Source organism: Amblyomma americanum, chromosome 3 (genome assembly GCF_052857255.1).
Source record: "Amblyomma americanum isolate KBUSLIRL-KWMA chromosome 3, ASM5285725v1, whole genome shotgun sequence".
Lineage (NCBI taxonomy): Eukaryota > Metazoa > Arthropoda > Arachnida > Ixodida > Ixodidae > Amblyomma > Amblyomma americanum.
Genome location: NC_135499.1, coordinates 86,547,779 through 86,619,867, shown reverse-complemented (window position 1 = coordinate 86,619,867; position 72,089 = coordinate 86,547,779). Strand labels below are relative to the sequence as shown.

The following is a 72,089-nucleotide window of genomic DNA, read 5'->3' as shown; positions in this document are numbered from 1 at the left end:
CATCATCGGGGACTCTCAAGTTAAATACTTACATCAGCACTTTGATCCTGCAATCCTGCACACCCCAGCATTTATCTGCCAACCTGGTGCCAAAATTGAAGACATCCCCAACCTCCTGGATTGGGTACCACGAGGTGTGTCGGACATCGTCCTTCACGTCGGAAGCAACGACGTCGCATTCATGGATGCCGCCACCGCCGCAGACCGGTACGTGCAACTAATACATCAAATCAGAATAAGAAGACCGGATATCATTAACATTTTTGCAACGCTCGTGCTTCCTCGGGCTCCAAATTTGCGAAGGAATTCAACCAACAGGCCTCAAGTGGTAAAGATCAACCAGAAGGCCCAGACCTTTAATGCCCTTCTTGTAGACATCTGCCGACGAGAGCAGAACACCTTCTTCGTAGACCACCAAATGGAAATGTTCCACCCTAGCACAGTTCTGTCTGCAGATGGCGTACACCCCAGCTTCGGTGGAGTCTCGCTGCTGTCATGGAATATCTATAATTTACTCCTCCAAATTCGCCACCTCACATTGGGGCAATGGAGAGACTACGCGCCACAACATCCACAGCCTCGGCAGCAACAAAATTCGATGAGTACTCCAGAGCCTCGAACATTTGCACAAATCGTAGGCCAAAATGCTATGTCTACTAGACAAGCAGCAGCCAGCCGTCCAGACATCACCACCAGGCCACCACTCAACTCCCGGACATCGAGGGGACACTGCAGCGCCGCACTAAAACAGCCACACCAGACCACCAGTGGCACAGCAGCAGCACATTCCCCTACAGCAAGCACCTCAGCCCAGGCGTGCACATCAAACAAGCCATCGTGTCGAGAGGCAAGCCCGAAGAGAGGTATGCAACCGAGGCAAAAACCTGCCGTGGATTCTACACCAGAACAGCAACCCATCACCAGCAGCCCGTCATATAACTGTGGACTGATCCCCAGCACCCCTGTTTTATCATATGACCTCCGGAAGCGTTGTGGTTCCGCCCAGCGAGTGCGCCGGGACTGATACACAGGCCGCGTGAGTACTCCGCCTCCCTTGTTCTCATATCACCGGCAGCCCTGTTTCAAATCTTCAGCTTTTCTTAAATTACGAAAAATAATTGATAAGCGGCTTAGACATGACCTTCATGTTAAAACCTTAAAAACGTACCTTCGGGCTAATATCGTACCGAAAGGTCTACAAGTGAAGCTGATACCAGCAATGAATAATCTATCAGAAGGAGACAAAAAGCAATGGAACGACATATTAAAATCAGCTTCCCTAGAGTTACTCAAAATCACAATTCGGCACTCTGAGAAAGCTTCGGTGATACTGGGAACGGAGGAGCGTCGGGCTCGGAATAATCTTCTTGTTTCCGCGCTGGAGGCCGAGGAACTAGAACGTTTCAAAACAAAAAAAACTTCAGAAATTGGCATAATCAAAATTAGAAAATTTACACGGGACAAAGTTCCCCATGACGAATGGATGAAAGAAGTACTAAGTGCGGTTGGATCGAATTCTCCCAACCCCGATATCACTCAGTCAAAGGTCAGCCAAGGGCAAACACTCTCAAAACAGGGCCATCACAGTGTAGACAACATCACCAATCTATCTCTAACACCGCTCACAGAGTATGAGCGAGCCGTCCTATCTAGAGGGCTGACTTTTTGCCCCCGCACAGGCAAATTCAATGAATTCCAACTCCTGAAAGATCTTGACGACTTCGCCAGAAAACTTCGCCTGAGAGAATACTTTTTTGATAAGCCCGGAAACCCCCACCAAAACACGGACTTCCACCCAGCAAACCAAAATTGGACTCCCAACATCGGGCGGGAAAAACACTTGGATATCTATATTAAGGCAGTTCAAAATGACATTGTTGAAAATTTTAAGAACCGCAGGTTAGGACCAGACAATCTTTCTAAAAGAGAACGTACTGCTCTCGAGGCGCTCAGCAACCGTACCGACATCGTCATAAAGCCAGCTGATAAGGGCGGAGGCATTGTTATCTTGAACAGGGATGACTATATAGCAGAAGGCATCCGACAGCTTTCTGACAACCATTTTTATAAACAACTGCATGGCGACCCCACCGACGAGCACTCAAAAGCTATATCTGACATTCTCCTCGACCTCATAAAACACAATGAAATCTCCCCGAAACTATGCAAGGCACTCACGGCTACCCATCCTTCTCCTGGGCGTTTCTACATGCTCCCTAAATTACATAAAGCCGGTATTCCTGGACGGCCAATAATTTCAGGAATCGGCACTCTCACAGAACCAATATCAAAGTACATTGACACTCTAATTAGCCACATTCCAGCCACACATCCATCCTACATCAAAGATACAAACCACTTTCTCCGCCAGATAGACAATATAACATTACCAGAAGGAGCCTTTCTTGTGACCATGGATGTAACATCTTTATACACAAACATTCCCCATGCCGACGGCATTGCAGCCCTTTTAGAATCTTATGAACAGCAGAAACCTCATGAATCTCCAAGCCCAAACGTGTTAGGAACACTAGCCAAAATTGTGTTAGAATATAATAGCTTCGAATTTGATCTTCAATATTATCTGCAAGTAAGTGGCACCGCTATGGGAACAAGAATGGCCCCAAATTATGCCAATATCTTCATGCATCATATAGAGTCAAAATTTCTTTCTTCTTGTACAATTCAGCCGTACTTTTACAAGCGCTATTTGGATGATATTTTTATAATATGGACAAACACAGAACAACAACTTATCCATTTCATTGACAGTTTCAACTCCGTGCACCCAAACATAAAGTTTACGCACACCTACTCAGCCAGTCAAATCAATTTTCTTGATGTTGACATTCTGGTGGACAAGGGGTCAGTTCGTACAACCGTTTATAGAAAACCAACCGACTCACAAAAATATCTACATTTTCAAAGCGCCCATCCCCGTCACTGCAAAACCAGCATCCCTTATTCGCAGGCCCATCGTTTTCGAAGAATCTGCTCTAACGACCTAGACTTTAATGAAAACTCCGAACACATGCGCAACGTGCTCTTAACACAGCGCTATCCACGTTCCCTTATTGATGACGCCATAAGCAGAGCTTCAAATCTTAACCGTAGTCAAATACTCCATGGGCACCAAATAGATAACCGAAATGATTACACTACAAACCTTATCCTAACATTTAACAGTAACGCACCGAACATAAACAGAATTCTTAATAAGCACTTTAACATTCTCCAGCAAAGTCAACGACTATCGAAAATATTTACATGCGCACCCCGCGTGATTTACAGGCGTGCCAAAAACATTCAGAACCACCTAGTCCACTCCAAGGAACACAAAACCCCAAAATATGGATGCCAGCCCTGTGGTAAGGGTCGCTGCAAAGTTTGCAAGCACATGCAGACTACGTGTTCCGCAACTAGTACGAGGTCAGTTTTCCAGCATTCAATCAACGGTAACTTTGACTGCGACTCATCAAACATTATTTACCTTCTTGAATGCACTTTGTGTAACCAGCAATACATAGGACAGACAAACACTGCATTCCGCATTCGATTTAACAATCACCGCGCACATGCCAAGTCTCTCCCAAACCTTCCCCTATCCAAGCATGTAAACGCAGAAGGACACCCATTTGACCAACTAAAAGTAACAATTATTCAAGGGGGCTTCAAAAACAGGCGAGAACGTGAACAGCGTGAATCCTATTTTATCCACAAGTTTAATACTATTCAAGAAGGTCTTAACGAAAAGCCTGGTACCCTTTCTTTTATTCACGACCTCCAAACAAAATAATACTACACTTCTCGTTAATTGGCTAACTCAGATATACCTTTTATAACTCCTAGTGTATATCCCAGGCAATCATACCCCTCCTTACTTACACTATCCTGCCTCGTGCAGTATTGATAAGTTTTTGACGTTCTTTCCTTACATTTTCCGACAATCTGAAATCTTTGCACACAGCTAGCCCAGCCCTCCTCCCCTACAAACAAGTATTCCCGGCGAGGTCGGTTCAACGACCCACCCACGGAGAGGGTTGCACCGTTCAGTGAAACCCAGACCCCGTGAGTAAGTTCTTAGACATGTGCTCGTTAACGTAGCCCACTCCTTCCTTAACGTTCTAGCCCTCGGCTCACCGGAAATTAGTGAGACCCCCAAAAGGCGCTTGGTTTGGCCTGTTCGTCACTGCCAGTGTCATTTGCGCAGCGGCTCCTCTTTGGCCACGCATCTGCAGCGGCGCCCTTTGTGTTTGTGCATTTTGTTTGTGTTTTGTTTCCGTGCTGCCCATGTCCCCCGCACCGTCTTCCTCTCCCTTTCTCTCGTTTCGCCATCTCCTTTTGTACCCCACCCTTCCTTACTATACTAGTTTTCCCCCCTTTTTTATTTTATTTCTATTTTTTTGCTTCCTCCCCCAATATTGTCCCGGTCTGCTCCCCGCACCCCCATCTTTATTTTCTTTTTTTCAGTTTTTTGAACCGTTGTTGCTATTTGCGTGTAACACTCCTTTCTCCCTCCTCTTGAGCTCACAAACTTAAAACGTCCATCTGACGCGAGACCACTACAGTCCTGAAGAAGACCGCACCGCGGTCGAAACGTTGATAAATAAAAGTGTCTTTGTAGAAGTGCCCACTTCTCTTAAATCTTTATTCTGCGGAGCCAACGCAACCTACGTTCGTAACATATATATATATATATATATATATATATATATATACACATACGTCCACCGCTATGGACGAGGGTAGCGCTATATACGTCCACCGCTATGGACGAGGGTGGCGCTTGTGAACACTCTCAAGGTTCGCTTATACGCAAAACATAAATACCCACGAAAGCAGCAGATTGGACAGCCGTCGCCGTAGCTCAGTTGGTAAGAGCACCGGACGCGATATTCGGAGGTCGTGGGTTCGGATCCCACCGGCGGCATAGTTGTTTTTTCTGCTGGTTTATATCTAATTTTCTTGAAACTAATTTATTGGCATTAGAAATTTAAAAAAAATTAGAAAACATTCCCCTATGTACCTTGGTTTCGGTGACTGCTGGCCTCCTTAATATGTTTGTCAAACGAGCCCCTCATGTCATTTGCTTTGTCTGCTATATATATATATATATATATATATATATATATATATATATATATATATATATATATATATATATATATATATATATATATATATATATATATATATATATATATATATATATATATATAGTGTTTAAGTTGTTAGAAACTTTATATATGCAACATTGATAGGCACGTTACGTTAAAATTGGGCTAACCCGAAGCAACAGCTGACATAGCAACACAAAGAAGAGCCTCTGAAAAGAATGCACTAGAATTGGACACTAAATTTAACAGTGGGTCGTGACTGCTCCGCTTCGTGTGCAGTGTCCGAAGTTGCCTTCGAATGTCATGCGTGGGCTGGAGACAGCAACACTAAACAGTCCCGGCTTGCTCTAGAGCTCGCCATTCACCATTGCATCAATATCGCTATAAGTTCCCCCCTATTATTTTATAATTTCTTATTATTGCATTTCGATAAAAAGCAGTATAAAGGCATGTCTACTGTCCAACTAAAAATTGAAAACGTGGTGCCGCAGCACAGAAAAACCAATTTCGTCATATGCGCACTCCTTCAATGCGCACATTCTAAACCGCTTCTCCACTCTCTGAGAATCCCAAGTCCTAGGTGCTGAATGAGCACCATTTTAAATTAAACCAACTCTTGAGGCTTTTGAATCCAGGAGATTCCCTTTATTTAGCAGCACATCTGAAGAAGGTGGCCGTTAAATGATTTATAAGGCCATTTTGCCCACACAGTCAAAAAGGAATAACTGACATCTGTAAGTGAAGCAGCACCGCGAAAAACTAGCCCCAAAAACTAGACCCACACCATATTTACTCACCTGAGGGATAGCAACATGGACAATCTGAATCACTCTTGTGTACGGCGCTCATGCAGCATATTGCCCTGCGAACAAAGGAACACCTCAGTGCAACTGCTAGATTCTAGAGGAAACGCATGTGTGGAAGTAAAGCCGTATGAGCCAATTAGGCAAATCGCAATGATCTCTAAACAAGACAACCATCGGCTACTGTCGAATTTCAGTTTTTAGGCATTCGTATGCACTTCTTGACAGCTTGTCACGGATCCCCGGAACACTCAGGCCGAAAGAATGGACTAGGCGACAGACGTATCCACACAGACGCACATTTATTGCTCCCTATGTGACACAAATACTAGCACACAAAACTGACAAAACTAACACAAAACACGAAGACTACCAATACACACGACCCGTAAACACTACTGCCATCGTCTACTACTAGCTTTCTACTACTAGCGTTCGGCGTGGTGGTTGTGGTAGTGTTTTTTTATTAAAATAGTAAAAAGGAAGGAAAAGATTTTTGCTAGCCCCGGCATCTGCCATCGATACTGAAGCACCTGAGCTGAGGCGGCGGAAATAAAGGATAGCAGGCAGAATGGAGAAATGAAATGAAAGAGGTGAGGGGACAGGAAGAGAGGATAGAGGAGAAGTAATATGTACAAGCTATTTACACAATAAGAAATGTGTCCAGGTACGTTCGGCGTTCGTTGTCACGGTTCGGTGCTGATGCAGCGTTGCATGTGTCCAATAGCCGGCGTCGAGGTGGCGTTCGAAGTGCTCAGGCTGGCATCGCCGGCGGCGTCTTTCAAGCTCCTGGTCCAAGTGCCCGTGGTGCTGGAGGCACCCCTGAAAAAGTGCTGGAGGCACCCCCGGCCGTAGCAGGTGGTTGCGTCATCCGCTGACTCCCGGAACGGGCTCAGGAACGGCAGGAAGTCCACAGTGCGACGCCTTAGAACTCGAGATCACCGGAGTAGTAGCCGGCGTTGCTTTCTTCCAGCCGAGGTGTTCCTGACCCGCTCCAACCTCCGCTTTTCTGTTCTTCTCCCAGTGCCACGCTGCTGCTGCTGTTGCTGCCAGGAAGAATGAAAAGGAAAGTGCACGGACCTGCCCACTCGCTCAAACTGAGCCACAACCGCTGCCACGTGCTGAAAGTAGGAGAGTCGAAAGAGGAGCGGAAAGATAGGGAAAGACGCGCCCGCGCGCTAATATGTCCCGGGCCGATCCCGGAGGCAGTGCAATACCGGGCCAACCCGATACGAAGGGCTTGAAACACTCCGCCATATTTACAAAAATAATTTTAATACCTTAGATCCGAATGGGGCTTTTATAACATTGGCGTTGGCACACGTTATCCTTGTCGTCGTCCTCTTCTCTTCTCCACCAACCATCTCTCCAAACTGACCAAATACTTCTTCATCCTCTATTCTTCGGTTAATACACGTCATTCATATCGCCATCCTCGTCGTCTTCTTCAAACCTCTTTCGTTCATCCTATTATTTCAAACTCCCTATTATATGTGACACAGCTCTACAAAAGGGGGGGGTGGGGCGCACACTTGCAGCTTGTTGGGGAAGAAGCTTAACAGACTTGAAGGAAGTTTGAAAATTAGTAATATGCACTCATACAGAGAGCATATTATAATTCTGGTTTTCTTTCTATGATTTGCCTGACACAATTAGTAAAGACGCTGCTTGAGTACGTACTGATACAGGTAACTTAAAGAAATATAGACAGCAAAATTTAGTTTATGTGGTTTCTCTGAAATAACGCATTGGATGTCAGTATTCAAGGATCACTTCGTGATATTCCTGAGGGGCCGCTAAATAATTTATATTTGAATTTCTTTGTGATGCTTTTTCAGTTTCAACAAAAGAACAATAGCTTTGACGTGAAATGTTCTATAAGGTCACCAGGGGCATAAAAAACTGCAGTAAAATACTGGTACAGAATTTAAGTTCACTATAACGCTTAAGCCTGCCTGCGTCAAGAGAAGGAATAATAACAAACGATGCATCAGCGATCGCATTGCATATTGAAGTATTTTCATGCTTTACGTGACTAAAGCCACCTTTTCCGTCACTACCATCTTTTGGCAAGTGAAACCGAAACAGTTTGAGAGAAAAAAAATATAATAATTGTTCAGTGGCTGTAGGCAAGTACCACATAGTGAGCCATGTATTGTTATCTCTTATGCATCAATAGAGAGAAGTAAACATGCAACTAAAATTATCTGTCTACATTTCTTTAAATTCAGTTGGAACTTTACAGTGCACGACAGAAGATGGCTACGCTGTTAAGGGGACTATGCAATAAATTAATTTAGATTACGCAAAGCAGACGAGACACAGGCATTTCATCACTCGTCACCCCAACGCAAGAATGTTTAAGCTAGCATCAGTAACACCGAAGATATAGACTATTAAAATTACGCTCCTCCTCTCCCCCTCAACTCTTACACGTGGGGAACGATACAAAAATAAAGAAAACAGCTCTGGGACTGGGCCCCGCCCATGAATACGTCATCCGCTGACGTTCCTTTTGCAGCTTCCGGTTGTCGCTCCTAGCACACCAGAAGCAGCGTCGGCGGCGTGATTGCGGCGCGCGTCGGGTTTCTTTGCTTGTCGTCTGTTGTAGATAGAAGTAATGGACCCGGACCTCGAGGCGCGACTGCTCACTCTTACGCCTGCGGTGGGCATCGAGCCCTATGCGTTCACGCCGTATAGGTTCAACGCCAGCGACGACAGTAGCGACTCGGCGAGCCACTGTGAGTGGCTCCGGAACTCCCCACAGAAGGAGGCTGCAGAGGAAAATTGAAACCATACGCGCGAAGGCAATGCTCTGGCTCCCGCTTGCCCGAGAGGGTCGCGCGGCGGCACGAGCAGACGATTTTCACGGCTACCGGAAGTGTGCCCGTGACGTCGTGGCTTCTGTGGCTCCAGCGAATGAGAGCGTGTGGTGGCCTGGCGACGTCATGGGTACAGTGACGGCTTTCTTCACGATTTAAGTTTCAATATCGGTCACCACGAGCACACCAATCGGTACGCGAATTTAAAAAAAACACGGTTTTTAAAAATTTATAATAAATTGCCGACTCAGTCCCAAAGACTCATACTTGGTGTGAATGCTTCTTAGCATCATTTCTAAGCATTGATAACAGTTCCAAACGACTTTTAATTCATTGCATAGTCCCTTTAACTCAGCCATCCTAATCATAGAAAGCGACAAAGACTGCTCTTCTCGTCGTATGTTTCTCGTACGTGTGCTTTGTGCACTTTCGGACAGCACTTCATTGCTGGATACTCTAATGTTGGGCGGTATACTCTACACGCTGCGCTTAATTAAAATGCAGTGGCAATAAAGAATCAAGAGCTTTCCGTTTGCTGTACCAAAAAATCCTGCAAAATATTATTGCCATTTTAGCTCTTAAGGCTATGAACACCACTGAAGAGAAGTTTCCTCTGCACCTACATTCTAATCCCTCCTCTCCAACAGCGGCCAAGTGCCATCCCTCTCTTGCAATGAAGGCTTTATTAATTCATCCATTTACTTTCTATTTATTTAACTATATGAAAATAGTTTTAAGGGCAGCCATTTCATAAGTGTCGCTTTTAATTTTTTTAATCTGTCGAGATTATTTAGGAAAAAGAATTGCACTTCTAAAGTTAGTTATTCGTAGTGCAAAAATGCATGCCAGCTTAGGTATGAAAGCAATTGTTTATGCTGTAGTGGTTACCACCCTATGTTTGGTTTCATTGTCAATAGATGGCGCGGAGAGCAAGGGGGCGGCTCCTCTGCATGTGTACATATATTGCCTGTAGGTAGCAATACACCTTCATGTTCAGGCTTCCCATGTTGGGGGCCGTGTAGCCAACGCCTCATCACTCGGAAGCGCAGAACATGGCGTGAGAAGCGGGACCCGGATAACGCGGCGCTTATGTATGCGACAGTAGGCACGGACACCGAGGAATCCAAGGTCAACGTCGTGCATGTCGGTACGCTCGTACTTCAACCCCCCCCCCCCCCTTCGTTCACCTTCACAAGCCAAGAGGAGTGGCCAACATAGCGACTTGCGAAGACAATGCTTTCGCTGCTGGCCTCAACACAGCCTCCGATGAGATGCAGGTCCGCGCGCTTTTGTATTGGATGGGGCTTCAAGCATGCATCGTTTTGTCGTCACCTGGAGTGCCAACAATGAAACCTCGTTTTCGGCAGTCAAGGACAAGCTAGCGACGCATTTTGTACACCCCGCCAACGAAATTTACGAAAACCGCCGGTTCCATCGCTGAACACCGCAGCAGGGAGATCCTGTATGTGCCTTCTTTGCGACGCTTCGCAATCTTGGTAAACGGTGCAGGTACAAAAAACCCCGAAGTGGAAGACCGTCCCGCTCACGACAGATTCGCCGTAGGATTCCGGGATGAGAAACCAGCTGATCAGTTGCGTCGCAGCACGAACCCCACGGCAGAAGACACGCGCATTGTGCCAAGCGCAACTGCATAAACATGCCTAAAAACAGCGTTCTCTCGCGCAAGCTTCTGCGAGAGCCCAATTTTCGAGTGCTTAAACCGCGACGCGGTGCGACGCAAGAAGATAGCGCTAAGCACATCGTCATGCGGTAGCAAGTCAGTGGAGCCAACTGGGTCAACATCCGCTGGCTGGTGCTGCTGTGTCCACTCACGAAACGAATGCGCGGCCCTCTAATCTACGTGCCATTTTTGCAAAAATTAAGGTCACTTCGGCTAAGTTTGCAGTGCCAAGCAAAGAATAGAGCTCTTGGGTTTTATCCAACTTCACGCATTCAGAACGCATCGGGCAGGTACACCGACCTATGCGTGAATGGCCCGGAAATCTCCGGTGCGCACACTCGGAACTTTTGCTGCTACCTTGGAGTGGCGCAAAAAGGATGACTGTCCAGACACTGCATGCCGTCAAGAATCAAACTACCTACCTCCTTAGACTACCGGCAATCAAATGCTTGGGTGTCGTTCAGTTCCTAGACTCCGTAAAGTCCGTTCCGTCAACCCAGACCTAAATATTTTGTGTATTGAGGGAAGTGCAGAGGGATTACCACATTTGCCTCTTTCCTGACACTCGTCCCTTTTTCCTGAGAGCTTCAAGGCGGATACCCTCCCTACGCTCGTCGGGAGGGTACAGGCTCTGTGCGACTTAACAAAGCTTAACAAGGTCATCCAGGTTGAGCGCTACGTCTTGCCGAGAGTTGAATACATCTTAGACCAGCTCGGTGGCAAGCGAGTATTTTCAAAGTTCGATGCAAGATTCAACTTCCACCAAATCAGATTATGTCGCGAGAATGAAGAACTGACAATGTCAATCGATCTTTGTGGCCGCTACTGCTAGAGACGTCTTCCGCTCGTCATTGCGAGAGCGCCCGAGTACCTCCAACGCTTCATGCCAAGGCTGCTCGAAGGCATCCCCGGAGTCGTCAGCATGGTCGACGACCTATTGTTTTCGGTATGGATCATCAGGAGCACGATCAACGCCTAGCTGACCTCTTGGCTCGCCTAAACCAAGCTAGGGTTACTATTAACGAAAAGAAGTGTGAATTCCGAGTATCTTCTGCCAAGTTCCTAGGAATCCTCGTGCAACGCCGGAGAATTTCATCCGACCCAGATAGGGTCAAGGCTATCAAACATTTCCCGCCACCAGTAGATGTCAGCGGAGTTCGCCGACTACTTCGAATTCTCAACCATGTAGCGCGTCTCAATCAAGACTTGTCTGAGGTGACTGCATCCATTCGTTCGCTCAAGAACAAGAACAGCGCTTAGTTTTCAGGTCACAGCCAAGAGCTTTTTCTCGCATCAAGTCGTTCCTCAGCTTAAAAACATGCATGGCAAAGCACCACCCGCATTACAGCACTATAGTATCGGCTGACACAAGCTCATGGCCTGGGAGCAATCTTGCTCCGGGATCAGCCTTCGGGAATTCGACATTCACTTCTAGATCCCTCACTCCTATAGAGGGATGCTACAGTCAGATGGAGAAGGAGTCTCTGGCTGACACATGGGCTGTCTCCAGGTTCGACCAGTATAACGTCGCGGTCTAAGCTTTGAGGTCGAGACGGATCATCTTTCTTTTGTATCGCTCCTTGCGAGCAAAGACCTGGAAATCTTGCCACTTCGGGTGCAGCGAATTGCGGATCAAGCTGAAGCGCAATCAGTGCACCGTGAAATATATACCTGAGAAAATTAGCTACGGCCAATACACTGTCGCGACCACCCTGCGACACACCAGTCTCGAAAGCCATCAACCGCCTAGAAACTTTCATGGGGGTTGTCACATGTTATAGGAAGTTTGAAATAAAAGTATGAACTAAACAAGTTTGGTGAAAACGAAGACGACGACGACAAGGATGACGTGTACCAACGCCGAGGTTATAAACCGCGAGGGATAGCGTGGCACGAGGCCCAAAGGTTGACGCAACCCACCTGCTACAGCCAGGGGTGCTTCCAGCGGTGTTCCCACCCATCCGGGTGGTGCCCACAACACCAACATCACCAGTATCAACTCCACGGGCACTTGGACCGGGAGCTCGCACGACGCCGCTAACGACACCGCCAGCGATGCCAGCCTGAGCACTTCGAACTACACCTTGACGCCGGCTACCTGAATGCCACTGACTGGACCCATGCAACGCTGCATCAGCACCGAACCACAAGCACGAACGCCGAACGTTAGTAGACTGGGTGTTCCCGGGTAGAGTGTATTGGTAGTGCTTGTGTTTTGTGTTAGGTTTGTTAGTTTTGTGTTCTAGTGTTTGTGTCACGTAGGGTGTAATAATTGTTCGTCTGTGTGGGTACACCTGTCGCCTAGTCCATTCTCTCGGCCCGAGTGCTTTCCGGGGATCCGTGGCAAAGTTAAGTGGCGTGCCTGCCTGCCAGGATTCATTTCCTTGGTTGTGTTGGTTTTGTCTCGAATTTTCCGATCTCTCGACGGCCGAAAGTATGGATTTGGAAAAAACGTTAGAGCCGGCTTTCAAGCTAGGGTAAAACAAGAAAGACGCGATGAGTCTCTATGACCAGGCAGAAAAGAGGCAGGGAGAGGAAAAGGAGCGAGTACGCGCAGATGCTCGTGAAGCATAAGAGCAGGAGGTTAAAGAGCTCGCGAGGCAGAAAAGCGGGAGGATAAAAAACTTGTGAGGCAGAACAACAGAAGAAAAGGATAGAACGGGAGAAAAAAGTTACTTTTGTGGAAACAGGCGCACGTCGCGGGAGCATATGAGATCACAGACGAGGGTCACCGTTCCTTAACGGGCACGGAATCTCCCAGACCGGCCACAGTTTGTCCAAGAAACCTGATGGCTCCTTGTGAGGACAAAGCAGATGATTTGGACGCACATCGGCAACGATTCCAGCGGATAGCTTTGGGGCTAGGCTGGGAGCGCTGTGAACGGGCCACGGCATTGACAATGTACTTTGTTGGGGAGGTGCTGAATGTGTTTGGGAGGATGATTGCTGCTGATTCCACGGACTACGAGATAGTGAAGAAGGCACTCCTCCAAAGATTCAGGCTTAAGGGAGAGGGTTTTCGCGAGAGAATTTGCACCGCGAAACCTGAAGATTCTAACACAGCTAAGCAGTTTTCCTGCAGGCCTGCCAACTATTTAGAGAGGTGGCTTCATATGTCAAACACAGAGAAGTGTTCTGAAGGGGTGCGTAACAAGCTGGTGACAGAGCAGTTTTCAGCATCCTGCAGTCCAAAGCTAGCGCTTTTTCTGAAAGTTGTGTTCATTGGAAGAGTGCCGATACTGCAGACCGATTCCTCGAGGCTCAAAGGCTGATAAATATGAGTAAGGCAAAGGTGGAAACTGAAAAGGTCCTAGAGACAGATGCAAAAAAACCAAAAGCCTATGGCGGTGCATCTAAGGCACTAGTAAGGTATTTCCTCTGTGGCGAGGTGGGACAACGTGCAGTTGACTGGCGGACTAGTAGCGTTGCCCAAAAGACACAGGTTGTGTGCCAGGGATGTAAGAGGAGAGGACATACTGTGGATGAGTGGCGATATAGGACGCAGAACCGATATGAATGCGTTGTCGACTCTCGGTTTGAACTTGTCACACCACCTGAAGTTCCACAGCTAAAAAGAGTGCAAACGGGACTGGAAAAGGAGGCGGTGAGTGGAATACCCAAGTCGAAAGCAGCAATACCAGTGGTGGTTGGGCAAATAAGGGACCGTCCTATATTCGTGCTTAGAGACAGCGGAGGCAGCACACTTCTGATTCGGAGAAGGCTGGCGAAGGACGAGGATCTTAAAGGGGAAGCGTTGGCTGTCACTCTTGTGAATAGCATAGTCAGGTACCTTCCTGAAGCCAAGATTGTAGTGGCCACGCCTTATTATACTGGACAGGTAGTGGCAAAATGCGTAGAACCAATCTACGATCTCATCTTGAGAAACTTTACGGGTGCAAGAAGTGCCGAGGACACCGATCCCAAGCTCGACGTTGAGGAACACCCGAAGGAGGAAAGGCCCACGACAGCTTAGGCGGGTGATGGGGAAGTCGGTTTCTCGTCGGCAGTGGAGCCAAGAGAAGACACTAGCTTGAAAACCTGCTTCGAAAGAGTTGGGGAAAAGGTGAAAAGAAACAGGAGTGGTACGTCATTCGAATATAAATAGGTGAATGGGCTTCTGCACAGGGGATGCATAATTTGCTCCGGAAGGCGGGTCCACAGCTGCTGTTACAGAACAATATGAGAGATAGTGTTACGCTTAAGACATGACGCCATTATGTCCGGACACCAGGGTGTCCTTGGTGTCCTCGGATCGCTCCTCGGTGATCCTGGACACCATTCTGGTGTCCAGAATAATCGAGGAGTTCTGGCCAGGTGTCAAGCGTGACGTTAAACGCTTTGTTCGCTCATGTGACATGTGCCAGCGCACAGTACCGAAGGGTAGAGTTGGTCCCGTACCTCTGGGCAAGATGCCAGCCATCGACCTACCGCTTCAAAGAGTGGCTATTGACATTGTGGGACCAATCTCTCCAGTAGGCGCCAGAGGCAATAGATGTGTGCTTATCCTTGTTGACGTTGTCACTCGTTATCCCAACGCTATTCCTTTGAAGACTATTGACAGTATCCAAATGACAGCGGGTCTTGTGGAGACATTCTCGCGTTATGTGTTCCCGAGGGAAATTTTGAGTGATCGGGGCTTCAACTTCACTTCGGAACTAATTAAGGAGGTTAACCGCCTTTTGTCAGCAAGGCCGTTATTAACAACGCTATACCATCCCATGTGTAATGGCTTGTAGAGCGGTTCAACGACCGCCTAAAAATATAATCACGAAAACGTGCCAGGAGAGATCTACTGACTGGTGTACATATCTCCTAGCTCTATTGCTCGCTTACTGCAAAGTACCGCAAATGAGTCTTGGTTTCTCGCCTTTCGAGATGCTGTATGCGAGCACCGTTAGAGGGTCACTTACAATACTCAATGAGCTGAGGGGTAATAAAGAGATTGCGTCAGATCTCAAAACAACATAAACATACGTTCTTGAGTCGCGGGACAAGTTGGAGGAAACTTGCAGGCTTGCACATCAAGGCCTAAAAAGAGCGCGCGAACGCTATAAGGGCTACTACGTCAGGAAAGCCGCTCACAGAAATCAGAGTCCGGGCGACAGGGTTCTCATCCTGCTGCCCACGGATCATAATAATTAACTAATGCAATGGAGCCGCCGCGGTGGCTCAGTGGTTATGGCACTCGGCTGCTGGCCTGAAAGACGCGGGCTCGATCCCGGCCGTGGCGGTCGAAGTTCGATAGAGGTAAATTCTAGAGGCCCGTGCGCTGCGCGATGTCAATGCACGTTAAAGAACCCCAGGTGGGCGAAATTTCTGAAGCCCTTCACTACGGCGTCTCTAATAGCCTGAGTCGCTATCGGACGTTAAACCCCCAAAAACCAAACTAATGCATGAAAGGGCCCTTACCTTGTGACTCAAGAAAAATGACATGTATTATGAATTATAGATAAATAACACTAAGAAGGTTTTCCATGCAACTATGTTGAAAAAATACGAATCAAGAGTTCCCGGGCGGTACTCCCCCAAGGTAGCATGCTCGGTAGTGGCAGAGGAGACAGATGACGTCGCCGAGGTGCCCCCGTGCAGTGGGAAGAGAAGTGTAGGATGGCATAAGGTACTCATAAACCCCAATTTGAATGAAGACAGAAGATCACAGACAAGGATAAGACTTCATGAAAAGAGTTAACCAAACAGCTTTGGATATTTCTGGAATGTATCGATTTTTTTGCTGTTGTGTGTGCTTATACAATGGAGTGTGCCGCGGACATTAACATGTCAATTAAGGACACCGTACGGACAACGGCGGTGGTGTGGTAATGGTCCATAAATGCAATTTGGTGTGCTTTGTCAGTGGTGTGCTTTTGGCGTGTGCTTGGCATCTCCAGTGTTTTGTGCGCTAGGTCATGAATCCCCACAGAAGATAATCGGTTGGCTGCAAGGCTTGAAGTTGCGGATGATGAAAAATCTTTCGTTTTGAAACTGTGCGCTGGCAGACGTCACACGAGCGAACAAAGCGTTTAACGTCACTCTGAAAACCGGAAAGTTTGAAATAGAGGTATGAACTAAAGAACTTTGGAGATGACGAAGACGATGACGACAAGGATGACATGTACAAACGATTGGAGCGGATAGCTTTAGGTCAAGGCTGAAAGCGCAGTGAATGGGACACGGCATTGAGCATGTGTGTTTAGTGGGGGAGGCGCTGAATGTGTTTGGGAGGATGCCTGCTGCCGATTCCATGCACGCTCTAGACTCCGATTATTTTGAGGAAAGGAAGACGCATAACTGGCTCCCTAAAGCAGTGGGTGCCTCCATCGTGCTTTGAAGCAGGTGGCGGGGGGAGAGATGTGGGCTGCATGCAATAGCGCTGACAGCGTAGTGGCAGAAACGCGCCACTGCAGCGCTAAGCCGCACTAAGATCATTGAGACCAACCTCTCGCGATCTACCATTAATTTAACTGCTACCAGGCAGGTTGGGCACGTTGCATATCCAGTGTGTGGAACGAACTCAACGTCAGAGGCCAAGTCGCGTCCACTTACACGATGCACCGCAGCTTTCGCGATTTAACCAGATGAAGCAGTGGTTGAACCGTAGCTATTTTTTTTCTTCTAGGTCGATGCATCGGGGTGCGAAGTAAAAAAAATTGGCAGTGGCTTAGTTCGGCTATGCAGGATATACGTAGCGAGAGGTACGTTTCCCTAACTGAGCTTGTTGTGGTCACTGGATGTTTAGCAATGAGAGACATTGGCCTCCATCTCGGCGGCTATGCGCCGTCTATTATTCTCGGCAGTCTGGATTTTTATTATTATTATTTGGCAAGCCGTTCCTCTCTCAGTTCGGACGTCTCCGCTGCTTTCATCGCCTTCTTACGCTCATTCTCTCTTTGCTGAGTAGCCAAGAGCCAGGCGACAACCTCAGGATCGGAAGAGTTCAACTTATCTTGCCTTTACCGCTGTTTAGCACCGGTTGGACTCTCCTTCTGTGCACCCATATCAAACGTTGTGATATAGCCGCCCTTTACATCTCAGCGGTTTTGCACGCAATGCGGAGCATGCGACGCGCGGTTCGGCTGATCGAGTGGCGTGCGGGCAAGCGGCGACGAAGCGCGCGGCGCACCTGTGGGGTCATTCTGGTTATTATGGTATTGGCGCATGTGCACAACTACTCATCCGCGTGACGTCACGCACGGCTCAGACGATGGAGCGGGCGCCCGGCCGCGGCGACGCGCACGCCGCAGGCACTGCTCCTCTGCGGTTGCCATGGTAACGGCGCATGCGCACGACTGGCCTCCTCGGACCACAGCAAAATTTTCGACTGGTTGGTGGTTTAGCTCTGGTTAACTGTAGTCGAAAGCGAAAAGCTGCGCCTCCCTGGCTATGTTTGTGCTCGAGCGACGCGGTCTCCATCGCAGGTGTCGCACCGAACACACCAAACCTTAGGCTGAACGCATCAAAGTGCACCGGCGTATTAAGTAGAACCCACTTTGATGCTGTGCGCATGGATTCCAGCACACGCTTTCCCACTGCGCTCGGTCAAAGTTTCTGAGTCACGGATGGAGTAGGCAGCACACCTGCGATTCCTCCTTTCCTCCTTTCCCAACGCCTGATGGAACGCACATCTGCCGCTCTCCATGGCAGGCTTGGCATCGATCACACCTAGCGTTCCAAGGAAGGTATCAAAGCGCACCGGCGTTCAAAAAAACATGGTTTTTGAGGGAAGGAAATGGCTCAGTATCTCTATCACACATCGGCTGACACCTGAACCCCGCTGTAAGGGAAAGAAGAAAGGAAGAAAGAGGTGCTTAGTGGAGAGCTTCGGTCTAATTTCGACCACCTGGGGATCTTAACGTGCACTGACATCGCGTTTTATGCAGAGCCCGCTTTCATAACCTCCGCGTGCGATGCCAGCCGTCGCTTTCGCGCTTGACTGAAGGTCAAATGTAGAGGTAAAATGCTAAGGTCAAATGTGAAAGTTCTAAGGTCAAAGGTCAAAGTCGGAACAGTTGGTGCAACAGCCGCTGGTGTAACTGCTGTAGCTGGTCATGGCTAGGTGACTTGGGCCACCGCCCGATTTAAAGGGTTCAGCCTCATCTATCCATCCATCCATTCATGTGTCGAAACTGACGACCACCAGTTATGCTCATGGTTTGACCTCTAGCTACGTTCAAGGTCAAACTTGCGGCCCCGCTGACCTCTAGCTACATACAAGGTTAAACTTGTGGCCCCGTTGACTCTAGCTACATTCAAAGTCAAACGTGCGGCCCCATTGAGCGGCTCGAAATGGTCGCGTAATGAAGATTTTCGCTTCAAAATCACCTTGTAAGCTTCCAGTAAAATATTCATTTCAATGAGCAATCCACGAAACGAGTGAAGGAAACAATTCCTGTCAGAAGGGCTGCCTCTTCGACAAGCGCATTGTCAAGCTAAGGGTCGTCCCTTCGACAAGCGCAGAAGAGGCAGAGAGGGAGAAAGTGGAACCCGACCGCAGCAGCGGCGTTTCGGTGGAGACGAAACGCAAAGGTGCCCGTATGCTGTGCGATGTCAGTGCAGGTTAAAGATCCCCAGGTGGTCGAAATTATTCCGTAGCCATCCACAACGGCACTTCTTCCTTCCAGCCGCCGCGGTGGCTTAGTGGTTCCGGCACTCGGCTGCTGAACCGAAAGACGCGGGTTCGTTCCCGGCCGCAGTGGTCGAATTTCGATGGAGGCGAATTTATAGAGGACCCACCGAGGTGGCTCAGTGATTAGGGCGCTCGGCTACTGATCCGGAGTTCCCAGGTTCGAAACCGACCGCGGTGGCCGCGTTTTGATGGAGGCGAAACGCTAAGTTGCCCGTATGCTGTGCGATGTCAGTGCAGGTTAAAGATCCCCAGGTGGTCGAAATTATTCCGTAGCCATCCACAACGGCACTTCTTCCTTCCAGCCGCCGCGGTGGCTTAGTGGTTCCGGCTCTCGGCTGCTGAACCGAAAGACGCGGGTTCGTTCCCGGCCGCAGTGGTCGAATTTCGATGGATAATTTCGATGGAGGCGAAATTATAGAGGACCCACCGGGGTGGCTCAGTTGTTAGGGCGCTCGGCTACTGATCCGGAGTTCCCAGGTTCGAACCCGACCGCGGTGGCCGTGTTTTGATGGAGGCGAAACGCTAAGGTGCCCGTATGCTGTGCGATGTCAGTGCAGGTTAAAGATCCCCAGGTGGTCGAAATTATTCCGTAGCCATCCACAACGGCACTTCTTTCTTCCAGCCGCCGCGGTGGCTTAGTGGTTCCGGCTCTCGGCTGCTGAACCGAAAGACGCGGGTTCGTTCCCGGCCGCAGTGGTCGAATTTCGATGGATAATTTCGATGGAGGCGAAATTATAGAGGACCCACCGGGGTGGCTCAGTGGTTAGGGCGCTCGGCTACTGATCCGGAGTTCCCAGGTTCGAACCCGACCGCGGTGGCCGCGTTTTGATGGAGGCGAAACGCTAAGGTGCCCGTATGCTGTGCGATGTCAGTGCAGGTTAAAGATCCCCAGGTGGTCGAAATTATTCCGTAGCCATCCACAACGGCACTTCTTCCTTCCAGCCGCCGCGGTGGCTTAGTGGTTCCGGCACTCGGCTGCTGAACCGAAAGACGCGGGTTCGTTCCCGGCCGCAGTGGTCGAATTTCGATGGAGGCGAATTTATAGAGGACCCACCGAGGTGGCTCAGTGATTAGGGCGCTCGGCTACTGATCCGGAGTTCCCAGGTTCGAACCCGACCGCGGTGGCCGCGTTTTGATGGAGGCGAAACGCTAAGTTGCCCGTATGCTGTGCGATGTCAGTGCAGGTTAAAGATCCCCAGGTGGTCGAAATTATTCCGTAGCCATCCACAACGGCACTTCTTCCTTCCAGCCGCCGCTGTGGCTTAGTGGTTCCGGCTCTCGGCTGCTGAACCGAAAGACGCGGGTTCGTTCCCGGCCGCAGTGGTCGAATTTCGATGGATAATTTCGATGGAGGCGAAATTATAGAGGACCCACCGGGGTGGCTCAGTTGTTAGGGCACTCGGCTACTGATCCGGAGTTCCCAGGTTCGAACCCGACCGCGGTGGCCGTGTTTTGATGGAGGCGAAACGCTAAGGTGCCCGTATGCTGTGCGATGTCAGTGCAGGTTAAAGATCCCCAGGTGGTCGAAATTATTCCGTAGCCATCCACAACGGCACTTCTTTCTTCCAGCCGCCGCGGTGGCTTAGTGGTTCCGGCTCTCGGCTGCTGAACCGAAAGACGCGGGTTCGTTCCCGGCCGCAGTGGTCGAATTTCGATGGAGGCGAATTTATAGAGGACCCACCGAGGTGGCTCAGTGATTAGGGCGCTCGGCTACTGATCCGGAGTTCCCAGGTTCGAACCCGACCGCGGTGGCCGCGTTTTGATGGAGGCGAAACGCTAAGTTGCCCGTATGCTGTGCGATGTCAGTGCAGGTTAAAGATCCCCAGGTGGTCGAAATTATTCCGTAGCCATCCACAACGGCACTTCTTCCTTCCAGCCGCCGCGGTGGCTTAGTGGTTCCGGCTCTCGGCTGCTGAACCGAAAGACGCGGGTTCGTTCCCGGCCGCAGTGGTCGAATTTCGATGGATAATTTCGATGGAGGCGAAATTATAGAGGACCCACCGGGGTGGCTCAGTGGTTAGGGCGCTCGGCTACTGATCCGGAGTTCCCAGGATCGAGCCCGACCGCGGTGGCCGCGTTTCGATGGAGGCGAAACGCTTAGGCGCCCGTGTGCTGTGCGATGTCAGTGCACGTTAAAGATCCCCAGGTGGTCGAAATTATTGCGGAGCTCTCCACTACGGCACCTCTTTCTTCTCTGACTCCCTCCTTTATCCCTTCCCTTAGGCGCGGTTCCGGTGCCCGCCGATATGTGAGACAGATACTGCGCGATTTCCTTTCCCCAAAAACCAGTTTATTTAAGCGTCTACGGGCTACTGATCCGGAGTTCTCAGGTTAGAACCCGACCACGGATTGGATTGGAGCAAACTATTTGTGCCTGCAGTTGGGCGCTCACGCGCCCCGACGAGGGCCTACGTCGTCTACGAGGTTGCCGTTACTCGGTGCGGGTCTCCGCTCGCCGTTGCCGGCTCGCTGGGTCCCTGCCTTTCGAGCGCCCCGAGGACCTGCTGGACGGCCCATAGCTGTTGGTATTGGTCGTTGCTCTTCGCGGCTGCCTCCAGCCCCGGCGGGATTGTTCTTGATCTTGCTTCCTTTAGATTTTTGATGCAGTCCCACAAGATGTGCGTGTGATCTGCCGTCTCCCTCCTGCAGACTCTACACGTATCGGTCGAGTAGGTCTCGGGGTACATGCGATGCATCAGTCCCGGGCTCGGTAGCGATACGGTCTGGAGCTGTCTCAGTAGTACCGCCTCCGCTCGACTCAGCCTCGGGTGCGGGGGTGGGAGAGTCCTGCGAGCCAGGCGGTAGGCCTTCGTGATTTCGCTATAGTATGTCATGCGGTCCTTGACTCCGAACCATGTCGGACGGTGTGTTGCCGGGGCGTGGTTGGTTAGCGCTCCCGCCGCTGCGTGTGCCGTCTCATTGTGGTTCTCACTGCGTTCCGACGCGTCGCCTGCGTGTGTCAGAAACCACTTGGTTCTTACTCTTCTGTCTTGCAGTTTGGTCACTCGTAGTACGCGGTCGGCCTCCCTGCAGATTTGGCCTTTGGCGAAATTTCTCACCGCCTGTCTCGAGTCACTCAGCACCGTGTAGCAGTCTGCGTCGGCGATGGCCAGGGCGATGGCCACCTCCTCCGCTTGTTCCGCTCCGGCGCTTCTCACGCTCGCTGCCGTCCTCGTGGCGCCGGTCGACGCCTCTATGACGACCGCTGCGAAGGCGTTCCGTTGGTATTCGGCCGCGTCCTCCACGTACAGCGCGTGCTCGTCGTTGGCGTGCAGGTCGATGAGAGCCTTGGCCCTCGCCGCTCTTCGCTTGTTAAACTCGGGGTTCATGTTCTTGGGTATGGGGTCGATTCTGGTCTGGCGTCGGACCTCCTCGGGGACGGGGAGCTTCATCTCCGCCTCGTTCGAGTGTCCTATTCCCACGTCGTCCAGTATCTTCCTCCCGGCTTTGGTCGTGGACAGCCGCTCCAGTTGAGAGGTCCGTTCGCTTCGGCTATTTCTTCGAGCGTGTTGTGCATTCCGAGTTGTAAGAGGCGGGTCGTGCTCGTGGACTCGAACAGGCCCAGCGCCGTCTTGTACGCTCTCCTCATGATTACATTGATTTTGTTGCGTTGGTATTGCAGCCACCTGTGGTAGGCTGCAACGTACGCGACGTGGCTGATGATGAAGGATTGGACGAGCCTGATTAGGCTCTCCTCTCTCATGCCAGCCTTCTGGGAAGTGACTCTTTTGAGGAGTCGCATAGCGTTGGCCGCTTTTGTCGTGAGACGGGCGATGGTTTCGCCGTTTCTTCCATGCTTTTCGATGGCCATGCCTAGGATCCTGATTTTGCTGACCTCGGGGATCACGTTGCGGGATTTGGTTACGGTTCTGATTTTTTCGCATTCGCGTCGTCTGGTCTTGCCTCTGCCATTGTTGGTAGGTGGGAGTATGAGGAGCTCCGATTTGCTCGGCGAACATCTCAGTCCGGTGCCTTCCAGCTGGTCTTCTATCGCGTCGACGGCGGCTTGCAGCGCGCCCTCGATGTGCGCGTCGCTGCCGCCGGTCACCCACAGTGTGATATCGTCCGCGTAGGTGGTGTGCCTGACGTCTTCGATGTTCGCGAGCTTCTCGGCCACTCCGATCATTACCAGGTTGAACAGCATCGGCGAAATGACCGATCCCTGCGGTGTGCCGGTGCTCCCTGCTTCTCTTGCATATGTAGGTCGTCTGCTCGTATCTTGGAGGTCCTGTCCGTGAGGAAGTCCTTGATGTAGTTGCAGGATCTTTCGCCATGTTGAGCTTAGAGACTTGGGACAGAATCGCCGAGTGTTTCACACTATCGAAGGCGCTCTTTAGGTCGAGCCCCAGGATTGCCTTGTTGTCGCGGGTGCTGCCGCCATCGTCTATGATTTGGTATTTGAGCTGCAGCATCGCGTCCTCCGTGCTTAGGTGCTGTCTGAAGCCGATCACCGTGGCCGGGTACAGCCCTTCTCGTTCCAGGTAGTCTTGCCACCTGTTGAGCAGGACGTGCTCCAGCACCTTGCCCACGCAGGACGTGAGCGAGATGGGCAGGAGGTTGTCCGTGTCCGGTGGCTTCCCCGGCTTGGGTATCAGGATAGTCTTGGCTGTCTTCCACTGCTTTGATATCGCGGCCACTCTCCAGCACTTGTTGAAGAATTTTCCGAGGTTCTCAATCAAGGTTCTCCGTGGTCGCAACCTCCGACCACGGAGTTTGCGTTTTTATGGAGGCAAACGCTATGGCGCCCGTGCACTTGCGATCTCAGTGAACGTTAAATATCCCCAGGTGGGCAATATTATTCCGGAGCCCTCCACTACGGCACATTTCTCTTCCTTTTTTTACTCCCTCCTTTATCCCTTTCATTACGGCGAGGTTCAGGTGTCCAACGATATATGAGACAGATACTGCGCCATTTCCTTTCCTTAAAATATAATTATAATTATTATAGGCCAGTGTATTGTGCGATGTCAGTGTACGTTAAAGAACCCCTGATGGTCGGAATTTCCGGAGCCCTTCACTACGGCGTCTCGCATAACCTAGGCCGCTTTGGGAGTTAAACCCCCATAAACTATACCAAACCAACCTCTTTTTTCATTTCTTCTCTACGTTCCTTCTTTATTCTTTCTGTTACGGCGCCGCGGGTCAGGTGTCAGGCGATGTGTGAGACAGTTACTGTGTCATTTCTTTACCCCCCCACCAAAAAAAAAAACAATTTTCAGTTTTCTTTGAAAATATTGTGCCACTTATTTATTTCATTATTGAAGTAAATTTGCTCGAAGCGTAAACTTACCATGCGAATGGCCCTTGGTTCGCGCTAAAAATAGGCCATCAATATGCATGTGGTTTCTGCAAACTTTGGGCACAGTTCTATTGCGAGAAGAACTTGCAGTCCGCTGACGCAGGAAGCAAGATTGAAAAGCTCCCGCCTCATAAATTCGCTTAAATAAGCGCACATGGTATAATATTCTGAGGTGGTCACTGCAGCACCGGCTTTTATGCCGCATTCGTGTGCGGCCTTGTCGCTGCACAGGTGGCGCTGCAGTCATGCCCCTGGCTAGCAGGGCTCTGAATTAGAAATTTTGCTAACGCCTCTCCCGTCCAACGTCTCCAAGTAGATCAGAAATGAACTAAAAATCTGTTTCGAACTCCTCTCATTTAACGTGGGCAATTGCCTGTTGCTATTTTCTCGAAGAATTCTCAGGAAAACCTAGCACGAATGCTGCTCAAAGCTAGTCGACTGGCACGTGTCCGGCACTGTGGTTTGCGCCAAGCAAGTGCATTGATCTGCTTTGGGTCCTTGGACCCAAGTTGTAAAACTTAATCTAAAGCGAAAGATTTACTGGCCGTGAACTCGCGATTTCGGCGTGGCGATACTCCGAAGAGGCACATGACGTCACAACGCGCGCCTCGCCGCGGATATTTCTCTCTCTCTTTCTCTCTCCCTCTCGCTCCCCAGTCCCTACTGCGCATGCGCCGCTAGTAGCACCGAGCCACAGGCGTTCCGCCGCGGCGCAGCGCCGCGTCTTTCCGCAAAATCCAAATTTCAATTTTCAGTTTTCTCTTTCTTCTTTCCCGATGTCCTTTTTTCTTTCCTTTGCGGTGTGGTTCGGGTGTCCACCGAAATAGGTGACATGGTTACTGTGCCATTTCCTTCCCTCAAGAACCAAAGAAAACAAGTCAGCCGACGTTCATAGAGTTCATTGGCGTTGACAACTTTGCAAAGGCCGTTCATTTCAACGAAACAAAAAGCGCAAAACCGGCGCCATGGGTCAGTGGAAACCTCACTCTCGCTTTCAGCTACGTGGCGTTGGTGTTGAACTGCAAAATCCTGCTTTGTTTGCGTTCCGCACACTGGATAGGTAGTGAGCCATCCGTGCCAACGTGGGAGGTGGCATGCAGCTAATGGTTGATCGCGGGAGATTGATCGCCAAATGAACGCTGCGGCCTAGCTAATGCTGCAGTGCCACATGTCAGCCACAGCGCTGTCAGCGCTAATGTATTTAGGCCACATCTCTCTCTCACCACCGCCACATGTATCAAAGCACGAACGAGGCGTCCGAAAATCTGGGGAGCCAGTTATGCGCCCTTCCGTTCCTCAAAGCCATCGCCGTCTAGAACATTGTCAACGCCAATGAACACAGTGAACGCCGATATCTTTCGCTTTGTATATCCTGGATTAGCTGAGCTAATCCACATTAATTTTCTTGGAATATCGCGGAGTGCTTGGCTTGAAGCACTCTGGCACGAGTCGGCCCGGTATTGCACTGCCTCCGGGATCGGGCCCTGGCATATTAGCGCGCCTTTTCTTTCTATCTTTGCTCTCCTGTCCTTTAATTCTACTACAATCAGCACGCGGCAGCGAGCGTGGCTCAGCTAGAGCCAGTAGGCAGGCCTGTGCACTTTAATTCCTTTTCTTTTTTCCTATCAGCAACCGCAACAGCTATGAAAGCCGATGTTTTTAGAGTAAAGCAGTCGGATGGTTTGATTATAAGAATAGCTAACAAGCACCGAGGCATGCGTGAACATGACCTGAGCCGACTGGTGCAGGCATTCGTGATTAATCGGATGGTTTACTCCCTTCCCTACCTCTACCTCACAAAGACGGAAGAGGAGAAGGCAGATGCACTAATAAGACCGACATACAAGACAGCCTTAAATCTCCGACAACGAGCTTCCACCACCCATCTCCTACGGATGGAGTACACAATACACTACAAGAACTAACTGAAGCTCATCGCACGGCTCAGATTGACAGGCTCCCCTCCACAAATACAGGTAGATACATTCTCGCCTCTCTAGAGATTCAGCCAACAGGTCCGCCCCGCAACAACATCCACACCATCCCAACACACATTAGGGACAGACTCACAGTTCACCCTCTGCCCAAAAACATACACCCAGTTCACAACCAGGCTAGACGCGAAGCTCGTGCCAAGGCGTTACACATAGCTCATGCAAACGACAGAGACGCGGTCTACGTGGTCGCGGCAGAGTACGCCCACAATTCGGTTTACGCCATCACTGTAGCATCGCATGACCTCAGACACATAGCCTCGTGCTCGATTAAGGCAACAACCTCACTTGAAGCCGAAGAAGCAGCCATAGTGTTTGAAATTTCCTCCTCCGCTGGCAAATTTATTCTGAGTGACTAAAACAGCAATCACGAATTTTGCACGGGGACAGATTCGTTCTACCACCCGAAAAATTCTCAATTCTTGCTGCACAGAACCCCGACCCCTTCAAATAGTTTGGGTGCCAGCCTACGCAGGCAACCCCGGCAACGAAGTGGCCCACTCTCTTGCTCGAGTGTACTTCAACCGAGCAGGGCACACCGTAGATCGGGGTAGCCCTAGGGACCGGTTTGTCACTTATCATGAAATAACCTTCCATTACAGGGTGCAAAGACTCGTCCACCCCCACCACACATCTCCCTCTCGAAAGAACACAAACTAACTGGAGACAGCTCCAGGCTCGCACATTCCCTTCACCGGCTTTGTTAGCCCTTATCCACCCAGGCCAATACAGACCCGAATGCTCTCTTTGTGGAGCTCCGAGAGCCATCTTTGACCACATTTTATATCTCTGCCGAGAATTCCAACCACCATCTCGCTGGAACCTCACGAACAAAGAGGGTTGGGAGATCGCGGTCTCCAGCTCCGAACCTCCCTCACAAAGGCGGCTGGTAGAGTGGGCTGGAGAGGTCGCCGCACGTCAAGGGTTGTTGGCCACAACAAGGGATTAAGACCCAGACCAACCCTAGGCAGTGACTCATCCATAAGGCTCATCGATAAAGTTTTCGCCTTCCTACCTAGAGTAAAGCAAGGGCTTATGGAATCCGTTTTTTTAGCAGTGGCCTTTTGTTTGGTTGATAGCGATGATGTTGCCGCACACCAGTGTTTTTGCAGCCTTGCCGCAGGTTGCCGCTGAACTGGATTATGGTCTTATGACTCTGCCAAAAGCAGGGGAAATCAAGGAGGCCTTAGACTCCATGAAATGAGGCTCCGTCATCTGGCTCAGCGCCCGGGCCAGATGACCTTCTTCTGGAGAAAAAAAAGGCTGTCATCGCCTGGAAGACGTTGAAGTAACGAGCGTTAGCTTTATTGGCTATGCGTAAAACGAGTCTTTCGATCCGCGCCGTAAGAGAAGGAATGTGAAATGCAAGTTGGTTTTAATAAAAGGAAATGTCGCCGGTCTCACATTCCGCCATTTCCTTTCCCAAAAAACAATTTATATTTTCAATTTCGCTCTCTGAAATTTTCTGTGGGGTTTGCGCCTCGTTTGAAACCTCATTTGGTTCAATATCTCTGCATAAAATGAGCAATAATTGAGTTCTAAATAAATATATATACCTTCTTTTGTGAGCGCCTTTCATGTCGAATCGAAGAAAGCAAGATGTTTAACAAATAAAAAAAAAACTTGCTCGTGGTTTAGCTCTGGTTAGCCCTGGTCGGAAGCGAAAAGCTGCATCTTCCTGGCTACGTTTGTGGTCGAGCGACTGGCGGTCTCCACGGCAGGTGTCGCATCGAACGCACCTAGCGTTAGGCTAAACGCACCAAACTGCGCCCGCGTTTTATCCAGTACCCACTTTGATGCCCTGCGCATGCGATTCTAGCAAACGCGTTCCCGCTCCGCTCGGTCAAGGTGTGTGACGTCACGGAGGGAGTAAGCAGCACCACCTGGGATGCCTCCTTTACTTTTATACGCCACGCTGTGACGAAGCGCATATCTGCCGCTCTCCACGGCCGGCGTTGCATCGATCACACCTAGTGTTCCGCTGAATTGATCAAAGTGCACAGGCGTCTTATGCAGAAACCACTGTCATGACCTGCGCCTGCGATGTTGGCAGACGCTTTCCCGTTTCACTGAAGGTCAAGGTCAAGGGTAAAGGGCCAAAGTCGAGATAGTTGGTGTAACAGACGCTGGTGAGCTGCTATAGCTGACCTCATGTGTCGAACCTGGCTACCAGCAGTTATGCTCATGGTTATGCTCACCTATAGCTATATTTATTGTCAAACTTGCGGCCCCGCTTACGGCTCGAAATTTGGCGTAGCGAAGCTTTTCACTTCAAAACCTAGCATCTGACAAATTATTCAAATGTTCAACAATGCGCACTGTTGTAACGAGTCATGTTACTTCGCTATCGCGTCAAAATACGGCGGCAAAGGTTCTAGAAGGGCGCAAATAGTGTTCATGTGTTATTGGCCTGCTGTATGTAGAAAGCGAACGACTCATGCCGCTTTTACCTTCTATAAATTTGCACTGCTTGCGTGAAACACACTGGCGCAAGCGTTATGAAATGAAGCTTTTAAACACCTAACAGAAATTTTACCTGGAATTGTGCCTCCGTACAGAATAAAAAGAAACTTAATGCACTGCCTACAGTCATATACATTTGGCACCCTACGAGCGAATCGGGTTTAACGGCACATGGACATCCGTACACATTAAAATATTCTAAGCCACAGCCGGGTGAAAACGTACTCTCAGCTCAATATTCGCTAATTCAGAATGTTATGAAGTGCCGCCCGCGTTTTAAATAATGCCGCAGTGGAATTTAGTACCGGGATTCAATCTCGGCAGAGGCGGAAGCATCTAGAAGTAGGCGAAAGGGAAAAACGCTAGTGTGTTGTGCGATGCCAGGGCATGGCACACATAGCCGCGTTACTGCCCAACGATGGCTCAAAACGCTCAAAGGCGCCTCTCTGTTGAATGCACCTGCGCAGTGGGGAGCAAATGCATAATTTTGTGTGCAACGCTGCATTGCCTAATGCAAAATTAGCGGCTGGCGCCGCAGTAAAGAAACATCTGCTCTGCGCCCAAGCCAGTATAACATGATACAGGCATGTTGGCGTGGCAGCTAAATCTGAGTACACAATCGACTACAAAGCAGCGACGTGGAAAACATCACCGTTGCTTCCGTGCGATATCTGGAAGCGTGCCGTCATAAAGCAGAAGGCGCTCAAACGCCCACAGGCAATCGTCTGTTGTTGCAAGATATCAAAGCGTGGCTAATGCCGCTAAGAACAAATTAAGTATCTCTACTGTATTTCAATAGATCTTTTGCCGCTCAGACATCCAAATTCAATTAATTTTCAGGTAGAGAGTCATCCTGCCGGATAATCTCGCCGAATTCTATAAAGAACGCTTCATACCGGTGAAGAAGTGAAAGCAGGACAAGTCGAAGCATGTGCGCTTCGCCGGCGGGAGAACGCATGGTTGTCTTCGTGCATACAAACGTGCGCCTATACAGCAAAAACGCTGCAATTTCTGCTTCCAGCCAAAAAATCTTCAAAGTAAACCTAATAAGATTAAAATTTTATACTCCACAGTTAAACCATTGAAATAACTTCAAGTACCACCAGCCTTCATGCATAAAACCAAAGGAGTGTTTAGGGGCCGTAGTAAATGTAGCTCGGAGCTGCTTGTAGGCTCCACGTCGGGCCATCTGCATATGACAAGGCTCTTGAATGCAGGGTGGCTTTACGCCAATACTGAAGGTTGGCTCGACCTTTGTGGCAAGCCTTTGGCCAAACAGCCTGGCATCTGCGCAAGCCCCGATAAGCTGCCGAGTTTTTTTGTTTTTTTACCGATCTGTTAGGCTCCCGCTTAAAGGGCACATAACGGTGACGGTCGCAATTTGGCCTGGTCACTCTGGTTGTAAACTATTGCTGAAACGTTGTTTTTGGAGAATATTTCCAACTGTATGTGCTGCCTACTGAAAGCACGTATTCACCGCAACGTTCTAAACTCGCATCTCGGTTTTATCCTATTGGGTTATGAAAATATACATTCAAATAATGTGCGTACCCCATGATCTCCACGTAGCGCTTGTTGTGCATCAGTCGAGCACGCAATCTTGAACAGCGTCAAATCGCCTCAGCATACCGCTGTTAGGTGTACGGGACAAGGCAGTGATGCAAATAAAATTTCCGCCGCTACTTGCGCAATACATCTGGCTTACTGTGTTGCTTACACTGCGTGCACCAGTTGTAACGTTCCGATTATACCGGCAGCCGAGTTACGGCAGCAAGCCTCAATAATATATCTTACTTTATGTTAGCTATGACAGAAGGGAGTTATTTTTTACCATCGTAAGATTATCCTGCTAAATGATCATTTATTCACAGCGGCGATTTTTACTTCCATGCTGACAGGGAGCATTAAAAAATCAGCGCACTACTTCTGAGTGTCAGATTGTCATGAAGAAATTACGAATAATATTTCGGATCGTCAACCTAAGAAAGAACAAAGAACCTGGATATATTGACGTTTTCCGAGAGGTAAAACTTTTCGGCATGACATTAAAGGTTTCAACGCTATCATAGTACTGGTTCTCGGAATGGTATAAACGCAGTGGTGCATGCTTCGGATATCATTTTTGATACATTTACAGTCACTTTGCGCTCAGCCACTTGCTCAGTAGTTCGCTGTTAAAAGAAAGTTGAAGGGGACACTTTAGCTCCGTCTTAAGGGCACGACAAGATAGGGTAATGGTTTAAAGCTAATATATGCAGAATTTCTTGTTTTTTACTTAAGGTTACTTAAGGCATAGGGGCATTGGCTTAGGGCTGCCCTTTATCATAGTTTATTTTTAAGAAATAAGTAAGGTCTAATAAACCAAAGTTAGAAGTAAATAGAGTAGGGCTCACTCTATCAGGTAGACGATATGGCTACCTACTGGAGATCTCTTCGGCATGTGGAGGGGGAGGGGGTACAGTTAAGGCACGCAGATGTCATATAAATAAACGACCGACAGTAGGAACTACATGGAAAACAAAAAAGGAAACATTTAAAAAGAATCACAGCTGGTTTAACTTGCATGGCCAAAGGCCATGTATCTGCGCAAGCACGTCGCGTTTCAATTTGCTTTAGGTTCAAGGCCTGCATGGGCTTCAAGGTGACTCTTCACACAAAGATCGGCAAAATCGGTGACTGGGCACCTTAGTGGGTAGCGCACTTTAAAAGGGCACTGTGATGGCGTAGTTTTCTGGATTCATTGCGCGCAGATGGAATTTGATGAAGACGAGGACATACAATGCACAGCGTGAGAGGCAGTTAAACACGAGGGGCGATTGGTTGCGGCTACAAGATTGTACCCTCGTGCACTGGCCAATGAAGATGATCAGTCCCGTGCTCCCAGTGGATTCGAAACCCAGAACTTTATTTCTGTCGGTCGAGCTGGCTCCAGGCACCCAAACAAACAATGAGCTTTTTCCTTATTGAAAGCTTTAGCGCTAAACTGACCCGAAATACTGCTGTCGCGAACCATACTCTGAACGCATAAGCACGAAATTTGTTTCCAATAACTTCGCCTTGCTCTTACTGATGCGTTGCACGAATCTTGCGAGTCGGTGCAAAAGCGCTGAACTTTTCGCTGTGAATGTCTGTGCTGGTGGTTAGAAAAAAAGATATTTATATTTGTAAACATGCAAAGATTACCGGACACATTGATATTCACAAGCAGACATGACGCTAAGCATCTGAGGCGAGCAAATATAAGAGGTACCATAATCATATTTGAGTTACTAAAAGGAACTGCTCGTGGGCGATATAAAACGGGATAGCATACCTATTGACATAAAAGTCCAACAGCAATAATCTTACACACCAACAAAAAGAGACCTTAGCGCCGATTTGGCGTAAAGCCGGAAAAAGACGATCGTTGCTAACAGAAATGAATGGACATGGCCACTGCCAGAGAAACTCTTGGTCTCCAAAGAAAATAGTTCATCCGACAAGAAACTGATGAGCTCCCTTCGAATACAGCCAAGTATTGGCCACACAGTGCGGCGTTCAAAGTCACCAGTGACCGCGGTGCATCAACTGCGCCGTAAACTAAAAAGACCCGCAACAATTAACAGGGGAGCAACAAAAAATTGCTGGTGGTTTAGCTCTGGTTAACCCTGGTCGAAAGCGATAAGCTGCATCTCCCTGGCTACGTTTGTGGTGGAGCGACTGGCGGTGTCCATAGATAGCCATACTGAGATGTGACACACTCTAGTAGCCATTTTTTATTTGTTAAGCAGCTTGCTTTCTTAGAAGCCAGTTTAAGGCCCTCACACAAGAAGCTATATATTTATTATAGCTTCGGTGGCATCAGTATGCAGGATGGTTGAAGCGGTGTCACTGAAGTAGCCAAAGACAGGGCACGATGTGAGGGAGTGCTTGAGGTTGTTAAAAGCAGTGTCGCACTGGTCAGTCCATACGAAAGTTCAGTGCGCTTTAAGTAGTCCATGCAGTGGAGCAGAAATAGTTGCGAAATTCTTAATAAAACGCAGGAAATAGGACGTCAAGCTCAGAAAGCTGCGCAAATCTGCAGTCCGCTCAGGACGAGCAAATTTCAGGACCGCGATCATTTTGTCAGAGTCTGGACGAATGCCGTCGTGGCTAACGAGATGTCCCAAAATTTTAATTTCCATCTGTGCAAAGTGGCACTTCTTGGTGTTCAGCTGAAGGCCCGCTGAAGCGAGTCGCGTGAGAACCTCATTCAGGATCGTGAGATGGTCGTGAAAAGTTGAAGAAAAGATAACAATCGAAGTAACACATAGAGGATCTCCACTTCAGGCCTCGAAGTACAGTATCGATCATTCTTTCAAATGTTGCTGGTGAGTTGCAGAGGCCGAAGGGCATAACATTAAATCCGTAAAGTCCATCGAGAGTTGGGAAAGCAGTTTTTTTCTTTGACGGACTCGTGAATAAGTATTTGCCAATAACCTGATCGTATGTCCAAGGTCGAGAAATATTCGGCACCTTGTAGAGAGTTAAGGGCGTCATCAATCCGTGGCATCGGGTAGACATGTTTTCAGGTAATTTTGTTGAGCGCACGGTAGTCAATACAAAATCGTACTGAGCCGTCCTTTTTTTTTAAACAACACTACTAGTGAGGACCGTGAGCCTGTTGAGGGACGAATAATATTGCGGTGTAGCATACCATGGACATTTTCTTCAATTACTTTTCGTTCAGAGAGAGAAACACGATAAGGCCGCCGCTATACGATCAAGTTCCGTTCGGCGAAGATGCGGTGATGTGTGACAGTAGTCCGTCCCAGTGGTGGGGAAGTGGCATCGAAAATGGCTTAATAATAATAATAATAATAATAATAATAATAATAATAATAATAATAATTGGTTTTGGGGAAAAGGAAATGGCGCAGTATCTGTCTCATATATCGTTGGACACCTGAACCGCGACGTAAGGGAAGGGATAAAAGTCGGAGTGAAAGAAGGAAGAAGAGGTGCCGTAGTGGAGGGCTCCGGAATAATTTCGACCACCTGGGGATCTTTAACGTGCACTGACATCGCACAGCACACGGGCGCCTTAGCGTTTTTCCTCCATAAAAACGCAGCCGCCGCGGATGGCTTGCTGATTGCGAATCAATGTGAGGAATTCTTGGCGTCGATGCGGCGTGAGGTTCGGATTAATTGTTTTTGATAGAACAGTAGGAGTGACGTCTGATGAAACAGGTTGCTGATGCAGAGGGGCGGTGAGCACCATCAGGGATATAGGTTGAGCATCCACTACGCAAGGGAGGGAAGTTCCTTTCGGCAGCACGAGGGATTCACGTGAAGTGTTCTTGGCTGCTACGATCGCTGAGCCGCTGCAGAACCGGACAAAACTTGACGGAAAGGCGATTCCACGCGTAAAACGACGATGAGATGGTGCGATGAGTAGTTCCTCATCAGTGATGCGGTCAGAAACAACGGTAAGGAGTTTTTCAAACTGAGGAGGCAAAACTGTATTAGCTGCGGCAGTGATGGGATGATGTCGGTCGGAAAAATCAGATTAAACATCACTGTCGATCATATAGATACACGATCGCCACCAGAAATTAACACTGAAGCTGTTGGCAAGATATTCCACCCAAACATCATCAGATGCGCACAAAGTGAGAGCACAGCAAACTGCACATGGCGGCGGACACCGTCGATAACAACGCGCACAGCACAATTCGCGGAAGGGCTCAGTGTGACATCGTTTGCTCCACGAAGTTCAGGCTCATCCTATGGTGTCATAACTTTCCGCAAATGGCAACACAAATCAGCGTGAATAACAGAAATTACAGCCCCTGTGTCAATCAAAGCTTCGACAGGTAGTCCTTCCGCTAAAACATGAATCATATTCAAAGGCGATCTCGATGACTTTTCGCAAGTTCACAAATTGCAGTTTAACCTCCGGAAACTGCATCGCCTAGTTTTCCGAGTGGCGGAGTCGCAGTGGGGACACAGACCGGCGTCGGGAAACATGGACCCCACTAGGTGCAGACGAGGGTACCGGCGGCGGAGAGAATCGACGAGGCGGGCTGGAAGAAGGCCGGCGTTGATAATAGGAAGGAGAAAGTAGCTCACTCTCGAAGGCTGCGTAACCACGGCGCTCGTCCTGGAGCCGTCAACGACAAAAGCGGGACACATCTTCTCTGATTCCACAGTAGTAGCACACTGGGCGGGAGGGGCGCCAAGGTGCATAACAGGATGGCGCAGCTTGAGCCGTCGCCATTGCGTTATGTGGTTATATGCCGGTGTCAGTCGGGGAGGGTGGGCAAAGGGAGGGGCTGATGCAGCAACTTGAGAGTAAGTCGGCACTGGGCGGGGAGCAGGAGGGTCGGATGCGATAGGGTGGCTGATTGTTGCTAACTGGTCTTTAATGATGTTACAGAGACCAGCGTCATTAGAATGTGCGGGAGAATGATTACACCCGTGGCGGCAAAAAAGGACTGATGACTTGTAGCTCTTCGCAGATGATAGCTCGAATCAGTGTTCGCAGATCGAGGTCAGCAGAGGTCAAGGCCGTAGCGAGGCCGGGCTGCAAGCAGGACTGCAGCCGGTCGAGGCTTTGGCCGCTGGTAATGATGGAATCGACACTTGAAGGATTTTGGGCAGTTAGTGCGTTAAAAGCCACAAAATTGATTCCTTTCAGTACGTGGGGGACGCGGTCAGTTTCCGGTATGATAGGACTAAAACGCCGGCTAAGCGCAAGTACGGCCTCCATGTAAGGTGCACAGGATTCATCGAGACCTTGAAAGCGGGAAGCGAGCTTTTGCTTGGCTTCCTCAGTCCGAACAGCCTGTTCGGCAAGGTATTGACGGAACTGCTGTTAGAAGGTGGGCCATTTAGTGGCGTGAAGTTCGCGATTTATGGACCAGTTTCTGGAGACGTCAATGAAGTAGAAAGAAACATTGAGGAATTTTAAAGCGCCGACCCACCGGTTGTAGGCACTGCAGCGTTCATACGTGTCGAGCCAGTCATCCCCGTATTCGTCGCGATGACCAGCGAACATCGATCGGTCTCGTTATTGGGGGGGGGGGGGGGGCGTGGTCGGAGGTGGCGATGCACGTGAGACCTAGGTGGGGGGTCCGGCAGGATCGGGGTTGTCTTCGGTTGGCATGACGATGGTGGTAAGTTTGAAACGGCGACCGGAACGCAGCTCCAGCGAGACGCAGGGTACAAGGCAGCAAGGGGATCAAGTTTCACCTCCACCATTTGTGAAGGAAGGGTAGGCCGCGCCGGCAAGACGGCCGTGTCTGTCGTTTAATCTAATGGCGAACCTGAGGCGCGAGACACAGGCGGAGCTGCGTGATGATGATGGTATGCCGTCGCCAATTGGTTGCGCGTTCCCGACTTTCCGAAGGGGAACGCTATCGCGTGTAGGTTCGAACAAACGAAGAGAACAAAGAGATCAAATTGAACAACACCAAGCCTTATATATAATGTAAAGAAAAAGGGCCATTAAGAAAAGAAAACACCAAGAAAAACGCACACTCAACACGCGTAGAACACTACAGAATAAAGGAAAGCGTTCACCAGGTACTGATCGTTCCAGATGCAGCGGAGATACCTTACAGACAGGGCGGACGCGGGTGGTTGTAGTGCAAAGCTTCGCTGGCGCTGCGCCGAAGGAAGGGACGTAAGGGAGCCAGGTGGTATTAGGAGCGGAGAGGAACACCGGGACAAGCCGGTGGTCTCTCCTCAAGAGCCGGAAAAGCTTGGCAGCAGCAGAAGGAACCAGCGTGTCCAGGTCCCGTCGACGGCGTCCCGAAACGCCGGGGGCATAAAGCAGGCTATCCAAGAGTGCCTTACGGCAGCATAGATCCTCAGTCCATCGGCTGCCACCTCCCCACTTTCAAAAAACGCAGGCGGCTTGCGTCAGTGATACAAGGAAGGTCACGGCAGCAAGGACCCAACGTCCGACGGCTGCCACCTCCAAGCTTGAATGACCCGATCTCCGCTGCACTGCCTTCCTTCACACCTCGCTTTTCTGACCCGTCAGCTATCCGCTCCTCGTGCTCGCCACGCTCTCTGACGCCGTCGCCTCGCACACACCCTTCGCACGCGCACGCGCGCAACGCTGGGCTGGCACGCGCAGCGCTCCGATGTCCGACGCACGACTGTCGACGCACCGCGTTCACAAATCCTCCGAGGATCTTTTGTGCACCTCACATATGCCCCCTCCCTCGAAAACGTTTTTTCGCACAGAAAAAACTGCCGTTGGTGCACACGACACTTATCTTCATGTGGTAAACAGACGAGTAAAAGGCCGAAGTCACCCAAGGCACTTTACACAGTGACACATGGAGGCACATGGAAAGGTGCACAGAGGAAACATGGTGTCAAACATTATACATCTAAAAAATGAAAAATAAAAACCATACAATACCTCAGATACAAACTCTGCATCAGATACAAGCGTCTGCATCATAAAGGTGAATATTTACACACTGAACAACTCAGAACCGGAAAATGAAGAGCAGAAGAAATAGAACCCACAAACACCAGCACACTACATTTGCGCAGGTTACCATTACACATCGATGTGGAATAGCTTCTTAGTGTGGCCCAAGTCGATCCAATAATCCACGTCGTTCTTTTTGCCAGAAACAACGAATGGACCTTTCAGCTGCATCAGGAGTTTATTGTGTCTACTCGGCAAAAGAATGAGGGCACGATCTCCAACCCTTAAATGCCGCTTCTTGCAGTTCCTGTCATGGTATTTATTGTGAGACTGTTGGGCGCGCATCAAATTTTGATGTGCCGCTGTCACCGTTTACTCGAGACGTTCTCTTAAATCGAGAACGTAACCATATGTCGTCTTCGTGTATTATCCCTGCACTTCACTTGTCCAGAACTCTCTGAGGACTGCGAGCGGTCTTCGTACATGTCGTCCAAATATCAACTCAAACGAAGAAAGCCCCAGACTCGCCTGCGGCACCTCTATGTATGCGAACAGAAGCGGGGCGATATAATGATCCCATGTTTTGGGCTCCTCCTGACTGAGCTTCTGTAGCATTTGCTTCAGCGTGCCGTTAAATTTCTTCACGATCCCATTGCACATTGGATAGTAAGGGGTCGTGCTGAGATGTTTCACCGCCAAGAGATCATTGAGCGCTCTCAGGGTTTCGGAAGTGAAACAGGAGCGCTGGTCACAAAGGATCTATTCCGGAAAACCTATTCTTGAAAACATTTCCACCAAACTTTCTACCACCGTCGCTGAATCTTTCTTTGGCAGAGCCACGGCGTCGGGATACCGCGTGGCAAAATCGACGGGAGTGAGAATATATCTATTCCCTTTCACCGATGCGGGCGACAGCGGGCCGACAATATCGATAGCGACCTTATCAAATGGAGTGTCGATAATAGGCATGTGTCCCCACGGAGCCCTTCCTACTTTGCCTTTCGGGCACGTCCTTTGGCAAGTGTCTCACGACCTGACATACCTCTTAATCTCCTCCTGCTCTCCCGGCCAGTAGAATTCTTCCAGAACACGGTCTGTAGTCTTCATAATGCACTGATGCCCCGCCAGCGGGCTGTCGTGGGCAAGGCTTAACACCTGTGATCTACAAGACTTTGGAAGTACTACTTGTCAAAGCTCTCTGCCGGAAGAAAGATGATAGAGGCGGTACAGTAAACCCCTTTCAACAGAATACGAGTGCCAAGTGTCGTGCTTGCCATGGAACACCTTTCCTACTGTCACCTAACACGCCTTAAATGACTCATCGTCTCTTTGCTGTCTTTCTAGCATTTCCTTGGTGAACCTCATAGGACCAACTCTTAAAGCAGTATTTTCCGTCTGTCGTCCGGAAACTTCCTTTTCAGCTAACACCACTTTTGGGCCCTTGCCCTCACCATTTTCACTGGTGACCTCGTCATTGACTATGTCAAGACATAATTTAGCAAAGCCCTCCAATTTCTTACAATTAGTATCTGGATATGACGGTTCACGGGCCTCTGGTATATTTTCAGCTATGACATCGTATAATGGTGTCGCCATGCACATTACCAAGGCCGTGCCAGTGAAATAAGGGGAAGCAATAGACTTCTGCCTCGGGAACTTCCGGACTACTGCCATCAACAAGAAACACCGTAGATCTCCAGCCGGTGAGAACAGAGTCATGAACTAGTGCTCTCCGCACCACCACTGTATTGCTCCCCGTGTTCCGTGAAACACGTACGTGTAGGCCTCGGTGCTCGCCCTCTAGTACAGGCATGTGTTGGGCGTCTGCAGGTTTTTTTCGGAAAGGTCCAACCCCCACCTTATTCTAAGCTTTTTCAAGCCTATCTGCTGTTGTGGACGCAGTTTCAGGCACAGCACTCTCTGCCTGAATACAACAGGACGATTGCTTCTAATTTTCCTGCTTCTTTGAGCAGGATCTTACATCATGCCCTGTTTTTCGGCAATAAACGCAATAAAGTTGTTTTGGATTAGAGCGACAGCCTTGTAAGACAAGTTTCTTTGCCGCTGAACCTCTAGAAAGCTGTCTGCTGCCTCAGTCATGTTGTCCAGTGTCTTGCACTTTCTTTCTCGAAAGAAAATCGCCAGACGACTATGACCGTTCCTCGTGGACTGTTCGGCCACCACCAAGTCACGTGCATCATTGTAGCTTGCGGCCGTTTCCTACAGCTCGACCCTTCGATCGAAAAGACTGAGCAAGCGTGCTGCGTATTGCTTGACTGTTCCTTTATCTAGCGGCTTACTTTCACGAAATCTTTCGCGATAACCCTCTGCTGTGAATGGAAAATGTTGGAGCAGGGCTAGTTTTGCTTTATCATGGTCTATTTAATATGTTGGAGACAAACGACTGAACACAAGGAGAGCCTCCCCAGTCAAAGACATACTGAGAGCTGCAGCCCATTTATCGTTGGGCCAACTTTTCCCTCCGCGATACGCTCAAAACATTTGAGGTATGCATCCAAGTCATCCCTGCCATCACCGAAAGGCGGGATGAAATTGTGTGGGCTAACCGCTACTGAGGGCCTCGGTGGTGGTGGTAGTGGTTTTATTAAAAATACTAGTAAAAAGAAAGGAAAAGATTTTTGCTAGCCCCGGCACTGCCATCGATACTGAAGCACCTGAGCTGGGGCAGCGGAAATAAAGGATGGCAGGCAGAATGTACAAATGAAATGAAAGAGGTGAGGGGACAGGAAGAGGGGATGGGCCTCGGTGCAGATTCTAGATTACCCCCACAAGCTTCTGCGAGCCCTACTTGAAGCTGCAATCTACGCTCTTCAGCATCTGCTAGCGTCTTTGCATGCTCGTGTTCAGCTTCTAGCGCCTCTTCATGCTCGCGTTGAACCTCCTGTTTGGCTGCACGTGTTGCACGTTCATTCTCTTGCTCGGTAGCCACCCACGTGCACAGCTTGGCGTCTTTCAACCCCAAGTCTTTCCCTAACTCAACTTTAACTCCTTTAGTGTGGCCATCATTGCCTTATTCTTAAAAAAATTCCTCAGTATAAGTTAAACGGCTGGTTCGATCGCGGACGCCAATAGTCTGGAATTGGTAGCGCGTCCCCGACTTTCCGAGGGGGAACGTTATCACCTGCAGGTTCGAGCAAAAGAAGAGAACGAAGAAATCAAACTGAACAAAACGAAGCCGTATTTATAATTTAAAGTCAAAGAGCCCACACGAAAGGAAAACACCAAGAAAAACACACACTCAACACGCGTACAACACTACAGAATAAAGGAAAGTTCCCTAGGTATTGAGCATCCCAGGTGAAGCGGGGATAACTTGTAGACAGGGCGGACGCGGGTGGTTGTAGTGCGACGCTTCTCTGGCGCTGCGTCGAAGGAAGTAACAGGATAGAGCCAGTTGGTATTAGGAGCGTAGAGGAACACACTGAGATGGCGTTGGTTTCTCGTCAAGAGCCCGAAGAGCTTGGCAGCAGCAGAAAGAACGAGGGTGTCCAAGGCCCGTCGACAGCGTCCCGAAACGCCGGAAGCTTAAAGCAGGCTATCCAAGAGTGCCTTACGGCAGCACGGACCCTCAGTCCATCGGCTGCCACCTCCACGCTTGCAAAGAACGCAGAAGGCTTGCGTCAGTGATCCAAAAGAGGTCACGCCAGTACCGACCCCACGTCCGGCGGCTGCCACCTCCACGCTTTAATGACCCGATCTCCGCTGCGCTGTCTTCCGTCACACCTCACTTTTCTGACACGTCAGCTCTCTGCTCCCCGTGCTCGCCATGCTCTCTCAAGCCGTCGCCTCGCACAGAATCTTCGCACGCGCACACGCGCAACGCTGGGCTGACACGCGCAGCGCTCCGCTGTCCGAGGCACTACTCTCGACACACCGCGTTCACAAATCCTCCGAGGATCTTTTGTGGACTTCAAAAATGCAAAAGCGAAAGATGATCCAGGGAAGGCTCACATTATTTACAGCTGTATTACAGCTCGCCTTATGTGTAGATATAGAACCAAATCCGGCTCCAAACTATGTGCAAGCGCTGCATATAATTCCAGAAAGACAAATTGAAAAAGAAATCGTTTTTCGGGGAAAGGAAAAGGCACTGTTTGAAACACTCGCATTTACTTTTCTTAAAACCAGCTTTATCCACCGCGGTGGCTCAGTGGTTAGGCCTAGGCTACTGATCGGCTGCGTTTCGTTTCGATGGAGGCAAAACTCTAAGGCGCCCATGTGCTCTGCGATGTCAGTGCACGTTAAAGATCCCCAGGTAGTTGAGATTATTCGGGAGCCCTCCACTACGGCACCTCTTTCTTCCTTTATTCTTTCACTCCCATTTTTATCCGTTCCCTTACGGCTCGTTTCGAATGTCCACCGAGATATGTGAGACAGGAGGAATTTCATTTCTTTAAAACGAACAACCCGCCGCGGTGGCTCAGTGGTTAGGGCACTCGACTACTGATCCGGAGTTCCCGGGTTCGAACCCGACCGCGGCGGCTGCGTTTTTATGGAGGAAAAACGCTAAGGCGCCAGTCTGCTGTGCGATGTCAGTGCACGTTAAAGATCCCCAGATGGTCGAAATTATTCCGGAGCCCTCCACTGCGGCACCTCCTTCTTCCATTCTTCTTTCACTCCCTCCCTTGTCCCTTCCCTTACGGCGCGGTTCAGATGTCCAACGATATATGAGACAGATACTGCGCCATTTCCTTTCCCCCAAAACCAATTATTATTATTATTATTAAAAAGAACACTCATTTCACTTTCCTTCCCTTATGACGTGGTTCGGGTGTCCACCAAGATATGAGACAGGCGTCATTTCCATTCCTAAAACCAATTTTCATTTCATTTTATTTTCCTTCACTTAAAGCGCGGTTCGGCTGGTGGTGGTGGTAACATTAAGTTGCAAATACAGAGGGGGGCAAACCCCCCTAACATGGCATGAGGCAACTCTTAGGGGGCTGCCCTTAAAGGGCTAAGGATAGCCCTTTTAGGGCTATCTGTTTTAAGGCATCAGTAATTATCTCTCGCTGGTCAGCAGCAGCGGAGCTGGCCAGGATAATCTCCCAGTATGACTCCCCCGTGGTTGGGGAAGGTGGGTGTCGGAAGGTAGGAATTGATCGGGGTAGCGGGCATGAAGGAGAATACAGTAGGGAGCAGTTCGGATCTGGATTCGGCGCCAGCGTGAGGCCTGGGTTAAGGTTAGGGAGGGTGCCGGCTTTGCGTAAACGCGCCGGGCATCTCGGTAGTGAGTAAGAACATTTTTGAACGTAAGCAGACGCTTCTGGAATGGTGAAGGGGGTCCATACTACGGCCCGGAAATTGAGACCTCGGGCCTCGGGCAAGGGAGTGGACCTCCTTGTCACCCGTGAGGCCCGCGTTGCCGGGGTCCAGACAGGGGGTTACGGGGTGAGTAGGGTGCTAGGAGCGTAGAAGCCGAGCCGCGGTGCGGAATATCAGTCCTTTGGCGAAAGTGTATAGGGCAGATTTTGAGTCGGAGAGAATTGTTGTGGCTGAGGTGATGAGCGTGAGTGAACTGGCCGCTTCCTCTGCAATTTCCGATGAGTCTGTGGTGACGGATCCTGATGAGATTAGTTGGGCCTGATTAATAGCGACGGCCAGAACCACGCGGAAGCCCGACGAGCACGCTGCCGCATCCACGTAGGCTACCTAGGAACTGTTGCCGTAGAGCTTGTGCAGGGCTTTGGCGCGGGCTGCCATGTGTTCTCCGTCTTGCTCAGGATGCACGTTCTTAGGGATTGGACGGATGATGAGAGGGGAGCGTAGGTCTGGAGGTAGGGGAACACTCTCGGTGGGATGGATGATCGGGGTGATGCCTAGCTGACAGAGTAGAGTGAGCCTGCCGGGGTACTCGACAGGCGAGTCAGCTATGCTTTTAGGTTGGCTTCTTCCAGCGTCTCAAGTGTGTTGTGGGTACCGAGGTTGAGGAGCCGGGTAGTGGAGGTGCTGGGGCTAGGCGGATTGCGACCTTCGTGCAGTCCCTGAGGAGCCCGTTGATGCGGTCCCGCTCCTTCTGCTTTATGGGGAGGTAGGGGAATGAGTACGCCGTGCGTCTCGTGATGTAGGCTTGGGGTGAGGCCGAGAGTGTGAGGCCGCGCACCGGTTCGCCACGCGCCGAATGAGATGGTGGCTGGCTGGGCCTCAGTCTGGATAGTTCGGATCGCGTTGCCTTGCGCACCGTGGTAGTGAAGTATGAGGCCCAGGATGCGAATCTTGGAGACCAGGGGAATGGGGTGGTTTCCTAGAGTGAGTGAGATGGGAGGGTGGGCGGAGTCGTGCGGCCTAGCTGCGGTACAAGAAGAGTTCTGATTTAGAAGGGGAACAGGCTAGGTCATGCGTGCGAGCGTATGAGTCAATGATGTTAAGAGCTGACTGTTGGTTGTGTTCCATGTTGCCATCACTGCCTCGATTAGCCCAGACAGTGATGTCGTCAGCATAGAGGCTGAAATGTATGTCGGGTATCTAGGCGAGTTATTGGGGAGTTGGAGAAAGGTTATATTAAAGAGGATAGGAGACAGTACAGCACCCTGAGGAGTTCCCTGCGCTCCCAGTGAGACACTGGACAGCCGGTGGTCGCCCATGATGAGTATGGCTTTTCGTTCGGAGAGGAAATCACGCACGCAATTATACATCCGGGGGCCTACGCCTAGGGCGTGGAATCCTTCTAGGATGGCTGCGTGAGTAACGTTGTTGAACGCTTTTGTTAGGTCGGCGCCGATATTAGCCTTGGTGTCGCCCGCGGAGGAGTCAAGAATGTGGTGCTTGAGTTGTAGAAAGACGTCCTGGCTGGATAAGCCCGGGCGGAAACCAAACATGGCATAAGGTTGTTCTTCAAATACCAGCTGAGCCGGGTCTGAAGAACGTGCTCCATGCGCTTGCCCACACACGATGTGAGAGAGATGGGACGGAGGTTAGCGGGGAGAAGTGGTTTGCCGTATTTGGGAAAAAAGACTACTTTGGCGTCTTTCCACTGAGCTGGGAAGGCGCCGCGCCGCCAAAAATTGTTGAAATAGTCGGTTATAGCTTTGCGGAGGGAGAATCGAGGTGGCGGAGTTCCTTGTTGTGCACCCAGTCGGGGCCAGGAGCTGAGGACGCGTTTCGGCGCTGAAGTTCTGGCCTCACTTCCACCTCGGTGATCGGTTGTTCGAGAAGGTCGTTGGGGGAGCCTTTGCACTCAGGGTGGACTGCGTAGAGATATGCGGGGAATTAGAGATCACGAAGCTCCTCGAGAAGTTCCTGCGGGGAGGCCTCGGATGTGCGTATGAGCTTTATGTGGTTGTGTTTCTGGTGTGTCTTGGACTGAGTCAAATCAATGAGATGGCGGAGTAGGTTCCAGGTTTGGGGTCATGTTGCCGTCCAGCCTGTTAAAGAGGTATTCCCATTTTTGGAGAGACAGAGTTGCAGCATGCGTCACAATCTCCTTGTTGAGCTGGGCCAGCCGGCGTCTGAATGTTCTTTACCAGCGCTGACGCCGCAACCTCCTTTTGAGACCCGCTTGGCTTCCCATAGGTGAAGGAGTAGGAACCCATCGCGTCTGCAGGGCAGTCCTATGGGAGTTGGCAAGCCACGGCGCGGACGTCACGCTTGAGTTGGTCGGACCAAGTAGCTATAGATAAAATGGTGTGTAGAGTGCGGGCTGCTCGGGAGATGCGGAACTAGTCCCACTTCGTAACGGTAGCATCACGAGAGGGTCTACGTGTTGGGCCTGCTTGTAGGAGAATCGCGATACTGTAGTGACCACTACCCAAATTCATCTGGGGTTCACGGTACGCCATCGCCCCTTCGGCGCGACGCGTGGCCCGTTGGACAATTTAAGCAAAGGACGCCTGCCTCACTTATCTCGGTGGACACCCGAACCGGGCCGTAAGCGAAAGAAAATAAAATGAAATTTGGTTTTGAGGAAAGTAAATGGCGCCTGTCTCACAATTCTCGCTGGAAACCCGTACAGCACCATAAGGGGAGGAAATTCCCTTCCCTTACGGCTCGGTTTAGGGGTCCATCGAGATGCGCCATTTTTCGCTCACGGCCAACGCCGCCGACGCCGACAACACTGGCTTTCCTGCGACACGAAATTCTTAACGCTGTCGCGTTAAAAGGGGGCGATGGGCACGTAGCTGGGTAGGGCGAGGGGATTGGAGGACTCTTGCAGCGCGAGTATGTCGGGCCGTCTGGCCGAGCTGGGAACTGGTGAAGCAGCCCGCGCTTGGAACCAAAGCCTCAACATTTATACTGCCACATGGTGAGGATAGTGAGTGCTCTCGCCATCACTGAAGTTTTCGTTTACCATGGAGGAGTTATAGACGGTGTGGAGTCTGGCTTTCTTTTTGCGCTGCACGGCAGCACAGGCTGTCGCGTGGCGAGCCTCTTGCTCCTTAAATCGCTCGCCAATTTCGCGAGCAAATTCGTCTCGACGGGTAGCGAGGTTGGCGAATTGATTTGTGAAGGCCTGGATGGCTGTCTTGCTTCCCATGACTTCCCGCCTCCATGAGTTGTTCGAAATTGGGAGGCAGGGCTGGCGTTCCCTCGGTCGGGTTTGGTGTGGTCAGTGAGGTAGTGGGTTTTGCGGCCCGCTTCTTGGCCGGCGATTCGCTAGTAGGGAGAGGTGGCGATGGAAGAGTTTGTGCAGGAGCGGCCGGGGCCGCTGGTGCCGGGGTACGGGTTTGGGCTTGCTGGTGGGCATGCAGCTGTGCCTGGAGGCGGTGGTTGGTGGTGTAAAGGCAGGCTAGCTGAGCACGGACACGCAGCAGGTCTTCATAAAGGGGGTTGGTGGAGTCCTGGGAAACTATGCCTCCCCAGCTCACCTGACTGGTGACGCTTCCGGGTGCCTGGGGGGTTGGTCTCGGTGGGAATGGAGGTGGTGGTGGCCTGGTTCCATCCAGTCCAGGAGCGAAAGCGGGCCTTGGGCTTGTTAGGGGTGGACTGCTATTTTCGTGCAGCAGGCTGCAGCACAGCAAAGGACTTCGATGTGAGCAGCGGCGCCTGGAGCTTGCGGGTCGTGGAGTGGCTGCGGTGTTGGGGTGGAGCCTGACTGGTGGGAGTCAGGCTGGTGTTTGCATCGACGGCTCACTTGGCATCCCAGTGCCTCTTTTTCACGAGGTATGGAGTGCGGAAGCGTGTCTTGCAAGTTCTGTCTGCCGTCAGGTGTGCTTTACCGTAGACCTTGCATTGCGGCGTGCAGAAGTGGTCCTCAGGGGGTTCGACGTAGTCGCACCCGGGACAGCGGCGTTGCTTGGCAGCCGGGCACACATCCGCACGCTGGCCGAGTGCGCCGCAGTTAAGGCAGTGCTCGATCTTCTTTTTGAAGAGGTAGCCCCTATAGAGTACAGAGGAGTAGTAGATATGCTTTGGTGCCCAGTCTTGTTGGAAGAGGATTATGGTGCACTCTGTCGAGCCCATGCGTCTAAAGTCGAGGATGGGAGGGTACCGCTCGTGATTAGACGGTTTTTGATGTCTTCGTATGAGTGGTTGAGAGGGACCCCGTGGACCACGCCACAGGCGCAATCCTCCGGTGCACTTGGTAGGATTATATGTCGTAGGCGGTGCCTTTGATCAGTATGGACTTGATGTCGAGGTAGCGGAGTCTGCGTTCCAGGTCGGGAGCGTTTATGAGGATAAGATGTTGGACGGTGTTGATGATGACTGTGTCAGGCTTGGCCTCTTGAAGTCCGAGGCGGGCTGCTTGCACAATGCCATCGCGAAGCACAATGCCTTTCACAGTCGGAAGGTTGAGGCCGCCACGGGGACGGGGGATGATCTTATGGTCGTCGATAAGGAGCTCGGGGTGGCATAGGGAAGACAGTAGGGGCAGGCTGGGGTTGGCGCTCGGCCGGTGCTTGAGGCGGATTCGGAGTAAAGCCCGGGATACATGCGACGTTTTTTCCGACGATGTTCGCGCGGAAGAAAACGTCGCGGCGGCGCGACGCCCGGCCGGAGATACATGGAGCGAAAAAGCGGCAGCCCGCCGCCGCGTATCTCTCAGCGTGAAAGCAATATGATCAAAGAGTGGCAAATATCATTGAGCGAGGAGCTCTTTGAGAGCAGCGACGCTGACTCCTTATTCAGAATAACGAAATTGTTCATTTAGACACCACTGTACTGATTACAGCACGCGTGCATAGATATCTACAAGGTTTTGCGTGCTCGAATGCATGCGGTCGCGTACCTTTCGATGCCCGCTCAGCCGTGGCTACCATCGGCTGCGGTTTTCTTCGGCACCTTCGCTTCAGGGAGGAAAAGCGGGCATTTCGATCCAAGATTCGGTCATGTTCTCCAAAAAAAGTGACATTTCATGTCTCGTGGAGCGTTTATTTTCACGATAACATTTTCGTGCAATAAACACAGCAGAGCTCGTCGGCCATGGCGGCCATGTTGGCGGCGGCGGCGGCGGAGGCGGCCAAACCGGAAGAGCGGACTTTCTGCGCTGCTATTGGCTTGCTCCGGCTGCCGCTTCCGGTCTCTCCGAACGCCGCGCGTCAATATCTGGCGGGGCCAGATCGGCGGCGGCGGGCGTTTTTTTTCGAGGCCGGGCGTCAAATGCGTGCCGTCGGGCGAAAATCGCCCAAAAAACGCTCCATGTATCCCGGGCTTAACTGTGGGTGGGGATTTGCGACTGGAGCTTCGCTTGTGCGCTGATTGCCTGCCGTTAGTAGAGGTAAGTTCAAAGAGAGATATATGTCTTCTCCCTCTACTACAATGGGTTCAATGCCGCCGTCGAGGCGCCGACGCGCTGGTGGTCCGAGCACGAAGCTGCGTCTCTAGCCCCGGGGCTTATCCTGAACGCTGCGGGGTGATGAAAAGATATGGACTTGCCTCTTGATGTGTTGGTCAAAATTGGCAAAGGTTGGTATCGGAAGATTCCTGAGGAGAAGCGGAGGCTGATGACAGTAGCTTCAGACGGCTGGGATGAGCAAATCCTGTCGTAAAGGACAAAGTTTGCGAAGCGCATGGGAAGAGCCTCCGCTCACCAGGCCTCCGAACGCCGTCTCCGCGGTTCCGGTGTCGGTCTCCTCAGCAGGCATCGCATCGATCACACTAGCGTTCCCCTGGACCTATCAAAGTGCGCCGGAATTTTATAATAATAATAATAATTGGTTTTAGTGGAAAGGAAATGGCGCAGTATCTGTCTCATATATCTTTGGACACCTGAACCGCGCCGTAAGGGAAGGGATAAAGGAGGGTGTGAAAGAAAGGAAGAAGAAAGGAAGAATAGGTGCCGTAGTGGAGGGCTCCGGAATAATTTCGACCACCTGGGGATCTTTAACGTGCACTGACATCGCACAGCACACGGGCGCCTTAGCGTTTTTCCTCCATAAAAACCGGAAGTTTATGCCGAACCCACTTTCATGACATGCACATGCGATGCTGGCAGACGCTTTCCCGCTTGACCGGAGGTCAAGGTGAAAGGTCAAAGTCAAAAGTTAAGGTCAAAGTCGAGATAGATGGCGTTACAGCCGCTGGTGTTGCTGCTGTAGCTGACGTCACATGTCGAACCTGACTACCGCCAATTATGTTCGTGCTATGACCTTTACCTACATTCAAGATGAAACTTGCGGCCACCGTGACCTCTAGCTGCATTCAAGGTCAAACATTGGCCCCGCAGACGGCTTGAAAACCTGGCAAAGTGAAGCTTTTAACGGAGCTCGTGTCGCAGAAAAGCCGGTGCCATCGGCATCGGCCGTGAGCGAAAAATCTCTCCTCCTCCTCGCAATGTACGTCACTTCCCCAAACGACGGTGCGTTCACGGCTTCTTCATTTCCTTTTCTTTTCACCTTTTTTCTCCAAATTTGCGCCTTCTTCACAAAATTATTAAATTATTCCACTCCTTACCCATGCATGTATTTGTATCAACAATGTACCCTGGCGCATCCCCCACCGTGGGTACGTGCCATTCAACCATAGGCCATCCTCATCATCATCATAAGACGGAGCGAGACGGCAGCACCTCCCGCTCGTCTCGTTCGGGCGCAGCGAAGCTGTGCGGGCAAGCAGGAATCTCGCGGTGAGCGGCGAACAACGTAGCGCACATCCACAGCGCATTCAGCACGAAGCTTTCGGCTCGCTGCCCGTTCGTTCGGCGCGGACGCTACGCTGGCGTTTGTGGCATCGCGTTTGTCGAGAACGATGTGCCGCGTTTCGATGTGCCGCGATCCAGCGCGTTTCGACAAGGCGCCTGGCAGCGCTTCCTGATTTGCCGCTCCGCGCGTCCGTTTCATCGTAGGTAGCAGAGCGATTTGCCTAACGGGCAAGGCACCGCGCCGAACGGGTGATGGCGTTCCGTGGACTCCCTGGCAGTGCTGCACCATGCTGTCGCGTTCCACTGTTAAAGGCGAAGCTTCAGCGTCCTCCAATTTTTCACTTCAAAAATTTTCAGTGGCTTACCTCGGCTATGCAAGGTTACACGTAGCGAGAAATGCATCTCCTCTCGATACCGGCACTGAACAGTGGCCGCACTCTGCTTCTCGACACCTTTGCGAAACGACTGTGATACGGCCGACTGACTGACTGACTGACTGATGTTGCTGAGAGGAAGAAAAAGGAAAGTGCGTGAGCCTGCCTACTGGCTCAAGCCGAGACGCAGAGTGGATCAACACTGAGGACACCCTTGGTAGCGACCACTGCATACTGAACACTGTAATTTACACTCGACCCTTACATTGCCCCCTTGCAACAGCCAAACTTCTCGGCTGGAATGCTTTCCGCCAGGCCCTCCCAGTAACTTCTCTCTTGGACCAAGACTACTCAACTTGGGCACACGGACTCATGCAAACACTCCGTTCACACGAAAAGCAGATCCAGCTTATGGAGCGCGCATCGGACGTGGATAACCACCTGATACACCTCTGGGAAGCTCGCCGCAGCCTCACTAAACGATGGCGGCGGCAAAAACACAATCGTAAGCTCCGCGCTCGCATCTCTGACCTCACCCAGCAAGCTGCCGAGTATGCTGCCCAGCTCGCTGACAATAACTGGGTAGATAGATGCAACAGCGCAGCAAGACAGATGTCAAGCCGCAACACTTGGCGGCTCTTTAGGAGTCTCATAGACCCCACACAAACACGCTCGGAAACCCAAAAACACCTCACTCATGCAATACACAATTTCCAAGGAAACACAGAGCAGCTAGCGAATGTCTTACGCTCAAAATACCTCAGTAAGGATCAAGATCCGCGCGGGCAGGATTATTCGTATGCAGGCAACCATAATCAGGAACTGGATCAGCTATTCCAGCTTCACGACCTTCGCGCGGCTCTTGCCAAAATGCGCAGGGGGACGGCGCCCGGGAGGGATAAGGTCACAGTCAAACTGTTGGCAAACCTCCCCGATCGGGCATACGAAACCCTACTTGAATATATAAACGCCATTTGGACCGGGGACACTTCGCTGCCACCTGCTTGGAAGACATCATTGGTAACCTTTATCCCGAAGGCGGGGAAACCGGTAAACACAGACAACCTCCGGCCCATCTCCCTCACTTCATGCGTAGGGAAACTTATGGAAACGGTGGTCCGTGATCGCCTCTCGGAATATCTCGAGAACAAGAACACCTTCGCCGACACCATGTTCGGCTTCCGACCTCATAAGTCCGCACAAGAGATACTTTTACAGCTTCATCGCGAGGTTCTCGAACCCATAGAACACCCACACAATGACAAGATAGTCCTAGCACTCGATCTGAAGGGTGCGTTTGACAACGTTAAACACAGCGTCATATTAAAACATCTTAGCGAGACCAACTGCGGTCCTCGTATATTCAACTACATCAAACATTTCTAACAGACCGCTTGGCCTATATACACATACAAGAGACCGAGTACGGCCCGTTTGAGATGGGAACGCAGGGCACACCACAAGGCACTGTGTTGTCCCCGCTTCTCTTTAATATTGCCATGATGCACCTCCCAGCGCAGCTGGCGGGTGTCGGCGGTGTTCAGCATGCACTGTACGCCGATGACATCACCATCTGTGCTACTACGGGAAACATAGGAGAGCTGGAGGAATGCCTGCAAGCAGCGGCGCGCACAGTAGACCACTATGCTACGTACTGCGGCCTCCAGTGCTCCCCGTCCAAGTCTGAATTTGTGCATATTCGACATTCTCCGAAATGCAAAATCTCCGTTCAGCTCTCTCTCGCCAGCGGCCCCATCCGTGAAGCGCAGGAGCTGCGAATACTTGGTCTCTTCATTAATCAGCATCGCAAGGTAGACATGACCCTTGCCAAACTCCGCAGAGTCGGCGACCAGGTGGGCCGAATGGTTCGCCGCGTTTCCAACAAGCGAGGAGGGTTGCGAAGTAAGGATGCGGTGCGGCTCGCCCATGCCTTCATAACTAGTCGAGTACTGTACTCGACTCCTTAGCTCTGCTTACGGAAACATGACGAAGGTTTCTTGGAGGTTGTCCTCCTCAAAATTTTCAAGAGAGCCCTCGACCTCCCGATCTCCACTTTCAACGCGCGACTGCTCGCGTTGGGGATGGTGAACACCTATAGGGAACTTCGCGAGGCGCATCTCGTTAACCATTACACGCGTCTCTTGGACCGGTTACACATCATACAATGGAACGGGTTCGAGTGCCCGAACTGTGGAGACGCACCCTCTACGTTCGACCCCTTCCGACTAAGATGAACAAGGAGGACCATAATGGCCGGCGCCAGGCGCGGGCGGATGCCCTGCCCCGCCACTATGGCTCAAAAGAAACACGTCTTCTACTTCGACATTGCAGGCCCCTACCACCACTCCAGGGGGGAATGGTACACGGCTGCAGTCGTACACGAGGGAAGACAGGTGGACGGCCTCTCGTTCAGGGCGCCCAGCTCAACTCATGCGGAGGAGGTAGCGATCGCCCTCGCAGCCTCCCATCCCGACTCTAAATTCATCCTCACGGACTCTCGCGGAGCCTGTCGTAACTTTTAGTTCGGTTGGATCACTCCACTTGCTCACCAAATTCTTCATCACAGTACTCGCGACTGTGATCCAACTCACCGCTCAATCATATGGGTCTCCGGCCACCAAGGCATCCCAGGTAACGAAGCCGCCCATGAGGCAGCCCGCGCACTCACTTACCGGGCACCAGGCGTTCTTTGGGAGGACCTTAACCCGGATCAAATCCCTCTTCTTTCTTTTAAAGATATCACAGAGCGCTATCGTGCCGAACACTGGTGCTACCCGGTTCCTATGAAGGGACTGGGTAAAGCTGGCGAACGAACTGTCCTTAGGCTATTTACAAACACCCTGCTGTGCCCGGCGGTTCTCAAGAACTTTGACTCTTCTTTTGACTGCCGCTGCTCATTCTGTGGGGAGGTGGCAGACACCTTTCACATGGTTTGGGCATGCAGGCAAAATCCTTCTCTGCCCCCCATCACCCCTTCCCCTACCCGAGAGGACTGAGAGGCGGCTCTGCTCGGCTGCAAGGAACTATCGGCCCACCAGGCCATGGTTCGGCGGACCTGCGCAGCGGTCAGGACCAACGGGGTCCCGGAATGAGGGACTCCGCGTTCTATTGTAAGGGGCGATGCCCACTAGGGGCCTCTCCCCGAGCAACTCTCTGTACATAAAGTCTAATAAATGCTTTTCACCACCACCACCACCAGCCACGCTCGCTGCCGCGCGCTCAAAGTAGGAGCGGTAATGGATAGGATAGGGTAGGAGAGCAGAGTGAAAGACGCGCAGCGTTAATATGCCCCGGGCCGATCCCGGAGGCAGTGCAATACCGGGCCAACCCGTGCCAGAGTGCTTCAATTCAAGCACTCCGCCATATTCCAAAAATAAGTTTAATATCTTAGGTCCAAAGACCCGATGCAGATAATATTAAATCAGGTATCAGATATCATGGTGGTCTATACTGCCTCTGTGTCACCTCCGCATTTTGTACAGCAGCTGTGCGTGTGCAGTTATGCGCATAGCTAGCACGTGGCATCCACGTGTGCCATGCGCAGCTCCAGCGGCGAAGGCCGGTTAGCTACTCCTCTCTGGTTGCCCCGCATGCTCACAACCGCTCGTAACGTGACGCGGCGCCAGAGGTGGAGTCGGCGCGCGGCCGTGGTGGCAGCCAAGCTTTGACGTCGCGCGCGGCGCACCTGCTGCTCCTATCCAGCCGCAGCGCATGCACCCAACGGGCCTCTCCGGACCACAGCGAAATGTTCGACTTAGCCAAGTGTAGCTCTCGCTAAAATAACGCCCCTGGGGAAGCGGCCGCGGGAGACAAAGCGCGGAATGTTCGGCCCACAGAATCCCGCATGTACCGCACGCCAAGAGACACGCGCTACTATGCAGGTGACTGTAGCGTGGCGATTAGATGCGGGGAGCGGGCAATTCGGACAGGTACTGGATCGTAACACACCCCACTGCTGTCTCCGGTGCCAAGAGCCGGTTGGGAGGCACCCCCTGCTAACTGCTGCGCCCCGAACGTGAGGCCTTGTGATGACCGGAATAAAGTTCATTCGGTCATTTTTTCGTTCATTAATTCACCCCACCGCTCTAGTCGATCACAAGCAGGCGGCACTGCCCAATCAAGTTTCCAAAAAAAGACATGTATACGATCTGGGAGAGGTGTCGACGAGCGCGCCCATTGAATGAGGCGCATCGGTGAGCGGCGAGCCGCAGGCACAACAGGCAACAGCCAGCCTATAATGTCCACCACGTGGTCTGCAACGGTTTGACATCAGGTGCTACTGCTCTTACATGCCCCAAGATTGGCTGCGGTTTAGCTCTTGTTAACCCTAGTTGCATTGCGAAAGCTTCGTTTCCTCGGCACGTCTTCTACACGAGACCTCAAACCGGTCTCTTCCGCAGTTGAAGTCACTCCGGGACGTGCCACGATTTCTTCTAACCGCATCTTCGTTATGACGCTTCTCGAGGCGTGCGGCGCGTTCTTCTGTCATCTCTTGAGCGCGTTCTCTCTTCCTCGCTTCGTTCTGTCGTTGTTTCGTCTCTTTAGCGCCTTCCATAACGACTCCAATACTCTGACTATCGTTGCTGAGATGAAGATGGAAAAGGAAAGAGCACGGGCCTGTCTTCTGGCTCGAGCCGAGCCACGCTCGCTGCCGCGTGCTGAAAATAGTAGAATTAAAGGATAGGAGAGCAGAGTGAAAGAAAAGACACGCCGCGCTCATAGTCCCCGGGCCGATCCCGGAGGCAGTGCAATATCGGGCTGACCCGTCCCAGACTGCTGCAAGCCAAGCAATCCGCCCCCAATACATTGAGGCGAAGCGCATATATATATATATATATATATATATATATATATATATATATATATATATATATATATATATATATATATATATATATATATATATATATATATATATACACCTCCCGCGAAGCGACACCTCCTCTCCCTCTACCCCAGTGGAGAAAATCTGGTGGAGCGAGCGGCGACAGCAGCGGCGTCGACGGCGGCGCCATCTCTTGGAGCACGGCGGCGGAGTTGCTAGGCAACGGCGTCTCAACGTCGTCGTCGGCCACGGCAATGACATACGGCATACGGCGCGACGAGCCGAAATGGCTCGCTGGCAGGCGTAGTAAAGCTTTCGGTTTACAAAATGCCATTGACGTAGTATAGAAAGCGGTAGGCAGCTCTGGCTGAGGTCCATGATTAAAAATTAGCTACGGTTCCACTACTGCTGAAAATGATTAGAGAGCGAAAGCTGCGGTATATCAGGAAACTAGACGCGGCTTGGCCTCTAGCATTGAGTGCTTTCCGCACACTGGATAGGCAACACGCCCACCCTGCCAGGTGGCAGTTATTGGTTGATGAAAGACAGCCAGTGAACGCTGCGGTTTATTACTGCAGTGGCGCGTGTCTGCCACAACGTTGTCAACGCTAATGCATCCAGCCCACATCTCTCTCACCCCATCGCCACGTGCCTCAAACCGCGATGGAGGCGTTCACTGCCACCTGCCGCAGTGGCTCAGTGGTTAGGGCACTCGGTTACTGATATGGAGTGCCCGGGTTCGAACCCGACCACGGCGGCCGCGTTTCGACGGAGGCCAAGCGCAAAGGGGACGTGTGTTGTGCGATATCAGTGCTTGTTAATGATCCCTAGATGGTCGAAATTATTCCGGAGCCAACTACGGCACCTCTTTTTTCTTTTACTTTTCCCAGTCCCTCCTTTATCACTTCCCTCACTTTGCGGTTCAGGTGTCCGCCGAGATGTGAGGCAGATACTGCGCCATTTTCTTCCCCAAAAACCAAATTTCATTTGTGCATTCCTATTGCTGTGCGCGTTTCTTTATTGCTTCATAACGAACTAATCACGCCCGCAACCTGTACATATTTATTATTGTGTAAATAGTTTCTGTGTATATTACCTTTCCCCCCATCCTCTCTTCTTGTGCCCTCACGTCTTTCATTTCCTTTCTCCATTCTGCCTTCTATCCTTTATTTGCGCGGCCCCAGCTCAGGTGCTTCAGTATCGATGGCACATGAAGGGGCCAGAAAAAACTCTTCTTCTTCGTTTTTAACATTATTTTAATAAGCCACTTGCTAGACTACTACTTCTTTTCCCATTGTCCCAGGTAGCCAGTTATGCGCCTTCCTTTACTCAAAATCATCGGAGTCTAGACCGTTGTCAACGCTAACGGCAATGAACACAAAGAACGTCGACGGTCTATAGCTTCAGTGCCGCATTTCTGCTGCAACGTTGTGAATGTTAACGCATGCAGCGCACACCTGTCACTACCGCCACGTAGCTTAAAGCATGACTGCGGTGTCCAGCGTCCCAGGGGGCCAGTTATGCGCGTTTCCTTTGGTTCGAAGGAAATTGAAGATTGGTTTTTAACGTTGGTTTTGAAGAAACGAAATGGCGCAGTAACTGTCTCACATCATATATCGGTGGACACCCGAACCGGTTTTGAGGCGAAGAAATGGCATAATAGCTGTCACGCATACATCAGTGGACACTTTAACCGCGCCATAACTGGGCTTGACCTCTGGCTCATTTGAAGGTCAAAACCGCAAGCGCAGCGAAATCGTTACGAGGTAGCGTTTCGCCTCCATGGAAACGAAGCAGTCGACCGCGGCGGCTGCGTTTCGGCGGAGGCGAAACGCTAAGGCACCCATGTGCTCCGCAATTTCAGTGCACGCTAAAGATACCTAGGTGGTCAAAATTATTCAGGAGCCCACCACTACGGCACCTCTTTCTTTCTTCTTTCACTCCCTCCTTCATCCCTTTCTTTAGGGCGCGATTCAGATGTCCGCCTATACGTGACACAGAAACTGCGCCATTTATCTTTCCTCAAAAACCAGTTTTCATTTTCAATTTAGCGTAGTCATTATTCCGGAGCCCGCCACTGCGGGACCTCTTTCTTCCTTTCTTCTTTCATTCTCTCCTTTATCCCTTCCCTTACGGCACGGTTCAGGTGTCACACAGTATATGAGACATATACTGCGCCATTTCCTTTCAACAAAGAACAAGTATTATTATCATTAGGAGAGACAGAAATAACTTTAATCTGCCTGCACCTGTCAAACATGACGGGGGAAAAGGCTATTGCCTAAACCCCCATTCATTCCTTTAACGATCGGCCGGAATCCCTTGGGACTCGGCTGCAGTCAGAGCGGGACCACTGACTTTGCGTTCTTCTGCTTCATGGTTTAGCAATAATGTCTCCCAGGATTGTACATTTCTATTCGGGTCGTTGTAGAAGGCGCAGGCCCAGACCATGTGAACTAGATCGGCAATGCTATTGCAGTGCGTACATCTAGGAGTAAAGACTTCTTGATGCCATTTACTGTACAGTTGAGGGTTTGGAAACTCCCTGGTTTGCAATTTCCTCCACATTCTCTCCTATTTCCTACTGAGCTGTTTATCTGCTGCTGGATAGTTATTACGACCGAGCTTATAATCGAAAATTATTTCATGGAATGTTATGAGTTCGTCACCTGATGGGAGGTATGCCTCACGTGGAGGCGGCGCGTCAGATAGATATAAAAATTTTTAATGTCCAGCAGAAAGAGGGTAGCAATTGGGCTATCCGCCTAGACGACGGCAGAAAGGCCTTGGCTCTCGGCGGCGGCTTCGGCCAGTCGGACGAGTTATAGCTGAGTCGCCGGGTCGCAGCTCAGTAGTAAGGCCTCCCATTTGTGTTTCGTCCGGGGAGACATGAGGACATTGCCATAATATGTGGTCCAAGTTCGCCTTAAGTTCAGAGTTCGCGCATTTTTCTGAAAATTGCCTTGGGTACATAAGCCTCCAGAGGGCAGGGTTTGCAAAGGTGTAAGTTTTTAACCGGAATTGATGGCTTGGCATCTGATAAAGGATCTATCCACTGGGGGAAGTGTAGCTCGTTGGAAACGATAGTGATGTGTAATCTCTATCTATGCCCCCATACGATCCCTCATTGTAAAGACCACCTCTCTCGGGTCCGCCCGGAAGGAAAATCCTCGGGCGAACTTGTGAGCCGTCTCATTACCAAGCAAGGATGCACGGGCTGGTGTCCAGACTAGTGTACTTTTCCGGTCTATTACATGAAGGCTTAGAACTGTATTCGTTAGAGAGGAGACCAAGCTCCTGCTGAAATTTAGTATGGCAACATTGGAGTCACTGATAATGTACCTTGCTTTTGTGCCTACACAAGCCAGTGCTTTGGCGACTTCTCTACAGTCTCTGGGTTACCCGAGAGTATGGAGGCACTATATTTGAGGAGTTGTTTATTATTGACAACCGCTAGGGTCATCGTGTTCTTACCACTCTCAGCGGCATCCACGTAGACCACGGCCTCGTCTTTGTAGGAGCGCAAGCGTTTCTCGAGCGCTTCTGCCCGTTTGGCGCGGCGCAGAGTGATGAATAGGATGCATATTCCTGGGTAGTGGGGGAACAATTATATTGGCCTGGATTTCTCCGAGCATGTCGACTTTGGCGGTTGTTCTGTTATCTCGACTAACATAGAGATTGTCTACAATGGCCCTGCCGGTTGTGGTCCGAAAGCTTCAAAAGGCTGCGTGATCCAAAAAGCGCGAAGGGGATAAAAAGTAGTGCGTCAGGGTTCACGGGGGAGACGTGTCCTCAGCAGGATACGCAAAATGCCTTTCAAAGTCAACAGCCAGGAAGTGACGGGCAAAGTTGGAAAGGAAAAACTACCTATCTCCCATGGTTGTCCAAGACAGACAGACAGACAGACAGACAGACAGACAGACAGACAGACAGACAGACAGACAGACAGACAGACAGACAGACAGACAGACAGACAGACAGACAGACAGACAGACAGACAGACAGACAGACAGACAGACAGACAGACAGACAGACAGACAGACAGACAGACAGACAGACAGACAGACAGACAGACAGACAGACAGACAGACAGACAGACAGACAGACAGACAGACAGACAGACAGACAGACAGACAGACAGACAGACAGACAGACAGACAGACAGACAGACAGACAGACAGACTTTATTGCTGCAAGTGAGTTTTAGACCCTGCTGGGTCCCTGGGCCACTGCGCGGTCCCGCGCTGCATCATGCTGGTCATGTCGGGACATGACGTCGGCAGCCCGAGTCACCGCAGCGAGATGTCGGTTCTGCAGACGTGAGCAGGACCTCCCAGCTCTAGATGGCGTGCTCTCCCGGCAGGGCGGGGGTCAGCAGGGCAGCCGAAAAGGATGTGGGAAAGCGTGTCGTGACGGTCACCGCATAGGGGGCATGCAACAGACGTGCCACAATAGTGGGATAACAGCTGAGGGGATAACACAGAACGGGTCTGGAGGCGTCTGAAGGCGATCTGTTGGGAGTGCGTAAGAGAGGCGCGGGGAGGAGGGCAAGTCCAAACTGGGTATTTGCGTGAGCTCTGCAAAGTTGTACGCCTGCTCCCTCGAGAATCCTGTATCAAGACCGTCCTGAGCCTGGCAAATTACACCTCGGGCCAATTTATCGGCAGCTTCTTTTCCAGGGTTGCCAGAGTGAGCCGGTACTCACTGGAGCTCTAGCCTGCGCGGTAAAGCTTGGGTAGGGGTATTCAACAATTTCCAGGCAGGGGATGTGAATCCTACCACTTCCAAAGTTGCACACAGCCATTCTGGAGTCGTTGAAGATGTATTGGGCATCCGAATGTGCAAGGGCTAGGGCGATGGCGGTCTCCGCTGCCTCCTCGGGCATTGAGCCCGAGGGAAGACGGTGAGTTATGGGGTTGCTGTAGGGTTCAATTGTAGGCAACTGCTACCGCATCATGCGCTGTACATGCGGCCTCTACCCAAACGGCATCGTGGGCTTGCCCGTAGTACTCATGGAGGGCATTAGTCAGAGCTACGCAGCGAGGGATATGATATTGGGGACAGACGTTTCGAGGAAGGGGTTTCACAACGAGAAGTGTATGGATGTGTCGAGGAATGGCTATAAGGATAGACTGGTTATGGTATGGTATGTTGATGCGAAGAGAGGAGAGTATATGGCGGCCAGTGGCGCTCTCGGCAAGTCTAAGGTACTGTGTCTGAAGGTGCTCGTCAACTAGTTCCTGAATGGTGTTATGCATGCCTAGTGCAAGGCGTTCGGCTGTGCTAGCGCTACCAGGTAGGTTTCATCATCATCAGCCTGAGTACACCCACTGCAAGGCAAAGGCCTCTCCCATGTCTCTCCAGTTAACCGGATCCTTTGCAAGCTCCGCCCACGCTATGCATGCGAGCCTTAGTCGCAAGGCGGATCATGGCGTTCACGCGTTCGGTTTCCGAGCGGATCAATTTGTATATGGAGTTGCGTATAGAATGCGGCCAAGCGTAAATTCATGCACTAGTTTCATGTTGTTCGCTTCGTATAAACCTTTGTTAATGGAGGATACTCGACTAAAAGGTGCAACACGGATTGCGTGGAGGCCTTGAGTCACTTAAGGGGTGTCTTCATTTTTTCCATGACCCTGGAACTGGAGGCCAAGGATGCGGAGGGTGGGTGTGATGGGGATAGCAGATCCTTCTAAAGCGATTTAGATAGGCGAGTTTAGCAAGATTTGGGTCTTATTAGGAAGAGTGTAGACATCGATGGGTAACATTCGAGCCCGATGGATGACGCGTGAGAGTAGTAGTAGTAGTAGTAGTGGTTTTATTAAAAATAATAGTAAAAAGGAAGGAAAAGATTTTTGCTAGCCCCGGCATCTGCCATCGATACTGAAGCACCTGAGCTGGGGCAGCGGAAATAAAGGACAGCAGGCAGAATGGAGAAATGAAATGAAAGAGGTGAGGGGACAGGAATAGAGGACAGGGGGAGAAGTAATATGTACAAACTATTTACACAATAAGAAATGTGTCCAGGTTGTGCGCGTGATTAGTTCATTTAGAGGAATTAAATCACACACGCGCACAGCACTGTGTAGGTTACAACTGGAGTGGGGCGTCCAGTTATTAATCGTACAAGGTAGAACTCGCGGAGCGTTCGGTCACTGCGTGTAACTACCTGACGGAGAACAGACGGGACGTCAAGCCCGTGTGTTCAAGGAATGCACAGAGGCTCACCAAAGTTCGCTCACGAGTGCGCGCACTGCCCTGCGGCCACAATAGCGTCTTGATTGAGTCTGGTAGTATGCCCTGCTCCCTATAGGCCGCGAGCATATCGCGACGAGCATCGGCGAACGCGGAGCAGCGAAGGAGCAGATGTTCTAGTGTTTCCACAGCACCGCATCCGTCACACACATCACTCGTCGCGATTCCGTGACGCACCCGTCGTTCCCCGGGCCACACGCAGCCAATGCGCGCGCGGAGGATCATTGCACGTTGCGACCGTGTAAGTGCGCGACAGCCGGTGACACTGTCGATGCGCTCACCTCCCGCGATGCGTGGGTCGGGGTGCTGCTTTCGGAGATGGTCGTGAATGGCCGCACGCACGTCCTCCAGAGCAAGGGGCAGATCGCTGGCAGGTAGTTGGTGTGCAGCGGTCGCGAGGGCGTCAGCTTCTTCGTTGCCGGCGATGCCGCAGTGACCGGGCACCCACTGTGCACGCACGGCACAACCTCTCTGCGCGAGGCGCTCGATGCGCGAGCGAATTTCCCGCACTAGTGGGGTACCGCGGCCGTTAGATTGCAGGCGGCTGAGGGCGGCGCGGGAGTCGCACAGCAGAGCACTCCTGGGCGGCGGAGGGCCGAGGGTGAGCAGCAGGTCCAGCCCGAGCCGGATCCCCATCAACTCCGCCGTGGTGGAGGAGCCCAGGAAGGTTGCGTGTTGCTGGCTGTGCAGTCGCAGGGCGGGGATGGTGGCCGCCGCAGCAAGGGAGCAGCTGTCGCGGGCCACTGAGCCGTCGGTGTACACGAGGAGATGGTCCTGGAGCTCCTCGTAGATGCTGTCTGCTGAATAGTTTCCTCAATTTCCCCGCCAGAGCCATGAGTGGTTTATGTGGTGATATCATCAGCGTAGAGGGCATGTTTTAGATGTGGTATTAGAGCCATTTTGTAAGCTAGGGGGACGAGAGCAATGTTAAAAAAGTGGAAAAAGGACCGTCCTCTGAGGAGTTCCCAGCTCTCCGAGTGTATAAGGGGATGTCGTAATCTGATCTATGTGCAGGGAGGCAGTGCGTCCCGAGAGAAAGGCGCGAGCGTTGTTTTAGGTTCTAGGGCCAACCTGTAGAGCATGCAGTTCCCGTAAGATGTCACCGTGTCGAATCCTGTCAAATGCCTTGGTGAGGTCAACTGCCAGGACAGCTTTAGTGTGGTAGGGGATGGTATCATCAAGCACGTCATGCGTAATTTGAAGTAGGGCATCCTGCGCAGATAGATGCGCACAAAAGCCAGGCATACTATGGGAGAAAAGGTAGTTGTCTTCCATGTACGCTGTTAGCCGAGCAAGAATTATGTGCTCGAAGACCTTGCCTACACAGGATGTAAGAGAAATGGGGTAGATGTTTTGTAGGGTGATAGGCTTGTGGGGTTTGGAATAAAGATTATTTTTCCATGCTTCCGCGAGGCAGGGAGAGTACCTGCCTCCCAAAATTCGTTAAAGTAGTTGGCTAAGTCAGAGATGAAGCCTCTGTCTAGATTTCAGAAAGATGCATTGGTAATTTGATCGTCTCTGGGAGCGGTATCCCGCAATTTCAATAGGGCGGCGCGAAATTCTGATTCTGTAATAAGGGCGTCAAGCTCGGGCTGGGGTGGGCCCACGTAATCGGGGTACTTGCAAGGTAAACCAGGGTTGGTATAGTGCCTTTCACCTGCGCGAGGAGGGGGTTGGTGCCCTGTCGATGGTTGTGGGCTAGGCGGCGACTGCTAAGGCGCGTCTGGGATTTAGATTGCGTGGGACCTAGCATGTGTAGTAACAATTGCCAAGCGCGGGTTGTGAAGAGATTGCCACGGAGGCCGTCACAAACATGAGTCGAGTTAGCTTTGCAAAGAGTGGCACTACAGTGTTCTATTTGGATTTGAATCTGGGCAAGTTTGAGCTTTAGTCTCCTTTTGTGCTTCCGAGTTTTCCACCTTTACGTTATGTTGTCCTCTGCTTGTACGAGCTTACTGTCAATAACAGAGGTGTCTGGGGCAGAGACTAGCGTTTGAGTGTGTTTTCAAATGTATTTCTGCAACTGAATGATGCAGGTGTCTAGGTCGAAGGGGGCCGTGTTGGCTGTGCCTGCCTAAATTTGCGGAGCTCGTCCCAGTTAGTGTGCTTAACGGTAAATTTGCGCTGAGATCGGCGATAGTTTATCGCTATGCGAATTAGGTGGTGATCGCTGACTAGTGTGGATAGCTTCGTTCCCACTGCCGCTGGGCCAAGTTTCTGCCAAGCGTAACGTCTGGCCTCGCATCGGCAGTAACGCTGCTACCAATCCGTGTACGTGAGCTGAAACCATTAAAGATGGTCAGGTGGAGCACCAGTGGTTCATTGTATAAAAGTGTTCCTCTCTAGTTGGTGCGCGATAACGCCAGTCCCCTTGAGCGCAGTTAAAATCGCCGCCAATAATTAGGAGGTTAGACCCAGCTAATTGGGTTACGGATTTGAGAAGTGAGGGGAGTAGGTTAATTGGCTGACGTAGGAGAAGGTAGCAGCTAAAAAAGAATATGGGTGATTTTGCTGGGGTGAGCGGTAAAACCTCATTAAGGCTTTGAGGCATAGGGGAGCTCAATGCGTGCTCCACGTAGTGCAAGGATTTACAGGCGTATGTGACCATCCGAAGAAAATCGGTGGGGTCTGAGGAAATCAAAGCGTATCCTGGCAGTTGCCTGCAAGCAGTGGCGTCCTGGATGGCGAACTTGCGATAATTTGCTGGAGTGGATCACTCTTTCGGTCAAAACCCCTGCAGTTCCGCTTAAGAATCTGTAAAGAATTATGGCCCGTCGGAGGAACCATGTTGTATGGTAGTGAGCGGAAGGGGGTATGGAGAGTGGGACGGTGGGTGGATAGTCGGTTGAGAATCCAGGAGTGAAGCGAGTTATCGCTCCTCTATCTTGGTCATGATGCCAGAGATGACACTATCCATTAAAAGGGTAATGGTATCATCAATCACAATCTGGCACTGTGCGGTGACCTGTGCAGTGATGCGCTCTGTGAGCCTGGCTTCCAAGTTATGGGCGAAGTCCTGAAGTTTGGCTTCTAGGTCTATTGGTTGGACTGGGCTCTCCTCAGGCCTCCCTTTTTGGGGTGTAGTTGGGGGAATTGGGCGGGCTGGGTGTGTGAAGGGAATGGGGGTGGTGGATGGGAAGATACAGCAGAGGTGGTGGTAGAGAGGGCTAACCTGGGGTGCTTTACCTCTTAACGAAGAGCATTCACGTACGGGTCCTGGGAGGTCCTGGCGTTCGTTTCGGCAGCCTTGGAGGCCAATATTGCTGTAGACGAAAGGGTCGTTTCCAGCGGACGAAAGTCTTTCTTGTTAGGGGACATTGACTTCTGGGGCGATGGGTTGCGTGGTTTGGCGGTGCGATTTCTTGCCTTGCACGAGCCGGTGCCCATGAAGTCCTGGCTTCCACAGAAAATGCAGGTCGGGATACAGGAGGGCAAATCTTGCGGTTCATGCTTGTCTCCACACTGCGGGCAGAGACCAGTCAGGGTGTGGGCACACGTCATACCTCTGGCCCGGCCGACGACAGTTAGTGCACGCATCTGGACTTCCCTTGTACTGCGTGCACCTGTACAGTACACTCATGTAGCATATGGTATGGGGGACTGGTCCGTGCGCAAAGGTGATCAGTATGGAATGAGTCCTACCCATTCTGCGGGCTGCGATGATATCAGCGTAAGGGTTGCGGGTCTGGAGAAAAGCACGAGCCACGAGCTCGGTTCCGCCTGAATAAAAAAGAAGAAAGAACTCGTCTGCACCCGCCTTATAACACGAAGAGGTGGTGGTGATGGTCAAAATATTTTAATGAAATTTTAATGAAATGAGTTCTGTTGAACCCTTTCGTCCGAGCTTGTCAGAGCTGACTCCCACCTCTCCTGCGTTGGCCGGTTATTAATAGCGACTGCCTGATTTCGTTAGCAGGCCCATACCACATCGTCCCGCAGTAGTGACGGCAATCTGGGGAGCATAACGGCAGCGAAAATGTCGTCTAAACAATTATTTGGGCTTACTTGCGCCCACAATTAACTGAATCACTCGGTAGCGGCGTAGCAAGAAGCGTGCTCTGCGGTCGTCGAACAGAATGCCCGCCGCTCTCAGCCATGTTCAATTTAAAGCTGGCAACAAACTTTCCACATACTGCGTTCAAAGCTACTGAGACATTCTGGAAAAACCTAGAATCGGCTCCGCATGGGTGCGAACAATCCAGTTAAATCAGGTCGCGTCTTGCATCGCATACAAAGCGATAACGAGGCGGGCCGGCAGCTTTGAAGATTGAACGAACGCTACAAAGATTCGCGGCAATATGGCACAGGTCCGCCTTCTCCACGCAGAATTTGCATTGAGTCAAATGACTCTGGATCTATTGCGTGTAGTCTTCGTGGGCTGTTGCGAGTTTTGTATGTGTTGGTGTGTAGCTTTCACAGGTGTAGTTGCTTCCCTTGGTCTGGTGTCTTAGCCAGCGGAGGGTAGACCCGACGGGATAATATTAAACGCTTAAGTATCTCGCTGTAAGTTAGTAGTGGGGTAGGGGGTTCCACGGCATCCATACTGGGTGCTCGGGGGAGAAACGCTCGGGCTGAGGCATGTGCACTATCGTTCACTGGGATGCCCTGCTGACCTGGTATCCATATTAAGTGTCTGTGTGTGGGTTGGTAGCCACTGGTATCCATGAACGTAAGCTGACAGAGGTCCGATTCTTCCCCTCGGGTAACTGCGATACGTTGCCTTTGAACGTGTAAAATATATCCCGAGGTAGTGTGTGTTGCAGCTAGAGAAATCGCCACTTCTTCCGCAGCCAGTATGTCCTGGCTAGCCAGTACTAGTCCGTCCATTGTTTTATTTTGGTGCACTACTGTGACGGCTGTCATTCCTTGCTCGGGACCCAAAGCATCGACATAGCACACGCCCTCGAGCCCGTCGTAGGGCCCTTTCATACCTTCGGCTCGTGCATGTCGTTTTGGCTGGTGAAAATCGGGGTGCATATCCTTGGGTAGTGGTCGAGCTTCCTTGCATTACCCCCTCTATGAGGTTGGAATTTTATTTTTGGAGTCTAGCTGTCAGGGGAAATTTGTTTAAATCACTCACGACTTGTCCGCCAGTCCGAGTATAGTGGAGAGCCGTACCACCAGCGCCGTGAGGTGCGCTTCTATGTCGATGTCGCAAGAGTGAGGCCCAGGGCCTTCTTGTAGGCTGTTCTGATCCTGACCTCGAGGTTCTTGATGTCAAGCTTCTTGAGGCGGATGTAGGGTGCTGCGTAGACGACACGGATTATGAAGAAAGCCTGCACCAGTCGCACAGTATCTTCTTCTCGCATCCCGGATTTCCGCGTCGCGATTCTAGCGATCATCGTTGCAACTTGCTCGCTCACAAGCCGGAGGAGGTTGTCGCCTTTGTTACTTATGTACATACCCAGTATCTTGAGGGCCTGAACTTCCGTGATGGGTGAGTTGTAAATTTGGATGTCGATGATGTCTTGATCCTTGCGTTGACGGAAAACTATGAGTTCAGGTGTTTCGGGTGAGCACGATAGTCCTCACGCCCACGCAAAATTCTGAACAGTTGTTGCCGCTGTTTGTAATTGTTCTTCGATTATTCCCTTACTTCCCGTGGTTGTCCAGATCGTTATGTCATCACTGTACAGGGTGTGGCGTATGCCTTGTACTTGATTGTGAAGGAGTGGGAGATTTAGGAGCGCAATTTTGAAGAGAAGCGGGGATAGTACTGCCCTTGCGGAGTACCCCTCGGGGCCATCTTCACTTACGTTGTTTGTTTTGTGCCGGCGCGGATGTTAACCGCTCTGTCCGTAAAGAAATCGCAGTTGTACGAGTAGACTCGCTGGCCACAGTTCGTGCTGTGGAGGTTGTTGAGGATCGTGGAGTGCTTGGCGTTGTCAAATGCTCCCATGAGGTTGAGGGTTAGCAGCACTCGGTTACTGTTTCTGCGTGCGGGATCAATGACTTCGAGTTTGAATTGGAGACGCACATCATGGGTAGAAAAGCGTGCCTGAATCCATACATCGTGTGTGGCAGTAGTTCGCTGTCCTAAAGATAGTTGCAGAGACGCGCGTGGACTGCCTTTTCCATGATTTTTCCTGCGCACGACGTGAAGGATAAGGGGCGCAGGTTTTCGATGCTGATTTTCCTGCCGCGTTTGGGAAGAAAGGTACATTGGCTGTTTTATATGATTGTGGAATGGTGCCGGTGCGCCAGCATTCGTTTGAGTAATCCGCGAATTGCTGCAGAGCCTCCGTGATGAGCTTAGCCAGAAGCCCGACCGTAATTTTGATGCGTTTTTATGAAGGCAAAACGCTAACGCGCCCGTGTGCTGTGCGATGTCAGTGCACTGTAAAGATCCCCAGGTGGTCGAAATTATTCGGAGTCCTCCACTACGGCACCTCTTTCTTCCTTTCTTCTTTCACTCCCTCCTTTATCTCTTCCCTTAAGGCGCGGTTCAGGTGTCCAACGTCATATGAGGCAGATACTGCGCCATTTTCTTTCCACAAAAACCAATTTAAAAGAAATGTTTCTTCTCCCAGGGCTGTGCCTCGGCGCATATCTGCTAGTGCTGCTATATATGATTTCTTCTAAAGTAAATTCTCTATCTAGGTCATCGTTCGGTTCCCCCGGCACTCGTTATTGCAGGGTTGTGGGTCTCTTGCGGTGCAGATATAGCGACGCGTTAGTTCATCGACGAGTTCTTGATCCTTGCCTTGAAAGCTGTTTAAGGCTCGGTGCACAATTATCTGTTGTTCACTCTTCACTTTCGGAGGATCAATTAGGCATTGGAGAAGGTTCCACGTAGCCTTGTTGTCTAGGCGGCTCTTGAGCGATTCGCACTTTGTTAGCCAATGGTGCGAGCGAGGTCACATGCGTATTGGTCTGCTTGATTAGTAAGCTTGGTTATTAGAATTTCGAGTTTCCGATTGAGTCTTTGTTTCTTCCACCGTTTTATAAGAACACGTCTGGCTTCTCAGAGGTGTAGGAGGTGGTTGTCAACAGCTGGGTGGTCCTCCGTGTTGGCGAGGGTTTTTCTGAGCTATATTTAAGGTCGAGAATGGAGGCCGCCAAATCTTCTTAACTGACTATGTGTTCCGATGTAACTAGTTTGGTGTCCTTCATGAATGCCTCCCAGTCTGTAATTCTGGCTTGCCCTCGTGCTTTGCTGTGCTTGCTGCTTTCGAAGATGACCTGCAGCACGTAGTGATCGCTGCATAGGGTCTCTCCCGTATTGAGCCAATCATAGTTGCGGGCATTGCAGATGAACGTGAGGTCAGGGTAGTGTCCCGCGTTATGCTCGTACCGACTCCCGTCGGGTGCTGGAAGTTCGTAAGTGGAGTCAGGGCCACGTCAGCGATGGCGGATGCTAGTTTTTTTGCCTTTCGTGCCCTCCCTCCGGTGTCTCCCTATGGGGTTAGAAGCATTTCATTTCATTTATTTGCCCTCAGGGCTTTCGCATTACTGAGGAGGTGGGGCAGTGAATAAAAATACATAGATCAAAAAGAGCTTTATATATATATATATACTAACAATATCGAAAAATGCTAAAGACAAAGGACCAACATATTAAGAACAAAAGTAAATAAATAAGTAAACGAATTACAAAAGCACCTTGAAACTTAATGATAATCTATATATAGGCAAATAACATACCACAAGTTGTCTGATTCTAACAGTGCCAGTAATTTGCTTCTAAAATGCGCAGGGTCACTAATACAAGTAGCTGAATGATTATTACAGTCACGTGATGTTTTAGGGAGGAAGGAATTATAGCAGGTCACGGTGCCGCAGTGCGCAACAGTTACTTTTTGATAGTGGTCTATGTGAGGTAAGGTGAAAGATGGTGCCTTTACATAGATGGCTTTCGGGCAAGGGCTGTGGTAGTAAATGTTATGGAAAAGTCAAGTGCGTGAAAGCTTACGGCGAGTGGAGAGTAAGGGAAGTTTAAGATTAGTTTTCATTTCTGTTACACTGGCGGTGCGATGATAGTTTCCAACGATGAAACAGACACTTGAATTCCGCACGGCCTCTAGTTCTTTTATTAATGTGATGGTGCCGGTGTCCGAAACCGAACATGCGTACTCTAGTGGCGGCCGAATGAGTATAGTGTGTTGTATCGTTTTCAATGAAGGTGGAGAGGTGGAAAAGTTTCTGCGGACGTACCGCAGCATCCGGTTAGCCTTTCAAGTGAGGAACTTGATTTGAGCATTCCAAGAAAGGTTAGAACGTATATTAACGCCAAGATACATGTAAGCCTAGACTTGATTCAGCTGGATGTGGTTAATAAAATAGCCTGAGCTTGTTTGCTGGTTATGGTTACACGCATGCATTTGCATTTAGATATGTTGAATTCCATTTTCTACAATGCCACCAATCATAAGTTTTATTTAAGTCTTTCCGTAGCTGAACAATATCATCAATGTTATTAATTACTCTGGGAATTACATACTCGTCAGCAAACAAGCACATGTTAGATAAAATCTTTAGAGGTAAGTCATTTATGCATATTAGGAATAATAACCGGCCAAGGAACTACTCCTGGGGCACACAGGAATGTACTGGCGCTGGTGCTGAGTCGAGGTTATTGCCAAAGACGAACTGGGTACGCTTACTAAGAAAGGCACGAATCCAGTCGAGTACATTAGGATAAATGTTAAGTTGGCTAAGCTTTAAAATTAAAAGAGAATGATTGACTTCATCAAAGGCTTTTGAAAAATCTAAGAATAAACAATCTGTAACTACAACTGTGGGAGGTTTTGAGCGAAAGCTTCACTACGCTAGATTTTCAAGACGGCAGCGTCAGTGCAGTCACGTGACAGGTGTCACGTGGTGTCACGTGTCAAGTAATGTGACCTTCTGACAGCATTTTGATCTGCCAACCGTGGCATGTGGCAACCGCCGCCGTTGTCACGTAGTGCCCACGTATTTTTTTGGTAGCACAGCAATATCCTCTGTTACATCTCATAAATATCTAGGTCTTATTTTAACACAGAATCCTCTTCATGGTCCTCTCACATAGCGAAAATATCTAACGAGGCTAACCGCACTCTCAGCTTTCTAAGGCAAAATCTTAAATTCTGCTCCCCTTCCCTAAAATCCCTTGCTTACAAAACCCTTACAAGGCCCAAGCTAGAATATGCATGCTCAGTTTGGGTCCCTTATCAGACTAATCTTTCTAACTGCATTGAATCTATCCAAAACCTGGCAGCTCGGTTTATTTTAATGACTATTCTTCCTTTACAAGTGTCAGAGCTCTAAAATCTAATGCAAATCTTCGCAATATAGAAACTCGACGTGAAATAGCCAGGCTCGTTCTCTACCATAACTTCTATCATTTTCCAATTGATCACAGCGCTATATCTTCCGATCACTGCCCTTCACACCGGACCAGTCATTCCATGTCAGTAACCCGCCGCACACGCGCACATCATCGCACCTTCACTCGTTTTTTCCACGAACTGCGAAAGACTAGAATGGTCAGCCTGAAGAAGCGGTTAACCACTCCAGTGCGACAAATTTCAGGACAGCCATTGCAAATTTTCTTTTGTGAAGCCACACACCCTTGAAATCGTCTGTGAAGCCGCCCACCCCTCATGTAAAACCCCTGTCCAAGGGGCATTTGAGGACTAAATAAATAAATAAACAATCATCATCATCATCATCAGCCTTACTACACCCACTGCAGGGCAAAGGCCTCTCCCATGTCTCTCCAATTAACCCTATCCTTTGCCAGCTGCATCCTTTGCCTATCCTTTGCCTGCAAACTTCTTAATCTCATCCGCCCACCTAACCTTCTGCCGCCCCCTGCTACGCTTACTTTCTCTTGGAACCCACTCCGTTACCCTTAAGGACCAGCGGTTATCTTGCCTTCGCATTACATGCCCTGCCCAAGCCCATTTCTTTCTCTTGATTTCGACTAGGACGTCATTAACCCGTGTTTGTTCCCTCACCCACTCTGCCCGCTTCCGATCTCTTAACGTTACACCTATCATTTTTCTTTCCGTGGCTCGCTGCGTTGTCCTTAACCTAAGCTGAACTCTTTTCGTTAGCCTCCACGTTTCTGCCCCGTAGGTGAGTACCGGTAAGATTATGCTGTTGTACACTTTCCTCTTAAGGGAAATTGGTAAACTGCCACTCATGATCTGCGAGAATTTGCCATATGCGCTCCAGCCCATTCTTATTCTTCTAGTTATCTCCCTCTCATGATCTGGATCAGCTGTCACTACCTGCCCTAAGTAGACGTATTCCGGCACAATTTCTAGGCTCTCGCTGCCAATTGTGAACTGTTGTTCCCTTGCTAGGCTGTTGAACATTACCTTGGTTTTCTGCATGTTAATTTTTAGACCCATCGATCTGCTCTGCCTGTCTAACTCGTTGATCATGATTTGCAGTTCACCTCCTGAGTGACTCAGCAAGGCAATGTCATCAGCAAATCGCAGATTATTTAGGTATTCTCCATTTATTCTTATTCCCAACTGTTCCCAATTCAGGCTTCGAAATACCTCGTGCAAACATGCAGTGAACAGCATTGGCGAGATCGTGTCTCCTTGCCTGACGCCCTTCCTTATTGGAATTTTATTGCTGACTTTATGGAGGACTATAGTAGCTGTGCAGTTGCTATATATATCTTCCAGTATTTTGACATAAGGCTCTTCTACCCCCTGATTACGCAATGCCTGTATGACTGCTGAGGTTTCCACTGAGTCGAATGCTTTCTCGTAATCAATGAAAGCTATATATAGAGGTTGGTTATATTCTGCGCATTTCTCTATCACCTGACTGATAGTGTGAATATGATCTATTGTGGAATATCCTTTACGAAAGCCTGCCTGATCATTTGGTTGATTAAAGTCTAACGTTGCCCTGACTCTATTAGCGATTACCTTAGTAAATACTTTGTAGGCAACGGATAGTAAGCTGATCGGCCTGTAATTTTTCAAGTCCTTGGCGTCTCCCTTCTTATGAATTAAGATAATGTTTAAGATAATGAGTTAAGATAATATGAATAAATAAATAAATAAATAAATAAATAGTCTTCTTGGGCTTCTAATGGTGGTTTAAGAAAGATCGCGTCGAAGGCTACTCGGTGCTGTTATTTGCGACTATATATATTGAGTGTATGAGTGCCCTTGCTTTTTCTGTGCTATGGTAGTATAGGTTTATGAAGGTGCGAGTGAATGTGTGCATAGATGGTGACTGTGGGAGTAGAATATGTATTATTATAAGCGGCTGTGCTTCTAGCGGGGTAGATCCGAAAGGTTTTAGGACGTTATTACCATTTAAGTGACGCTAGGATGGAGCAGTTGCCGGCAGCATAAGCAAGGCTAATTCCACCTGTAGTATCATCATCATTATTAGCCTCACTACACCCACTGCAGGGCAAAAGCCTCTCCCA

At 50.4% G+C, this 72,089-nt stretch overlaps 1 pseudogene; it reads right to left on the bottom strand.

The window, feature by feature from the left end:
- Positions 1-21,463: 21,463 nt before the first annotated feature.
- On the bottom strand, positions 21,464-46,632 carry LOC144123879 (uncharacterized; annotated as a pseudogene).
- Positions 46,633-72,089: the final 25,457 nt, after the last annotated feature.